The sequence below is a fragment of the Salmo salar genome, chromosome ssa10, assembly GCF_905237065.1.
Source record: "Salmo salar chromosome ssa10, Ssal_v3.1, whole genome shotgun sequence".
In the NCBI taxonomy this organism is placed as follows: Eukaryota; Metazoa; Chordata; class Actinopteri; order Salmoniformes; family Salmonidae; genus Salmo; species Salmo salar.
Window position 1 is genome coordinate 94636592 of NC_059451.1, and position 72089 is coordinate 94708680.

At 42.7% G+C, this 72089-nt stretch overlaps 1 protein-coding gene and 2 pseudogenes across 1 annotated transcript; 1 reads left to right on the forward strand and 2 right to left on the reverse strand.

The window, feature by feature from the left end:
• Positions 1–15235, forward strand: part of LOC106561264 (protein tyrosine phosphatase domain-containing protein 1-like) — a 19599-nt pseudogene extending 4364 nt beyond the window's left edge.
• A 6130-nt stretch (positions 15236–21365) lies between these two features.
• LOC123724565 (uncharacterized) lies at positions 21366–36796 on the reverse strand. Its single transcript, XM_045688737.1, has 3 exons — positions 35716–36796; positions 26487–26663; positions 21366–21419 (listed from the first exon to the last, which is right to left on the reverse strand). The coding sequence occupies exons 1-3, from the start codon at positions 36223–36225 to the stop codon at positions 21366–21368; spliced, it is 741 nt and encodes a 246-aa protein (XP_045544693.1). The 5' UTR covers positions 36226–36796.
• Positions 36797–67763: 30967 nt separating this feature from the next.
• Positions 67764–72089, reverse strand: part of LOC123724478 (pre-mRNA-splicing factor 18-like) — a 12704-nt pseudogene continuing 8378 nt past the window's right edge.

Sequence of the window (72089 nt, forward strand, 5' to 3'; positions counted from 1 at the left end):
ACACACCAGTCAGCTGGTCTGTGCATGCTCTGAGGACGCAACTAGGGATACCGTCTGGGCCGGCAGCATTGCAAGGGTTAACACATTTAAATGGCTTACTCATGTCGGCCACGGAGAAGGAGAGCCCACTGTCCTTCGTAGCTGGCCATGTCAGTGGCACTGTGTTATCCTCAAAGCAGGCAAAGAACGTGTTTAGCTTGTCTGGTGTCTGCGACGTGGTTGGTTTTCCTTTTGTATTCTGTGATTGTCTGTAGACCCTGCCACATACGTTTCGTGTTTGAGCCTTTGAATTGCGACTCCACTTTGTCTTGATACTGACGTTTTGCCTGTTTGATTGCCTTGCGGAGGGACTGACTACTCTGTTGTATTCTGCCACCTTGCCATGGTTAAATGCGGTGGTTCGTGCCTTCAGTTTTGCGCGAATGCTACCATCTATCCACGGCTTCTGGTTAGGTTTTAATAATCACAGTGGGTACAAAATCTCCTATACACTTCTTGATAAACTCAGTACCGAGCGCCAAGTCTAGGACCAAAAGGCACCTTATCAGCTTCTACCCCAAGCCATAAGACTGCTGAACAATTAATCAAATGGCCACCGGACTATTTACATTGACCTCCCCCTTCCATTTGTTTTGTACACTGCTGCTACTCGCTGTTTATTATCTATGCATAGTCACTACCAACATATGCAAATTACCTCAACTAACCTGTACCCTGACTCGGTACCGGTACCCCCTGTATATAACCTCGTTATTGTTATTGTATTGTGTTACTTTTTATAATTTTTTATTTTATTTTATTTTGTAAATATTTTCTTACCTCTTCTTGAACTGCATTGTTGGTTAATGGCTTGTAAGTAAGCATTTCACGGTAAGGTCTACACTTGTTGTATTCAGCACAAGTGACAAATAAAGTTTGATTTGATTTGTACACATCCATATTATTCTCAGAAGCTACCCAATCAAAACAATCTTGAAGCGAAGGATTCTGATTGGTCAGACCAACGTTGAATGGTCCTTAGCATGGGTATTTCCTGTTTGAATTTCTGCCTATAGGAAGAGAGGAGCAAAATGGAGTCGTGGTCAGATTTGCCAAAAGGAGGGCAAGCCTTACATTTACATTTTAGTAGAGGCTCTTGTACAGAGCGACATACAGTAGTGAGTGCATACATTACATACATTTCATACATTTTTTTCTCCGTACTGGTCCCCCGTGGGAATCGAATCCACAACCCTGGCATTGCAAACACCATGCTCTACCAACTGAGCCACACGGGGCCACACGTATGCATCCCGGAAGTTAAAGTAACAATGGTCCAGTGTTTATCCAGCGCGAGTGCTGCAGTCGATATGCTGATAGATTTTAGGTAGCCTTTTCCTCAAATTTGCTCTGTTAAAATCAATAATAACAATAAATGCAGCCTCGAGTTTCATGCCATTAGTATAGATTGAAAAAAGTAAGGGGCCTAGACAGCTGCCCTGAGGAACTCCTGATTCTACCTGGATTATGTTGGCGAGGCTTCCATTACAGAACACCCTCTGTGTTCTGTTAGACAGGTAACTTTTTATCCACAATATAGCAGGGGGAGTAACGCCATAGCACATACATTTTTCCATCAGCAGACTATGATCGATAATGTCAAAAGCCACACTGAAGTCTAACAAAACAGCTCCCACAATCTTTTTATCATCAAAGCCAATCATCAGTCACTTGTGGAAAAGCCATGCTTGTTGAATGCTCTTCCCTATAAGCATGCTGAAAGTCTGTTGTCAATTTGGTTACAGTAAAATAGCATTGTATCTGGTCGAACACACTTTTTTCTAAAAGTTTACAAAGGATTGGTAACAGGTTGATTGGTCAGCTATTTGAGCTAGTAAAGGGGGCTTTACTATTCTTGGGTAGCATAATTACTTTTGCTTCTCTCCAAGCTTGAGGGCACACACTTTCTGGTAGGCTTAGATAAAAGATATGGCAAATAGGAGTGGTAATATCGTTAGCTAATTTCCTCAGTCATTTTCTATTGAAGTTGTCAGACCCCGGTGATAGACAACAATAATTCTTTCACTTCTTCCACACTCACTTTACGGAATTCAAAATTACAATTTTCATTTAGGGTGCTCCAAAGCTTTTTACTGTAATTCTTAAATTAAATTATCTTTGTTTCATAGTATAGTTTCTTCTTCTTTTATTCAGTTTAGTCTCATGATTTCTCAATTTGCAGTACGTTTGCCAACTAGTTGTGAAGCCAGACTTATTTGCCATTCCTTTTCCTCATCCCTCTCTTGGTGGTCTATAGCAGCTTCCCATCAGAATGGGCTTTAGGTGAGGCAGACTAACTTGTGGCCATACTAATACAACAGTATTTAACATGAGATCCTCTCTAAGCTTTACAGGAAAGTGATTCTGAATATAAACGACCACATCTCCACCTTTGGCATTTCTGTATTTTCTGTAGATGTTATACCATGTATTGCTACCACTGTATCATCAAAGCTATTATCTAAGTGAGTTTCAGAGATTTTCAGAATATGAATGTCATCTGTTTCCAGCAAATTATTGATTTTATGAACCTTGTTTTTGATGTGGGCTATATTTAACACTTTTATGGGATTCTTGATTGTTTTAATTGCTTTACTGGGGAAACTTAGCAGAAGTAGACATGCTCATGTTATTTATGTTAGTGCAAGGTGAGCTGTACACAGTGGACTTCCTACTAGGGCACATCACCTCAGTGCAAACAGTATAACTTTGGTTCATAGGCATATGATTACTGCATACAATAGCTGTAGGATCAGCAAAGGCCTTCAAGGCAGTTAGAGGGACGTAAATTAGGTTACTTACATTGTATCTTACAATGCCCCTGGGATAATGTACATTTTCTGAAGCATTATGGCAACTCAGCGACACAATGGTAGGGATTAACTGAGTTGGGCTTGGGGCATTGATAAGTCATTGTCTCAATGCAGCCTTATAATGCTGTGAAAGGATCCAGGAAACTAAATGATTTTGGTGGATCCCATCCTCCTTATAAAACAAGCTTAGTTTCCAGAAGGTATCAACATTTCAAAATAATGTTACACCCACAGAGCTGCAATAGTCTCGTAGCCAGTTATGGAGGGCTAAAAGTCTGCTGAAATGTTCAACGTCACGATTTAGGGTGGGCACAGGGCCAGATATTATGAGGTCTTTGTTGGTGTCAAGCAGAGACCCAATCAGTTCTTTAAAATCCATCTTCAGCTGTTCTGAGCTGCCCTTCATAATGTAATTGAATCCCACATTAACTTTGATAGACTCAGTTTCCTGATGCAGGTTAGAAATGTTTGGGGAGCAGCTTATTGATGTTTCTGTACTCTTGCTCCTGGATAGCACAACGTTTTTGCTCCAGGGACTGAGATATTTCTCACCATCGAACTGCCCAATACAACTTTCGGAGAGGAGGATGAAAAAAGGTGCCCTTTCCAATCCCCTCACACAATTCGTTGAACCTTTCACGGGCCCACAAGAAGCAGGATACCATACACCCGCTGCTCCTGTCAATAGGTTCAGACCTCTCACATCAGGCAGTGCCCCGTCAGATCCGGAGAGAGGGAAAGGAGTTGAACTTGATGACGAAGCCGCTGCTGGATTCAGCATAGTTGGAGTCAGCACAGCCATCGCAGACACAGGCAATCCCAGCAAAGAAGGCACAGGTAAACCGGGCACCAGTGCGGCGGGTTATTCCTCATGTCAATCTGCTCCAAACCTCTCGCAGACACTTCAGTCTGTTTAGCAGCATGCCACTGCCTTCGGTTTCCATGAGTTGTGACATGGGACCAGCGTTGATTGGAACAAGAAACACAGCTTCTACAGCGCTATAAACGTTTGTTAGCTATTCCAGGCAAAGCGGGCTCTATTGCAACCTAGCTAGCTGGCTAGTGGGTAGCAGGTGTTGACACAAACACCTATGAACAAAATAAAAAACAACAGGCTGAACCAACAGGCGCAGGAGGTATCCAAATTTGTGACAAGAGTTAAAAACGATTTAATGAAAATTATTCCAACATCAGACCGAGTGAAACAGTACACTGATCTGTTGCACGCTCTGATGACATCTGTGTTGGGCGCAATTATTGACTGTAATCAGAAACGTATTGTCCATAAACGTTCCTGCAGAAATGACACACACACCTCCTGTCATTGCTGACAGGTGTCCTGATAGCCTGCCACCAGATCTACACCCTGCGTGTGAGCTCCAGTGAGATGGTCCACTACGTGCGTATCAAACGTCCCCGCTTCATCCAGACCCTGGACCAGATCAGCCAGGTGTTTGACTTTGTCCGTCTGCTGGGCACTCAGCTGGCCCAGTACCCTGACCTCAGCCTGTGCCATGGGCCCATTTCACCCTGCTGCAGTACCTGCACCATCAAGTCCCTCCTCTTCCACGGCCAGGAGGCCCGCACACTTAGACATACACCCAAGGTCTCTGTTTTGTGCAATTATTTTGACAACACTTTATTTATTTTATTAGTCATATACTTTCCCTGTGGTTGTCTGAGTTTCTGGCTTTGGGTCCAACAGGAAGAACCCTTATGGGTTCTTAATTTTGTCTAGGCTACCTGCCGCCCCAGGTAGCCTAGACAAAATGGTTAGAGCATTGGGCCAGTAACTGAATGTTTGCTAGATTGAATCCCTTTTTATTTATTTTATTTTATTTCACCTTTATTTAACCAGGTAGGCCAGTTGAGATGAAGTTCTCATTTACAACTGCAACCTGGCCAAGATAAAGCAAAGCAGTGCGACACAAACAACACAGAGTTACACATGGGATAAACAAACGTACAGTCACTAACACAATAGAGAAGTCTATATACAGTGTGTGCAAATGTAATAAGATTAGGGAGGTAAGGCAATAAATAGGCCAAAGTGGCGAAATAATTACAATTTAGCAATTAAACACTGGAGTGATAGATGTGCAGAAGATGAATGTGCAAGTAGAGATACTGGGGTGCAAAGGAGCAAAAAATAAATAACAATATGGGGATGAGGTAGTTGGGTGGGCTATTTACAGATGGGCTGTGTACAGGTGCAATGATCGGAAAACTGCTCTGACAGCTGATGCTTAAAGTTAGTGAGGGAGATATCAGACTCCAGCATCAGTGATTTTTGCAATTTGTTCCAGTCATTGGCAACAGAGAACTGGAAGGAAAGGCGGCCAAAGGAAGAGTTGGCTTTGGGGATGACCAGTGAAATATACCTGTTGGAGTGCGTGCTACGGGTGGGTGCTGCTATGGTGACCAGTGAGCTGAGATAAGGCGGGGCTTTACTTAGCAAAGACTTATAGATGACCTGGAGCCAGTGGGTTTAGCGACGAGTATGAAGCGAGGGCCAGACAACGAGAGCAAACAGGTCACAGTGGTGGGTAGTATATGGGGCTTTGGTGACAAAACGGATGGCATTGTGATAGACTACATCCAATTTGCTGAGTAGAGTGTTGGAGGCTATTTTGTAAATGACATCACCGAAGTCAAGGTTCAGTAGGATAGTCAGTTTTATGAGGGTATGTTTGGCAGCATGAGTGAAGGATGCTTTGTTGCAAAATAGGAAGCTGGTTCTAGATTTAATTTTGGATTGGAGATGGTTAATGTGAGTCTGGAAGGAGAGTTTACAGTCTAACCAGACACCTCGGTATTTGTAGTTGTCCACATATTCTAAGTCAGAACCATCCAGAGTAGTGATGCTAGACGGGCGGGTTGAAGAGCATGCATTTAGTTTTACTTGCATTTAAGAGCAGTGAAGGTTTGTTAACACAGTGTTCAAAGATGGGCCGAAGGTATACAGAATGGTGTCGCCTGCGTAGGGGTGGATCAGAGAATCCCCAGCAGCAAGAGTGACATCATTGATGTCAGAGAAAAGAGTCGGCCTGAGAATTGAACCCTGTGGCACCCCCATAGAGACTGCCAGAGGTCTGGACAACAGGCCCTCTGATTTGACACACTGAACTCTATCTGAGAAGTAGTTGGTGAAACAGGCGAGGCAGTCATTTGAGAAACCAAGGCTGTTGAGTTGGCCGATAAGAATATGGTGATTGACAGAGTCGTAAGCCTTGGCCAGGTCGATGAAGACAGCCGCACAGTATTATCTTTTATCGTTGGCGGTTATGATATCATTTAGGACCTTGAGCGTGGCTGAGGTGCACCCATGACCAGCTCGGAAACCAGAACGCATAGCAGAGAAAGTACGGTGGGATTCGAAATGGTCGGTGATCTGTTTGTTAACTTGGATTTCGAAGACTGTAGAAAGGCAGGGTAGGATAGATATAGGTCTGTAACAGTTTGGGTCTAGAGTGTCTCCCCTTTGAAGAGGGGGGATGACCGAAGCAGCTTTACAATCTTTAGGGATCTCAGACGATATGAGAGGTTGAACAGGCCAGTAATAGGAGTTGCAACAATTGAGGCGGATAATTTTAGAAAGAGAGGGTCCAGATTGTCTATCCCATTTTATTTGTAGGGGTCTAGATTTTGCAGCTCTTTCAGAACATCAGCTATTTGGATTTGGGTGAAGGAGAAATGGGGAGGCTTTGGAAAGTTGCTGTGGGGGGTGCAGAGGTGTTGACCGGGGTAGGGGTAGCCAGGTGGAAAACATGGCCAGCCGTAGAAAAATGCTTCTTGAAATTCTCGATAATCGTAGATTTATCGGTGGTGACAGTGTTTCCTAGTCTCAGTGCAGTGGGCAGCTGGGAGGAGGTGCTCTTATTCTCCATGGACTTTACAGTGTCCCAGAACTTTTTGGAGTTTGTTCTACAGGATGCAAATTTCTGTTTGAAAAAGCTAACCTTTGCTTTCTTAACTGCCTGTGTATATTGGTTCCTAACTTCCCTGAAAAGTTGCATATCGCAGGGGCTATTCGATGCTAAAGCAGTACGCCAAAGGATGATTTTGTGCTAGTCAAGGGCAGTCAAATCTGGAGTGAACCAAGGGCTACAGTTGAAGTCAGAAGTTTACATACACTAGGTTGGAGTCATTAAAACTCGTTTTCAACCACTCCACAAATTTCTGGATAACAAACTATAGTTTTGGCAAGTCGGTTAGGACATCTACTTTGTGCATGACACAAGTAATTTTTCCAACAATTGTTTACAGACAGATTATTTCACTTATAATTCACTGTATCACAATTTCAGTTGGTCAGAAGTTTACATACACTAAGTTGACTGTGCCTTTAAACAGCTTGGAAAATTCCACAAAATGATGTCATGGCTTTAGAAGCTTCTGGTAGGCTAATTGACATCATTTGAGTCAATTGAAGGTGTGCTTGTGGATGTATTTCAAGGCCTACCTTCAAACTCAGTGCCTCTTTGCTTGACATCATGGGAAAATCAAAAGAAATCAGCCAAGACCTCAGAAAAATATTGTGGACCTCCACAAGTCTGGTTCATCCTTGGGAGGAATTTCAAAACACCTGAAGGTACCACGTTCATCTGTACAAACAATAGTAATAAAGTATAAACACCATGGGACCACACAGCCATCATACCGCTCAGGAAGGAGATGCGTTCTGTCTCCTAGAGATGAACGTACTTTGGTGCTAAAAGGGCAAATCAATCCCAGGACAACAGCAAAGGACCTTGTGAAGATGCTGGAGGAAACAGGTACAACAGTATCTATATCCACAGTAAAACGAGTCCTATATCAACATAACCTGAAAGGTCGCTCAGCAAGAAAGAAGCCACTGCTCCAAAAACGCCATAAAAAAGCCAGTCTACGGTTTGCAACTGCACATGGGGACAAATATTGTACTTTTTGGAGAAATGTCCTCTGGTCTGGTGAAACAAAAATAGAACTGTTTGGCCATAATGACCATCGTTATATTTGGAGGAAAAAGGGGGATGCTTGCAAGCCGAAGAACACCATCCCATCCGTGAAGCACAGGGGTGGCAGCATCATGTTGTGGGGGTGCTTTGCTGCAGGAGGGCCTAGTGCACTTCACAAAATAGATGGCATCATGAGAAGAAAAAGTATGTGGATATATTGAAGCAACATCTCAAGACATCAATCGGGAAGTTAAAGCTTGGTCGCAAATGGGTCTTCCAAATGAACAATGACCCAAGAATACTTCCAAAGTTCTGGAAAATGGCTTAAGGACAACAAAGTCAAGGTATTGGAGTGGCCATCACAAAGCCTTGACCTTCCTATAGAGAATTTGTGGGCAGAACTGAAAGAGCGTGTGCGAGCAAGGAGGCCTACAAACCTGACTCAGTTACACCAGCTCTGACAGGAGGAATGGAGGAATGGGCCAAAATTCACCCAATTTATTGTGGGAAGCTTGTGGAAGGCTACCCGAAACGTTTGACCCTATTTAAACATTTTAAAGGCAATGCTACCAAATACTAATTGAGTGTATGTAAACTTCTGACCCACTGGGAATGTCATGAAAGAAATAAAAGCTGAAATAAATCATTCTCTCTACTATTTTTCTGACATTTCACATTCTTAAAATAAAGTGGTGATCCTAACTGACCTAAGACAGAGAATTTTTACTAGGATTAAATGTCAGGAATTGTAAAAAACTGAGTTTAAATGTATTTGGCTAAACTTCCGACTTCAACTGCATATCTGTTCTTAGTTCTTAGTTCTAATCCCTGAGCTGACAAGGTAAAAATCTGCCGTTCTGCCCCTGACCAAGGCAGTTAACCCACTGTTCCCAGGCCTTCATTGTAAATAAGAATTTGTTCTTAACTGCCTAAAAAATGTAATTGTCCCTGTAGGGGAACCCTTTTGGGTTGTACATAGAACCCTGTCGTAGTAACCTTTGATTTGTCCCTGTAGGGCAGAGATGGGCAACTGTCGGCCTGTGCAGATCAATTTCCAAAAAAGAAAAAAGAAACAAAATTACATTTAGAAACTCAGTCGGGGTCTCAACTTACTGTTGAGAGTTAGAATAGTAGAATACACAAGGTGCAATTTCGAAATTTGGTTGTGCATCAGCAGTTTCTCTTTTTATGTTCGTCACTAACAATCACTGTCATCCGACATCGGCCAAAACAAACTACCGACCGGGGGGCCCCCATTGAGTTTGTTTTCACTCTACTCAGATATCATATTAACATGGCAGAATTCAGGGCAAAATGTGTAGAACTAAAGGAAATTTGCTTAAAAACTGTAAATATTTCTCTCCACCCTATGGCAAATGTGTAGACTTGCATGAAATATGTTATAAAATTGCTGAATCTTCTCTCTGCCCAATGGAAAAATGTGTAGAATTGCAGAAAACTTGCTTTGAAACCGTAACATTTTATCTATGGCCCATGTCAAAATGTGTAGAATTGCAGGAAATTAATTCTAAAACGAAACATTTTTTCTCTCTGCTTAGGTCCCCCCAAAAGGCTAGGGCTGGCTCTGACTGCATGTGTGGGTATGGATGTGGGTATGCAGACCCGTGAGCCACTGTGGTCCCTCATGATGAGTTCAGACTTTTGGTGGCCCCCACCCCCATCAAAGCTGCCCATCCCTGCTGTAGGGGAACCTTTTGACTTCCATTTAGAGCCCTTTCATGAAGAACTCTCTGGTTCCATGCAGAACCAATGACAGGTTCTAAAGTATTACTTATATGATACTTCAGATCTGCTTATAGTACACACTGTCCAAAATTACCTGTATTTTGACAGTAAGTAACCAGCTACTGAATTGCAGTGAAAATACAAAATTTTGACTGATGAATTAAGGTTATTGTTGTTAAATGACTTGTTGTTACATTCACTGCACTTAGTAGGTGGGAGCAATGTGGTGGGAGCAATGTGCTGGCGGAGGCTCATTCGCATATTTGGGGGCATGGCCTGAAATATGTTGTATTTGTGCCAACCATTAGTGGATGTGTTGAACCATGTTGATGAATGTTGAGCACTTCATTTGTCCACTCACAGTTCTATAATCTTTGTAAGAGCTTGTGAGAAGCAAGCGCAGCACTGTTAAGAAGTTACTGTGCATTTTCCAGTAACTTAACTGTGGTAATTCACTGGGAAGTTCATGTTACATTTTTCTAACTTACTGTCAGTAGTGATGGGAAACCAAGTCTTTCTGAAGGATTTGGCGCTGTCACCAAATTGTGCCGAAAAACAGTTAATTATGCAGAGCTTTATTATCTGTTCACAATGCGCATTAGTGACATCTGCTGGTCAGCAATAAATATCTCCACTGTTTCCATCACAACTCTGTGGCGCAGCAGTAAGTCATTAGCTTTGTTAACCTAGGGTGGCAGGTAGCCTGGAAGTTGTGAGCATTGGGCCAGTAATTGAAAGGTTACTGGTTCAAATCCCCAAGCTGAATAGTTGAAAAACCTGTTGATGTACCTTTTAGCAAGGCACTTAACACTAATTGCTATGGATAAGAGCATCTGCTAAATGAGATGTAAATAATCAGTTGGAATACCAGGTTTACATCATGCTCCCCATTTTTTAGGATGCTTAAGACAGAATGCTTAAGACAGAATCGTATACTATACTAAATAAAACAAATTATTTGAACAACAGTGCGGTTTCACAAAATAATATCTTCAATGGGATTGAACCTCATACCCTCACCTCCCTATGTTCCCTGCTCTACCTGCTAAGCTACCGGCCTAACTATATTTGTAAGTACGGTGTCCAGTAAAGGTCAGTGTTTGAAAGCTGCTTAGAATCGAAGAAAGCACTGGAACCACTGCATAATCAGTGGGATCTCGCATTTTGCAACACACGGTTTGAAACAGCACATGATCAAATGAAGCTTCAGACATCATTGATGACATACTTCTGATAAAGTGATACACGCAGGGGGCACATTGCTTTGAAGTTAGCTGCTTAGAGATTGACACATGCCTTGGAGCTCCAGTATCAAACGTAATATCCATAACTGTCAGCTTGCTGCAAGCAGTTATTGTAAAATGCACAGTAACTTACTGTGGCTGATCTCTGTCATGCTCACTGACCTGATGGTGTGGCAGGAAGGTCAGTTTGCTGCCAACCAAGCGGTTGAGGCCACGTGAGTCTGGGTCCCACATGTGCTCACCACAAAGAATGCTTAAAATAGCAGTGATGGGGAAATGAAGCATCCTGAAGCATTAAAGCTTTCCAGGCAATTGTGTCAAAAATAGGTTCATTACTCTAGGCTTTAATCAACACAGTCTACACTAGTGGCACCTGCTGGTAAAAATAATTTAGGGCAGCTAAAATGATTATAGATGAAGTCCCAAAAGCTGTAGCGTGTGCGCGAGAGTAGCCTTTTGTATTCTACCGAAACCAATACCAAACCAATTTACCACTATACTTGATTATCTGCACATATACCCTGAAAGAAACCGATAAGTACCATGTGAGTTCTAAGTGTGCCTCTGAAAGTACCTTATGTGTACCTTTGACCATTTTGTACCCCAGGGAACAACACTGTACCCTAACCATACAGTAATTTCTAGAGTGTGTGGATATATAGTTTTTTGTAATAAAGATGTAGCTGGTGGAACTGCTGAAACATTAATGCACTTCCGCCCAAACGCTTGCAAATTCAAATCATCAAGGCATTTATACACACTTTACATCAGTGGTCACCAACCGGCCGATCGTGTTCACCTGGTCAATCTCCAAGGTGTTCCTTGTTGATCACCAAACATTTCTGTAAAAACACAATGATAAAGCCTAGCGTTCATGTTTTTTTAATCTGTTTTCCACTGTTGGTGGTAGGTGCACTTGATTCAGCCGCCCTAGCTCCGGGAATGCAAAGTCTTCTAATTTTCAACAATTTCATGTGTCTGAAGGTAGAACTCCATCTACCCGGCAAGCCCAGAGAGCAAATCAAGTGCAACTATAGGCCTATCGCTGGCCAATCAGATAGCTCAGATCACTGTGTTTCCTCACGCAATAGACTGTAAAAAAATAAGCCTCAAATGCACAGAAAAGTTAATAATGTGAGATTTCAAAACGTTTAAAACCATAGAGAGAGACACAACGAATACTGCAAAGAACTGCTGTTTTTGAGTAAGTTCATGTTTAAATTGTTATTCAGCACTGTCAACACCTTAACACTTTTATAAGCCATAAAATGCACGTTCTCCCTACTTCCACTCACGCTACAACCAGCACTGCAGCTGCAATGAATGAGTAGAGCAAAGCATTTCGATAAGCTTGTGTCTTTTTTTATATCAAAGAATATTTGACTTTCTCTGTTCATAGGAGTAACAACATGAATTGGTGCATGAGGCAGAAGTAATGCAGTTCGACTTAAGTTTCACCATCAGCTGGAAGACTGTGTCCCCTTTTTTCAGCGGAGGAAGGGAGAGAGGAGGGACGGTGAGTCGGGTGAGAGGCAGCCTTACTGCTGTTCTCTCCCCTCAGACTGACCATCAAACGCAGGCCATCAGCCCAGTAAAAAAAAAAAAAACATTATGCTCACTCAGCTGTGCCTCACAAGTAATACTACAAATGATCTATTAACAGTGTGATCATATACTAAACATTTTGAAATATAATTTCTAAATGGTCAGAGAAGAACAATATTGGCACGGCAATTCAAGCATAGCCACATGCTCTATTGCAGTTAGATGTTTTAATTGTTTGTTTCAATATCTGTATTTTTGCATGTACATTGATTGATTAATCAATTAATTTATCTTATGCTACATAAAGATAAATAACATACATGTTTTGTTAGTTGGATTTATTGCACCCTTTACTGAATGGTTGTTCCAGTTTCAAATATATATTTTTAATTTTATATTTGTTGTTGTTTTTTGTGTTTTTTTTATTCTTAGTATTCTTATGATAATGTTTTTATTAATTTTTGTTTTCTTTATATATTTTTTTTTAAATAGTTGATCTTTCAGATCCTGGCAGTCATTTCAGAATGCAAACTAGCATGACGTTGATGGTGACCAGCGTTTGCTGTAGTGATTGGAAGTTTGGATCTTTTTACTGACTTGGATCTTTTCGGCTTGTTCAATCAAAAGAACAACTTTTTTGGGGTTGATACGGCTTCTGCAGAAGTAAAGGCATTCATACTTCGTGCGCTTTGCGGAGCAGTGCAGAGTTGTTGAGCAGAGCTGTTGTGAAGGAAGTTGTCAAGGAAGTGAGTTTGTGTGTATACAGGACCTCCGCAATTGCATCACACCCTTCATACAGAATCTCCGACCACATTTTTGGATCAACCTTAAATTGGCTCCTATTGTGATAGACTTGTAAAAGTGTGCTTTAAACAATGCACATTTGTTGATTGCTAGGCATACAAATACAAGTATTTATTGATACATTTGAAATGATCTGTTTCTTAAAGCTATCTGTGTTCATTATGATCATCAACTAGGTGGTGTACCTGCTGTGTGCCCGGCCATCTTACAGCCTTGGCCTTGAGCCTGCCTACCTTTCTGGAGGTGCATGCTGGAGAGGAGGGCAGAATGTCGGGCCCTGGGCAGGGCTTGTGGACAAGTAGTACCTACCCCTACAGACCGCCACCCCTTGTCTTACCAGAGGCAGCTGTTATGTCTTGCCAATGCACGGAAAATCCAGCCAACTGTTTATTTTACATGTTGTCGTTCAGCCACGACTAGGTGAAACATAAGATATTACTGTTTTTAATGTCCCGTTGGTACGATATTCATCAACAGAGCTCACCCAGTTTATCTGCGTTTTCTTCATGTGAATGACGGGGATTTGGGCCTTTCCTGATATCCAGAAGCTCTTTTCGGTCATAAGAGATGGTGGCAGAAACATTATGTACAAAATAAGTTACAAACAATGCAAAAAACACACAAAATAGCACAATTGGTTAGGCAGCCATCTCCTCCGGTGCCATTATCTTGCCGTCATTGTCACCAAACCACACCCGTCCTTAAATCCCACATGCGTTAACAGTTCAGAGCGAGAAGGTGTCTAGGTTATATAGAAATAAAGACACTCAAATTGAAAATCATTTAACCGAATAGGTGTAGATTACAACCTGCATGAAGGCTGCATAGGATTTATAGTACTAATGCTACTCGGTGCATCCAATGGCAATATCCGTGATAGGTATAATGCCAGGAGCCGCTGGCTGAATTGACAGCTCCAGCACAGTTACACCTCCAACATCACCTAAATAAAAACAGTAAGACTGCTATGCAGTTGTCGGTTATCGCAGGATAAGGCAGATCGGATTGAATCTAGATCTGCCAGGGAAGTTACTAAGCTCCTAAAGCTTGTTCCCCGGATCTCAACATTTAGGCCCTCCTGAATTGACTAAAATGTAATAGAGTTTACCATACTATGATATGAACATATGGGAATGGGATACCTTAATCTGTCATGGGCTGCCTACCTGTAACTGGAATCCTGACTGCACTCTGCTCTGTCTCCCCTCTGTCTCTCTTTGTTGACTGACAGGTGCGGCAGGTAGCCTAGCGGTTAAGAGCGCTGGGCCAGTAACCAAAAGCTTGCTATTTCGAATCCCGAGCTGACTAGCTGGAAAAATTTGTCAATCTGCTCTTGAGCAAGGCACTTAAAGCTAATTGCTACAGGGTCGCTGTCAATAATGACTGATCCCTCTGGTTGTGACCCTACTCTCCGCGGTGTCTGAGTGGGATATGAAACAAACACATTTCCATTTCACACCACACACACTTGTACAGGTTAGACACTTGTACATGTGTGAAACAGGACAGATATAAGAACCCCTGATTTGACAGGAGGAGCTGAATAGCAGTGAGTGGCCTGGGCCCTACTGGTCACAGTCAGATCCACACATACTTAGCTCTCTACTGAGGACCTGGATGGAGAAACTCAAGGTCAGAGAGATCAGATAAAGAACCACAATCTGACTACAGAGATAAAATGTCACTAAATTGCAACAGATAGCTCTCTCCTACTCTCTCTTTCCCTGTTTCTCTCTTTCCCTCTCTCTGCAGGAGCCTGTTCTGAGTGCCAAGGACATAGAGGTTGACCTCAGTATCTCAAAACATGAACCATCTCTATGTGCTGACGCAGGTGAGACCCAGTCAGACCATATACCCACGTTTAATCATATCATGGCTTACTTTAGGGTCTTCAACCTCCTCTTACGTTCATCAAAGATGTTGAAAGCATCAGCAACTAGCGTGTGTGTGTGTGGTCCCAGCAGCCTCACATCATGTCCTGTTTACTGGGCTATGTGGGTCAGGTGACCAGCCTGTGTCCTCAGAGAAAGGAGGCCGTGCTACGACGCCTGATATGAGCATTCACCAAGGTGAGAAAGAGATAGTGTGTGGCGGTCGTAGTGCTTGATGACATCTAACTATTGTTCTATGTCCAATATCGCCCTCTAGAGGACATGGAGAGCAATGCAGCCCTGATGAGAATGCTCATGTCTAGCGTCAAACGGACAATAAACTACACAGCAAACTGCTCAAGAGGAGGAAATAAACTATTGAGTGGTTGATGGGTTAATCGGTTGTACAAACTTAACACACCTTTTGTATGAAGGGTCAAAGGTTTAAGTTTCCAGTGTTTTCTTGTCTATGATTAGGGGCAGTAGGCTCTTAACTGTGGTTGTGGTGCTTGGATAGAGTGTAGATGCTAGGAACAGGTAAGCATGGCTATGATCCTGACACTGGTGGTTAATTGTACAGTATACTCTGTCTTTACAGTGCATAATGCAAATATGTGTACATTTAACCTAATCCTTGTGTGTTTTATTTTAGTTTGTTTTACAATATTTAGTTGGTGGGGGGGAGCAGCACTACACTTTTTAAAAGTGCAAAGCTTCTCTTGTGATACAGAATTATGTCCTAACGTCTAAAATACCACCAGATGGCATTATCACCTAACCATGAACTACATACTGTACATAGAAACCTGTGATTTGAAAGACCATATATTTTATTAAACAAACAAACAATATCCATAGAAAGAGTACATTCTTCACTTGTATCAGTCCGGTGTGGTAACGACTGATTAAGCCAGTACTTATGGCACTTCAACATGATACCTTCTCCCACATGTGTTACTACTTAGTCAATCCTCTTCATCCCCATTGGAACATAATGCCATAATAAGCTCCTTCCACATCTTCCTGTGGAACTATCGGTGCATAATCCCAAAAGTACAAACTGGCTTCCTCTCCTTGTCTCCTTCCCTTCATCTGCACATATTGCGTTCATCTATCCTGCCTTTTATATTAGTGGAGATGAGGAGAGGGACATACTTCAGATGTTTTCTGCCTGCCACTCATCTTCCTTCAACAATACTAAAAGTCCTAATCAGAGGCAGTTCTAGAATCTTCAAAGCTACTCAAACATTCTTCAGCAGTAAAGGGGTTGTAACAACAGAAGCCATTTGTTTCTGGCTAATGGCCAAGGTTTGTGAGTTGTACGATGCACCAGGCACATACCAAAGGTGTCAAAAACACAGAAGTAGAACATACTGTACTGAACATCTCACAAGACAGGTCACTCCACCGGAAAAAAGAAACTCCATCACACGATTCAAGCTTCAGTTAAACCCACAGAACATCAAGTGCAAGACAGCAACTCAATGCTCTTTAACAGCTTCCTGTCCATCATCCATCTATCTGAAACTACAGGATTGGTTGGATGAGGGAAGGTAAGGGAAGGAAGCCACTGTAGAACACCGAGACACTCCCATCCCTGAAATTAAACACTGACATATGCACTTTGGTCCTCAGGGCAGACCATACATAAAGGCTATAGATCTTAGAAATCATGTGTTTGATTTATTTGATACCATTCCCCTTATTCCACTCCAGCCATTACCACGAGCCTGTCTTCCCCAATTAAGGTGCCACCAACCTCCTGTACATTCATCCATAGAGTCTGTTTCCTGTTCAGAACCCTCTCTGTGCTCCTGATCCATGGGCCAACGATGGTAAAGCAGATTTTTTTACATTTCATGTAAAAGCCACTTTTCTCTTTCCGCTGAAACAGGGACTCTAGAAACAGTGTCCCACTCCGCCCCCTGTGTCCCTGTGTGTTCTCCCTGCTGTCACTCGAACATGGTGTGTGCCAGACCAGTCTGCCTGAAGGTCTCGGCCACCTGTCTGGAGTGCTGGATCTTGGCGGACAAGGCCTCCAACATGTCATTCTGGTCCACAGCCGTGGCCGTGTGGTAGATAAATGTCCCCAAGGACTCAAGACCCCTCATCCCCAGGTTCACCCCACAACCTGGTTGGAGGGGGGGACAAAGATACATTTTATCAGTGCTGTGAGTTGAATATCTATCAAACAGTGAGAAGAAGAATCTGAAATCATGAGGTCTTGGGAGAGATGTTATATCGTGCTCTTATCATAGATACTGAAAATATGAGAGATAAAACAAATCAAAAGGCGTTATTAATTTCATAAACCCCTCATTAATAAAAATGGTTAAACGTAGCCTAAAAAGACGCTGAAAGGGACTCTAAAAGATGCTGAAATGTTGTAAAGTACAAAGCAGCCTCAGAGAGATGGAGAAATTGATTTTCAGAGGCTAAAATGGCATTCAGTACAGTAGTGAGTCACACCACTTCATCTCATCCATCCATTTCTCTCTCCTTCTCAAGTGTCTTCATGCTCTAAAAATAGGGGCCCCTTGACAACAAAGGTGATTTATTTTACCTATGGGAAAACCAAGCACTCTGTTGATGATGATGATGAAGTCAAGGAGTTACACATACCTGCATTGGTGACACCACAGAAGTTGAGCATTGCGACAAGTGAGGCCAGAACATTTTTGTGTACCAATGTAAGCTGATGTCAGGGCGTTTGCGTGTACCTGTGTCGAAGTTGAGCACCCGTACCGCCTCCCCCTCTACGGTCACAGACACATTGTCTCCCTCTATGTAGGCGGCACTGACTCTCCGGTGAGACAGCTGGATGTCAAATAGACGTCTACTGCACTGCATGCGGTGCAGTGTCAGGTCGTTGAGACGGGGCTCGATATCAGTCTTATACGCATTAAACGACTGGTGGAAGATATTCTTCATGATCTGGAGGGAGAGGAAACCAGAGATGAGTCATGGAACAGAATGTGTTTTGTAGGCTCACCCCTAATTTATGTGTGTACTGTTACCTGGAGTTGCATGGCAAAAAGTCCAGGAACAAAGGACAATGCTCAAGGACTAGTCAGCCCTTCCCACTCTAAGGGGCCAAAGTGTATCTCTCTGTTACAGTATCCAGAGACTGACTATTGAATATGATAGAGTAATACCATAGTATCCATGTCTGGTATCTATCTGAAAGTTGTTCACTGAGGATAACTCTGATGCTCTCTACAGTATATTGATGTATGATCTCTGTGGTTACTTGTATCTGTACAGGGTGAACTCTGAATTACTATATGCAAAAACATTTTGTGGTCCTCTCAGGAATTCTGTCTTATTTACATTGCTCTCATCCCCCACACAAGCCTGTAAATGCTGTGACACCCCATGGAGATTGGGCCTTGGTGGTCAGGTTGCACTGTAAACTTGGTATTGTTTGATTGGTCGATGGTGGTTGGTTTAGGGTTGAAAGGTTACACACTACATTTTTATAGTCAAACAGAAACACCACCCAGCCAGCCAAGGGCTGGATAAAGAAATCTGGTGTGGCCAAGACAAAGCAACTGAAGATCCTCTTTGAGAAAAAGAGGGACCTGAGTGATTGTAACAAACAGCCCAGGTTGTCAGTGCAAGACCATGTTAGCCCAAGGGCTCAGATTTGTTGCTCAAACCAAGAGCATAGCCCAGTGAGCTACCTCTGCCATACAAACAAACTGCGGTACCTACCAGAGTCAATTGTACTGGAATATAATCAGGACATTTTATTCTTATCCATTGATGTTCTGGAAGACAGTGAAACTTGAAAAAGAACAGTGGAAAACACATCTCTGACCCTCCTCTGACGTCTGCACTGTTATCACGTCGATTGTAAAACGATTACAGCCATGTAATGAATGATTCCCCACTTCTTCCTTTCTCTCTCTTCCTCTCTCTCTCTGTGACACTGCTGTGCTCTCCACTCATCTGTCCTTCGGCCCACACCAGGACAGTCATCCGTAACCAAGTAACAGCATACGTGTGTGTGTGTGTGTGTGTTCTACATGGAAGAAAATAAGGGTTCTCCTATGGGGACAGCCGAAGAACACTTTTTTTTCTAAGAGTGTACAGATGGCCCCTCCAGCCAGCCACACACACACACACACACACACACACACACACACACACACACACACACACACACACACACACAGGGCTTTGCTCTGTGTAATCAACAGACTAACACAGTGTGGTCAGGGGTCATATGCTGGAAGAAAGGTGTGAGGTAAGTAGGTGTAAAAAGCGACTCTTTGGCCAGGGTTATTATTAGAAATACAGTACATTAGTTTGGCCAAGCAGGGAGCCAAGGCTCATACACACATGCATGGAAGGGCACAGAAAACATACTGTGATCACAGCATTCATTATTGGATGATTGATTCATACATTTTCTGTCCATTTGTTTTCGAAACCTCAGTTTATTTCTGTTGGTAAGCAGACAGTGGCAAGCCTGAAGAATAGGTCTTGGCTCTACAGTGAGGGAAAAAAGTATTTGATCCCACGCTGATTTTATACGTTTGCCCACTGACAAAGAAATGATCAGTCTATAATTTTAATAGTAGGTTTATTTGAACAGTGAGAGACAGAATAACAACAACAACAAAAAAGAAAAACGCATGTCAAAAATGTTATAAATTGATTTGCATTTTAATGAGGGAAATAAGTATTTGACCCCTCTGCAAAACATGACTTAGTACTTGGTGGCAAAACCCTTGTTGGCAATCACAGAGGTTAGACGATTCTTGTAGTTGGCCACCAGGTTTGTACACATCTCAGGAGGGATTTTGTCTCACTCCTCTTTGCAGATCTTCTCCAAGTCATTAAGGTTTCGAGGCTGACGTTTGGCAACTCGAACCTTCAGCTCCCTCCACAGATTTTCTATGGGATTAAGGTCTGGAGACTGGCTAGGCCACTTCAGGACCTTAATGTGCTTCTTCTTGAGCCACTCCTTTGTTGCCTTGGCCGTGTGTTTTGGGTCATTGTCATGCTGGAATACCCATCCACAACCCCTTTTCAATGCCCTGGCTGAGAGAAGGAGGTTCTCACCTAAGATTTGACGGTACATGGCCCCGTCCATCGTCCCTTTGATGCGGTGAAGTTGTCCTGTCCCCTTAGCAGAAAAACACCCCCATAGCATAATGTTTCCACCTCCATGTTTGACGGTGGGGATGGTATTCTTGGGGTCATAGGCAGCATTCCTCCTCCAAACACGGCGAGTTGAGTTGATGCCAAAGAGCTCCATTTTGGTCTCATCTGACCACAACACTTTCACCCAGTTGTCCTCTGAATTAGATGTTCATTGGCAAACTTCAGACGGGCATGTATATATGCTTTCTTGAGCAGGGGGACCTTGCGGGCGCTGCAGGATTTCAGTCCTTCACGGCGTAGTGTGTTACCAATTGTTTTCTTGGTGACTATGGTCCCAGCTGCCTTGAGATCATTGACAAGATCCTCCTGTGTAGTTCTGGGCTGATTCCTCACCGTTCTCATGATCATTGCAACTCCACGAGGTGAGATCTTGCATGGAGGACCAGGCTGAGGGAGATTGACAGTTCTTTTGTGTTTCTTCCATTTGCGAATAATCGCACCAACTGTTGTCACCTTCTCACCAAGCTGCTTGGCGATGGTCTTGTAGCCCATTCCAGCCTTGTGTAGGTCTACAATCTTGTCCCCGACATCCTTGGAGAGCTCTTTGGTCTTGGCCATGGTGGAGAGTTTGGAATCTGATTGATTGATTGCTTCTGTGGACAGGTGTCTATTATTCAGGTAACAAGCTGAGATTAGGAGCACTCCCTTTAAGAGTGTGCTCCTAATCTCAACTCGTTACCTGTATAAAAGACACCTGGGAGCCAGAAATCTTTCTGATTGAGAGGGGGTCAAATACTTATTTCCCTCATTAAAATGCAAATCAATCTATAAGAATTTTGACATGCGTTTTCTGGATTTTTGTTGTTGTTATTCTGTCTCTCACTGTTCAAATAAACCTACCATTAAAATGATAGACTGATCATTTCTTTGTCAGTGGGCAAACGTACAAAATCAGTAGGGGATCAAATACTTTTCCCCTCACTGTAGGTGTTGGCTAGTGGCCCCAACCCAGGTCCTAGGGAAATGTGCAGGGAATTGGTATGGAACAGATGCTCTGTGCTGTCATCAGAAATAGACAGTGCCTGCTAGGGTCTTTACCGAGGAGTTAGCTGTGTGTCGGAGGAAGCGGACCATCTTGGTGTCTGAGGCGGGGCAGACCAGAGCCATGTAGCGGTTCCGGAAGGTTCCGTAGATCTTGAGGTGGAACCCTGGCTTGACGGCAGAGCTTTCGGCTCCCTGAGAGCCTCCACTCCGTCACGCAGACAAGTCGAAGAACAGGCTGTGGGCTCGGATCTCTGGGGTGGGCACCTGGAGATGAAAAGGAGAGGGATGTCAGTGTGTGTGTAACGGTTGTCAAAAGGAGTAGACCAAGGTGCAGCGTGGTGAGTGTTCATCTTTATATTTATTTTAAATCAGAACACTTAAACAAAATAATAAATTAATGACAAACGACCGTCACGTCTTGCAGGCTATAACGAGCAGTACAAAATAAGATCCCACAACTCAAAGAGGGAAAAGGGCTGCCTAAGTATGGTTCCCAATCAGAGACAACTATAGGCTGCCTCTGATTGGAAACCATACCTGGCCAAAACATAGAAAATAACACATAGAATTCCCACCCCACACCCTGACCTAACAACATAGAGAAATAAACCGTCTCTCTCAGGTCAGGGCATGACAGTGTGTGTAAGAGAGAGAGGGAGCAACAGAGGCATTTAATTTAGATTAATTTAGAGTACAGAGTGCAGAGAGAAGAGATTACTGTCATACCATCATCAGTATAGCAATAACATAAAACTACTTAGAGAGAACTGTTAAAAAAAAACTTCATAGATTCAATGATATGTTCTTATCCTTTAAAACTGTTTAAACCATGTCATTGTTGAATACTCGTTTCTGATTGGTGTGAAGGGCATTATAGAGCAAGCATTATTTCCCTATGATGCACAGTATAACAGCACGATATAATCCAATGGCTATACACTGAGTATACCAAACATTAGGAACACTTTCCTAATATTGAGTTGCATTCGATGGCCACTGGCACACTGGAGAAGTGTGCGCTTCATAGATGAATCCCGGTTTCAACTGTACCAGGCAGATGGCAGACAGCATGTGTAACCGACGTGAAATGGCTAGCTAGTTAGCGGTGGTGCACGCTAATAGCGTTTCAATCGGTGACGTCACTCGCTCTGAGACCTTGAAGTAGTTGTTCCCCTTGCTCTGCAAGGGTCGTGGCTTTTGTAGTGCGATGGGTAACGATGCTTCGTGGGTGTCAGTTGTTGATGTGTGCAGAGGGTCCCTAGTTCAAACCCAGGTAGGGGCGAGGAGAGGGACGGAAGCTAAACTGTTACATTGATGCTGTTGGCCCAGATCACTGGTTGCTGCGGAAAAGGAGGAGGTCAAAAGGGGGGTGAGTGTAACCGATGTGAAATGGCTAGCTAGTTAGCGGTGGTGCGTGCTAATAGCATTTCAATCGGTAACGTCACTGGCTCTGAGACCTTGAAGTAGTTGTTCCCCTTGCTCTGCAAGGGCCGCGGTTTTTGTGTAGCGATAGGAAACGATGCTTCGAGGGTGACTGTTGTCAATGTGTGCAGAGGGTCCCTGGTTCGAGCCCAGGTAGGGCCGAGGAGAGGGACGGAAGCTATACTGTTACACATGTAAGGTGTCGTGTGGGAGACCGGTTTTCTGATGTCAATGATGTGAACAGAGTGCCCCGTGGTGGAGGTGGGGTTATGGTATGGATAGGCATAAGCTACGGACAACGAGCACAGTTGCATTTTATCAATGGCAATTTGAATGCACGAGATCCTGAGGCCCATTGTCGTGTCATTAATCCTCCGCGATCACCTCATGTTTCAGCATAAAGCACAGCCTCATGTCGCATCGATCTGTTCACAATTCCTGGAAGCTGAAAATGTCCCAGTACTTCCATGGCCTGCATACTCACCCGAGCATGTTTGGGATGCTCTGGACCAACGTGTATGACAGCGTGTTCCAGTTCCCCGTCAACATCCAGCAACTTCGCAGAGCCATTGAAGAGGAGTGGGACAACATTCCACAGGCCATAATCAACAGCCTGATCAACTCTATGCGACAGAGATGTGTCGCGCTGCATGAGTCAAATGGTGGCTACACCAGATACTGACACGCCCCTACCTTAAGGTATCTGTGATCAACAGATGCATATCTGTATCCCCAGTCATGTGAAATCCATAGAAATGTATTTATTTCAACTGACTGATTTTCTTATAACTGTAACTCTGTCAAATCTTTTAAATTGTTGCATGTTGCGTTTATATTTTTGTTCAGTGTATGTCTGAGCTGCTTTTGAATGCATACGTTGAATTGAAAATATTATTGACGTTGTTAAATTCGATTTTCATAACAGCAAGCTAGGGGTACGTTCGTAAATTCTTCTGTTATTCTGCGCTCTTGCACACTCAGATGAGAGTGCTCTGAAATTGGAGTAGATAGCCAGAGCGAATTTACGAACGTGCCCTAGGACTGATGGTTTGGTTAGCTAAACAAGCAAGTCTGTTTGTTTGGTTACCAAGGCAACTAATGTAGCTGTGCTAGCTACCTCAGTGGATGTTGAACATATTTTTACCTGCAAATGAACAAATTTCTTGCAGCAAATGTGTTAAATTGTAGTATGGTATAAAAGGGATGATCAACTCAGTAGTCTATGCGTTCTCAACTCCAGGGTCTATGCGTTCTCCGTGGAAGGTTAGTTCACACCTTCCATATCATTCATTTTTTTCCATAGAACGCATAGCCCGTAGTTGATTATCCTTTATATATCAACAATGAACTAATTATGACATGGTATTAGTACAGTAAATGTGCTTGAGATATTGAATATATATATATCTCACTTGATGTTGCCCTCCATACCACCCTTTTTCCCTCTCTGCTCTCAACTCTCTCTCTCTCTCTCTTTCTATGTGCATGTGTATTATCTCTCTAGCTCTCACTCTCCATCTCTTTCTTCATCTCTCTCTTTCTCTTTCTTATTTCACACATCTGACCCCTTTTCCACCCCAAAAGGGTTTTTATTCCTTTAAACCCCCCCCCACAGACTTGATCTAGATTCACATCAATGACATGAACCAGACCAGTGTGATCCAACAGTGTTTACCATTGCAGAAGAGAGAGCAGGGTGGGTAAACAGGTCGTATCCTCTGAGCTAAATTCATTAACTAACGGAAACGGCCAGCGAGAGATAGATAAGTTAAGTAGTGATTGGAAGTCACAGCTGTGTGAATCTGTCCCTGTGGAGAGGATGTAGCTGGAGCACAATAAGAGAACAGAATAAACCCATGATGAACACAAACAGGTCTCTGAGAAACAGATGTGACACATCACTGCTACTGCTGAACCTTATGAAACACTGACCTGACATAGCCTTGGATAGAACAAGTGGTTTCACTCTCTGTCTCTCTCATATTTGTGTTTTACATTGTTTGCATTGCTATTACATCTGTGACCACAGCCCTGTCTGCTTTATTATGAGAATAAACTGTGTCTTATCAGTGTTTTTCCCGGTGGCTGGTTAGCTATGCAGGACGTGTGATGACTGCTTATGTAAATATGATCCAGGTGCCTATCTCTCCCTGCAGGGCAGCCAAGAGTCTGTGTCTGTTTTTTTAGTTAGGAGACCATCTCAATTGTCTAGAAGGGCTTCCTCGCCTCATCTGCTCACCATCTTCACTGATCAAAACTAGCCAATGTGTAAGCAATATAGTGGATGCCTATTATATCTATAATTTGCATTCACCAGACCAGTTCTTTCATGTCAATGCAGTTGAAGGAAAGAACGTAGGCTATTTTAGAGTCCTGAGAATTATGTTCTAGAACCAGTAAGAGAGAATCATCATGAATGAAGACATTTCTGGTGCCAGAATTGTACCTATAATGAACCCAAGTTGAGTTGACTTTTAGTTTTATAAAACATTAATTTCACATTAAAGGAAAATGTCATGTTGCAGTATAGAAGTGCCTCTAACTTGTCTTTGAGAATCTTTCCCAACCATCAATATAGTTCCTCATGCTCATTCAGCAGCTATAGGGGCAGAGATAAAACATGAACAAAGGCTCCAAAAACACCCAGTACTGTACGTCCTTTTACAAACTGCAACGCTCTCAGTATAGTAACGCAGGTAGTTAGATGTACTTGATGTACACTTGTACACATGAAATTGTGTCATCCCAAAATTTATTGACAACACTATGTTCCATTTTGTGTGACCTGAGTGGTTCCCCCTATCCAGCTGTGCTGCTTCTCCATGTAGCATGTGCATGACCACAGAAAGAAGTATCGCTCAAGTCCTACTACACTGAGAATGTTGTTGTTTCCTTTGTTCATGTTTTATCTCTAACTGTAACTGCTGAACGAGCATGAGGAAGTATATCTTTGGTGGAGTGAATTTATCAAAAACAAGGGAGATTGCAAAAAAAGTGTCGGCATTTCTATAACATGCAATTTACATCAAAAACATTGATTTGTTCAAATGAAGTGAACATCTCCTTTAAAGACACATAGTAAACACATGAACACATCAGAGTTCATACAGACAGAGGAGACAGCTGTTGCTTAGCAGATCTTGTTGTGCTGATAGCTACCTATGTCATCATCCCATCTGTATTTCCTCTGTTTCCGCTATTCCTTCATTATCCCGTCATTCCTTCCTTCCTTCCTTCCTTCCTTCCTTCCTTCCTTCCTTCCTTCCTTCCTTCCTTCCTTCCTTCCTTCCTTCCTTCCTTCCTTCCTTCCTTCCTTCCTTCCTTCCTTCCTTCCTTCCTTCCTTCCTTCCTTCCTTCCTTCCGCTGCTCCCAGTAACACCACTAACTCATCACCCCATCCACTCTCTGGTTGCCATGACAGATGACCTTTGGCCCAGGAACATCAGAGCTGATGACATCACATTCATATATCCATCAGTCAGGTAACAGATGAGGACCAAGACAATACACGGCCTGAGGGCCTGACAAGCCGGACATACAGTACAGTAACACCTGCTGTACACCTGATAACATCAATATAATTCAAAAGGGGCTTCAGCCTGTCACTGACTACTTTTATCTATGGATGGATCTCAGTGTTCCCATGGAGTGCAATAAGCTCTATACTGTGTACTTAAGGAGATGTTCAGATTACCATAAACACACCAAGGGCAGGTTTGACAGACCAACATGGAACAGGGCCATATTGCTAGTATAGACAGTCCTTATGGCCATTCTACAGAGCTATGGTTTATATAGGAGTTAGATACTGTATTGTATTCAGCTGTGGATCACCAGGGCTCTGTTTGATCAGTGTGTGTGTGTGTGTGTGTGTGTGTGTGTGTGTGTGTGTGTGTGTGTTTGTCTGACCTGTCTCTGGTCCAGTCTCTCTATAGTGGCATTAGCCCCGTAAGCGTGGCAGGACTCTACAGTGTAGTCAGAGCTGATACCCAGCACAGAGCATGAGTCTCCACACGACCCATCAGCCACCACGATCACACGCGGCCAATCAGATCCCGGTATCTTCCGCAGGTACTCCTCTGTGAACTGATAAACAGGAAGAACAGATCAAGAAAGAGACAGAGAGAGCGCGAGAGAGAGGGTGGAGGTAGATCATTTTTTAGGCCGTTATTGTAAATAAGAATTTCTTCTTAACTGACTTGCCTAGTTAAATAATGGTTAAATAAAATAAAATAAAAATGTTTATACCCTCCCTTTCTATCCCTCTTTCTGTCTAAACAAACATGCTTATCCTAAAAGTGGTATGACATCATCAGAGACATACCAGTCATACAGCTTAAAGGATCACACTTACACCCCTGTCCATGTGCCCTCGAGCAAGGTACTTAACCCTAATTGCTCCAGGGTCGCCGTTGATAATGTCAGACCCTGGCCGTAACCCCACTCTCCGAGGGTGTCTGAGGTGGAGTTGGGATATGCAAAAAAACACATTTCCAAAAACACATGAAATAGGACAAATATAAGCACCCACCTAATTATTATTATGATGAGGACTATTATTGTTATTATTACCTAAAATACCAAACAATAACAGCCCTATGTTTGAGACAACTTTGTGTGTCTGTGTGTGTGCTTGCGTAGGTTGCAGCCGTGCGTGTGTCTGTGTCCGGCTGCCTCTGATATCCTGGTTTGTTTAGGTACTGGTTCATGTCTGTGATAAGGCTAAGTGTCCAGAGCAGGGCAGTGATCTGGTGTAAACACTGTCACACACACACACACACACACACACACACACACACACACACACAGATAACTGTTGATTAAAACAAATACAAAAGATTGTTAGTTTATACAGAATAAATACCTGATAACAGGAATAAAGGAATGAATAATACAGATAGAAAATAATAGTCAGAGATAGAGAGACAGAGAGAGAGAGAGAGACAGAGAGACAGAGAGAGAGAGACAGAGAGAGAGAGAGAAAGCGAGAGAGAGACAGAAAGCGAGAGAGAGAAAGCGAGAGAGAGAAAGCGAGAGAGAGAGAAAGCGAGAGAGAAAGCGAGAGAGAGAGACAAAGAGAGACAGAGAGAGACAGAGAGAGAGAGACAAAGAGAGAGACAGAGAGAGAAAGAGAGCGAGAAAAAGAGAGAGCGAGAGAGTGCGTGGGAGTGTGTGCCATAGATTGTATATATAAAATGGATAAAGGCATCGATTACTTGACACCATTCATTCTTATGTCAAGACTCAATGGCACATTTAAAGGCAAGGAAGTAGGTTTTTAGCTTGCTAAAATGGCGTCACCTGGAGACATAATATGTGCAGATTGAGCTAGTCCAGAAAGTGATGTTGCAGGCTAGCTCAAGTTGAAGAACAACCAGGGTACTGCAGGCTGCTGGTAGAATCTAAATTATCCTTATAACTTATTCTGTTTGTGATTTTAAAATAATCGGTTCAAGGACATACACTATATATACTAAAGTATGTGGACACCCCTTCAAATTAGTGGATTTGACTATTTCAGCCACAACAGTTACTGACAGGTGTATAAAATCGAGCACAGAGCCATGCAATTTCCATAGACAAACATTGGCAGTAGAATGGCCTTACTGAAGAGCTGAGTGTGAGCCAGGCCTAACCGCCCAACATCTGTGCCCGACCTCACTAATGCTCTTGTGGTTGAATGGAAGCAAGTCCCCGCAGCAATGTTCCAGTATCTAGTGTAAAGCCTTTCCAGAAGAGTGGAGGCTGTTGTAGCATTAAGTGTGACTAACTCCATATTAATGCTGATGACTTTGAAATGAGATATACGACGAGCAGGTGTCCACATACGTTCGGCCATGTAGTGTACATCTGGTGTAATAGAAGCAACTATTGGCACCATGATTGTCTTAGAATTTTTTGTTTACTTACATGAATATTTCTCAAGAAGATTGCCATTTTTGCCCATTCACTATAATGGGGGATCCTGCTTTTCTGAAAACAACAGCCTGCAGAACTGCGGTTGGCTTTGAACATCTTTGGCTTCAATGAGAAGGAGAAGTCGTTCTCCCCTGGTGTGTGTCCAACATTAAACTCAATAAGGTTTGAGCCAGTGATGGCTGAGAGTCGAGGCTAAGACGTGTTAAATCCATTCAGACTTCAGAGAACTGGTGATTTAAAAGTCATGTCATTCATTCACAGATCACACAGCCTGGGACTAAACCAATAATCAAGCACTCCTGTCTATGGACAGGACGCTTCAGAATTGTCAATGTTTTTTAATGATGCAGAACTTTGTTCCAATCAAAGATATGCTTGACCTTGACGTTCACCTGCTTTAATGCATAAACATGGAGTGAGTCACTGGATCGCCAGGAAGGCAGCAGGGGGGAAGCAGGGAGAGGAGGGTGAACCAGGGGTGGACAGCTCTCATCCTCAAGGGCTGCACTGTCCACTGGCCTTCATTCCCACCTTTAATCAGATACTGATTAACTAATGGGGATTATTATTGCCATGGCAATAGGTACTGATTTATTCATTACGAATGTCATGAAGTGATCAAAAGCACTGGTGTGAACTGAGAAACTCTGGCCAGCCAGCAAACAGTTAAGGCCTTTAGGGCAGTGATCCTCAACACTGCTCCTTGAGAGCTGCAGACTGCATGTTTTTGTTCCAGCTCAGCAATAAAACACATGATTCAGCTAATCAAGGGGACAATGATCAGTTGATTAACTGAATCAGGTGTGATGGCACTATGCTGGGACAAAAACCTGCAATACTACTGTGGCTCTAGAGGAGGAGGACTGAGGGTCTCTACCTTTCAGAATAGAAAGAGCCTGAGGACACATATTTTCCAGGTTATGTTGTGTCAGCAGATAAGCCCAGCTTTAGTGAATGTGATCATAATTTTGCCATTATATAATGATGTGCTATAAGCCCTAGTACTGTAGGCTGCCATCATTCTACCATTGTTTAATGCCGTAATTCAGAGAAAGGCTTAGGGAGATTTATGCAATGAGTGGTACGGTAATCAGCATCAGATCACATTTACCAGTGACTCTTTACAAACAACTATTCATCAGATGTGTATCTATCAGGTGGTGATGTATAGTCACTGAATCTCAGGCTATTCTATAGAACAGCATGGTGGCTGGTTACATTTTTAAAAAGTGAACAATCATATGATCCTAAATACATATTCAATATCTATATACAGTTGAAGTCGGAAGTTTACATACACTTAGGTTGGAGTCATTAAAACTCGTTTTTCAACCATTCCACAAATTTCTTGTTAACAAACTATAATTTTTGCAAGTCAGTTAGGACATCTACCTTGTGCACGACACAATATATTTTTCCAACAATTGTTTACAGACAGATTATTTCACCGTACCACTCATTGCACTGTATCATAATTCCAGTGGGTCAGAAGTTTACATACACTAAGTTGACTGTGACTTTAAACAGCTTGGAAAATTCCAGAAAATTATGTCATGGCTTTAGAAGCTTCTGACAGGCTAATTGACATCATTTGAGTCAATTGGAGGTGTACCTGTGGATGTATTTAAAGGCCTACCTTCAAACTCAGTGCCTCTTTGCTTGACATCATGGGAAAATCAAAAGAAATCAGCCAAGACCTCAGAATAAAATTGTGGACCTCCACAAGTCTGGTTCTTCCTTGGGAGCAATTTCGAAACGCCTGAAAGTACAACGTTCATCTGTACAAACAATAGTATGCAAGTATAAACACCATGGGACCACGCAGCCGTCATACCGCTCAGGAAGGAGACACGTTCTGTCTCCTAGAGATGAACGTACATTGGTGCGAAAAGTGCAAATCAATCCCAGAACAACAGCAAAGGACCTTATGAAGATACTGGAGGAAACAGGTAGAAAAGTGTCTATATCTACAGTAAAACGAGTCCTATATCGACATAACTAGAAAGGCCGCTCAGCAAGGAAGAAGCCACTGCTCCAAAACCGACATAAAAAAGCCAGACTGTTTGGCCATAATGACCATTGTTATGTTTGGAGGAGAAAGGGGGATGCTTGCAAGCCGAAAGACACCATCCCAACCGTGAAGAACGGGGGTGGCAGCATCATGTTGTGGGGGTGCTTTGCTGCAGGTGGGACTGGTGCACTTCACAAAATAGAAAAATTATGTGGATATATTGAAGCAACATCTCAAGACATCAGTCAGGAAGTTAAAGCTTGGTCGCAAATGGGTCTTCCAAATGGACAATGACCCCAAGCATACTTCCAATGGTGTGGCAAAATGGAGGCCTACAAACCTGACTCAGTTACACCAGCTCTGTCAGGAGGAATGGGCCAAAATTCACCCAACTTATTGTGGGAAGTTTGTGGAAGATTACTTGAAAGGTTTGACCCAAGTTAAAGAATTTAAAGGCATTGCTACCAAATACTAATTGAGAGTATGTAAACTTCTGACCCACTGGGAATGTGATGAAAGAAAAGAAACCTGAAATAAATAATTCTCTCTACTATTATACTGACATTTCACATTCTTAAAATAAAGTGGTGATCCTAACTGACCTAAGACAGGGAATTTTTACTGGGATTAAATGTCAGGAATTGTGAAAAACGGAGTTTAAATATATTTGGCTAAGGTGTATGTAAACTTCCGACTTCAACTGTATCTCTACCTTTTTGGTTACTACATGATTCCATTTGTGTTATTTCATAGTTGTGATGTCTTCACTATTATTCTATAATGTAGAAAATAGTAAATATATAGAAAAACCCTGGAATAAGTAGGTGTGTCCAAACTTTTGACACATACTGTATATATACACACACACTGAACAAAAATATAAACAACAATTTCAAAGATTTTGCTTAGTTATAGTTAATACAAGGAAATCAGTCAATTTAAATAGATAAATTAGGCCCTAATCTATGGATTTCACATGACTGGAAATACAGACATGCATCTGTTGTAAGATGGCGCCGGAGAAGAAGGCCAACGTTTTACGTGCCCCCAGCCGATTGTGTTATTTTGTTTGTTTATTTGCGTTTTTTGTAACTTATTTTTTTACTTATTTTGTACATAATGTTGCTGCTACCGTCTCTTATGACCGAAAATAACTTCTAGACATCAGGATTGCGATTATTCACCACGGACTAGCAGAATCCTTTTTTTCCTTTCACGACTCTGACGAGCCCAACGCGAAGGATATACTGCTTCCACGGGAACAGGCCCCGATCCCCATGATCTGCGTGAAGAGAAGGCGGGGAAAGAGGGGCCGAAGGGCGGGCTGCCTTCTGAGTATTCAAAGGCGATTGAATAAACCCCCACTTCCCTCCATTCTGCGAGCAAATGTGCAATCCTTGGAGAATAACATAGACTAGTTAAACGGAAGATTAAACTACCAACGGGACATTAAAAACGAACACCTTATGCTACACGGAGTCGTGGCTGAACGACGACAACATCAACATACAGTTGGCTGGTTATATGATGTACCGGCAGGATAGAACAACAACGTCTGGTAAGACAAGGGGCGGCGGACTATGTATTTTTGTAAATAACAGCTGGTGCACGATATCTAAGGAAGTCTCAGGCTATTGCTCGCCTGAGGTAGAAATTCTCATGATAAGCTGTAGACCATACTACCTACCTAGAGAGCTTTCATCTGTATTTTTCGTAGCTGTTTACATACCACCTCAGTCAGAGGCTGGCACCAAGACAGCATTAATTGAGCTGTATTCCACCATAAGCAAACAAAAAACGCTCACCCAGAGGTGGCGCTCCTAGTAGCAAATATGACCATAATTCTATCCTCCTGATTCCTGCTTACAAGCAAAAATTAAAGCAGGAAGCACCAGTGACTAGATCAATAAAAAAGTGGTCAGATGAAGCAGATGCTAAGCTACAGGACTGTTTTGCTAGCACAGACTGGAATATGCTCCGGGATTACTCCAATGGCATTGAGGAGTACACCACATCAGTCATTGGCTTCATCAATAAGTGCATCGATGACATCATCCCCATAGTGACCGTACGTACATACCCCAACCAGAAGCCATGGATTACAGGCAGCATCCACACTGAGCTAAAGGCTAGAGCTGCCGCTTTCAGGGAGCGGGACTCTAACCCAGAAGCTTATAAGAAATCTTGCTCTGCCCTCCGACGAACCATCAAACAGGCGTCAATACAGGATTAAGATTGAATCGTACTACACCGGCTCTGACGCTTGTCGGATGTGGCAGGCCATGCAAACCATTACAGACTACAAAGGGAAGCACAGCCGAGAGCTGCCTAGTGACACGAGCCTACCAGATGAGCTAAACTACTTCTATGCTCGCTCGAGGCAAATAACACTGAAACATGCATGAGAGCACCAACTGTTCCGGAAGACTGTGTGATCACGCTCTATGCAGCTAATGTAAGACCTTTAAACAGGTCAGCATTCACAAGGCCACTGGGCCAGATGGATTACCAGGACGTGTACTGCGAGCATGTGCTGACCAACTGGCAAGTGCCTTCACTGACATTTTTAACCCCTCCCCGTCCCTGTCCGAGTCTGTAATACCAACATGTTTTAAGCAGACCACCGTAGTGCCTGTGCCCAAGAACACTAAGGTACCCTGCCTAAATGACTACCGACCCGTAGCACTCACCTCTATAGCCATGAAGTGTGTTGAAAGGTTGGTCATGGCTCACATCAGCACCATCATCCCAGAAACCCTAGACACACACCAATTTGCATACCGCCCCAACAGATCCACAGATGATGCAATCTGTATTGCACTCCACACTACCCTTTCCCACCTGGACAGAAGGAACACCAATGTTCAACACCAAAGTGCCCTCAAAGCTCATCACTAAGCTAATGACCCTCGGACTAAACACCTCCCTCTGCAACTGGATCCTGGACTTCCTGACGGGCCGCCCCCAGGTGGTAAGGGTAGGTAACAACCACATCCACCGCGCTGATCCTCAACACAGGGGCACCGCAGTGGTGCGTGCTCAGTCCCCTCCTGTACTCCCTGTTCTCTCATGACGGCATGGACAGGCACGACTCCAACACCATCATTCAATTTGCCGATGATACAACAGTGGTAGGCCTGATCACCGATAACAACGAGACAGCCTATTGGGAGGAGGGCAGAGACCTGGCCATGTGTTGCCAGGACAACAACCTCTCCCTCAACATGATCAAGACAAAGGAGATGATTGTGGACAACAGAAAAGGAGGACCGAGCACGCCCCCATTCTCATCGACGGGCTGCAGTGGAGCAGGTTGAGAGCTGTGTCCAGATCACCAACAAACTAACATGACCCAAGCACATCAAGACAGCCGTGAAGAGGGCACGACAAAACCTCTTCCCACTCAGGAGACTGAAAAGATTTGGCATGGGTCCTCAGATCCTCAAAAGGTTCTTCAGCTGCACCATCGAGAACATCCTGACTGGTTGCATCACTGCCTGGTATGGCAACTGCTCGGCCTCCGACCGCAAAGCACTACAGAGGGTAGTGCGAACGGCCCAGTACATCACTGGGGCCAAGCTTCCTGCCATCCAGGATCTCTATACCAGGCGGTGTCAGAGGAAGGCCCTAAAAATTGTCAAATACTCCAGCCACCCTAGTTATAGATTGTTCTCTCTGCTCCCGCATGAAAAGCAGTACCGGAGCGCCAAGTCTAGGTCCAAGAGGTTTCTAAACAGCTTCTACCCCAAGCCATAAGACTCCAGAACATCTAGTTCAGGGTTGCTTCTATATCTGCATTGCTTGCTGTTTGGGGTTTTAGGCTGGGTTTCTGTTCAGCACTTTGTGACATCAGCTGATGTAAAAAGGGCTTTATAAATAAATGTGATTGATTGATTGATCTAGTCAAATGGCTACCCAGACTATTTGCATTGCCCCCTCCCCCTCTTTACACCACTGCTACTCTCTGTTGTCATCTATGCATAGTCACTTTAATAACTCTACCTACATGTACATACTACCTCAACTAACCGGTGCCCCCGCACATTGACTCTGTATCGGTACCCCCTGTATATAGTCTTGCTATTGTTATTTTACTGCTGCTCTTTAATTACTTGTTACTTTTATCTCTTATTCTTATCTGTATTTTTTGAAACTGCATTGTTGGTTAGTGGCTCATAAGTAAGCATTTCACTGTAAGGTCTACACCTGTTGTATTTGGCACATGTGACTAATACAATTTTATTTGATGTATTTGATGGTTAAAGATACCTTAAAAAAGGTAGGGGTGTGGATCAGAAAACCAGTCAGTATCTGGTGTGACCACCATTTGCCTATTGCAGCGTCACAAATCTCCTTTGCTAGTGGCCATCGAAGGTGAGCATTTGCACACTTTTATTGATTACGACGCTAAACTGTAGTCAGGTCAAGACCCTGGTGAGGACAACAAGCACACAGATGAGCTTCCCTAAGACGGTTTCTGACAGTTTGTGCTGAAAGACTTCGGTTGTGCAAACCCACAGTTTTATCAGCTGTCCGGCTAGCTCATTTCAGACCATCCCGCAAGTGAAGAAGCCAGATGTGGAGGTCCTGAGCTGGCGTGGTTACACGTGGTCTGCAGTTGTGAGGCCGGTTGGACGTAGTGCCATATTCTCTAAAACGACATTGGAGGCGGCTTATGGTAGATAAATGAACATTCAATTGTCTGACAACAGCTCTGGTGGACATTCCTGCAGTCAGTATGCCAATTGCACACTCTCAAAACTTGAGACATTTGTGGCATTGTGTTGTGTGACAAAACTGCTCATTTTAGAGTGGCCTTTTATTGTCCCCAGCACAATTGTGATGCTGTTTAATCAGTTTCTTGATATGCCACACCTGCCAGGAAATGGAGAAATGCTCACTCACTACCAGGGCTGTAAACAAATTTGTGCACACAATTTGAAATAAATAAGCTTTTCGTGGGCATGGAACATTTCTGGGATCTTTTATTTTAGCTCATGAAACATGGGGCCAACACTTTACATGTTGTGTTAATATTTTTGTTCAGTATTTATATTCAATACAGTGGGTTGATGCTTGTCAGAGTGCAACCCCCCCCCCACCCCCCCTATTGTTCTCTCTTTCTATATAGAACTTACAAATAATGTGACAAGTAATACATTTTTTTCAATAAAGGTTTAGAAATAAAGGGAAATATATGTAGTATACCTTCGTTCCCAGCTGAACCTTGATTTCCACCTTCTGTCTCTTCTGCTCCAGAATGCTGAGCAGGTACTCTTGAAACACTCCTATCTTCGTGAAGAAGTGCTCGTTGTGCCAGCAGCCCTCCATGTTATCAAAGTCCACCCCCAGTTCGAGCAGGAACTCCACACTGCGCGGGTCCAGGGCAATCTGCTGGGGGCGGCAGAGCAGCGCCGTGCGGTACCTCTCATCTAGCAGCGTGAGCTTCAGCACCTTCCCCGAGCGAACAGCGACTAGCGCGGCCGTTAGCCCCACGGGACCCGAGCCCACTATTAGAACCGAGATCCGGGCCCGCCATTGCCTGATCCCGTCCAGGCTCACTTTGACCACCACGTAAAACACCACGGCCACCAGAGTGCTGAGCGCGGTGTCGTAGGCTAGAGCCCGGTACTGTTCCTCTGTGTTCTCGTTGTTGATGCTGTTGAGTCCAGTGTTCTCCGTCTGCAGCCCGTCCATGCTGTGGCTAGATATGAGCATTTATCACTTAGACTTGTTGGAGGTAGAGAGAGCTTTCTTACATGCGCACTGTCACGTTACTGTCGCCTTGGTCAGTGCTCTCCAGCAGAGAGAGCAACGCAGCGTCTCTCCACACAGACCCATCCACTCAACGAGACCAGCTGCGACCAAACACACATTATCTTCTCTTCTCTCGCAAGTAAAGTCACAGTTGGCTAGACGTCCCAGGCATGACACTGTTGTGAATAAATTATTCAATCAGTTGCGATGTATTTCAAAACCATAAAACTAAATAACTGACCGAAAAAGCGATACTTGTATCGCTTTACCGTCTATCTCCAGCCGCGGTAAGTGTAGCAATTACACGTTGACGAGCGCCGGGCGTCCTGTCCTGTGGTCACAATCAGGTCCTGCAACAAGTTCAAAGGGCATAAACTCAAAAGAGTCCAGTTTCACCCGAGTGTAAAAAAATTAATCCGTTTGAATAGGGTCTAATTGACTTTGACTGTGAGTGTAGGCTATTTTATTATTGTCCATCTGGCCAGTGGCCACATTGCTTCCAGCCCTCTATGTGACCTGCTGCAACACTAACTGCAGTCTGTCTGCAGGTCTGGAGAATCAGCTCTGGGTTTATTTCAGGGACTATTGATTCTCTGTCTAAAATCAGGCATGTCGATTAGCTCCGACCTCTATCTCTCTCTGTAATGACATGGCTGTAACCTAAAACAGCATCAGTGTATACTGCGGTTGGCCTCCCCAGTAGATAGTGTGGTGGAATTATTGTAATCAAAAAGAGAGACTTTTAAGATTTCTTCAAAACAATCAAACTTTATTATTTATTTAGTGCAGTAGTGGAGCTGGTCGGTAATCACCCCTGGAGGTGATCACTGAGAACTCAACCAGCTGGTTTACTGCAGTAATGGAGCTGGTCGGTAATCACCCCTGGAGGTGATCACTGAGAACTCAACCAGCTGGTTTACTGCAGTAATGGAGCTGGTCGGTAATCACCCCTGGAGGTGATCACTGAGAACTCAACCAGCTGGTTTACTGCAGTAATGGAGCTGGTCGGTAATCACCCCTGGAGGTGATCACTGAGAACTCAACCAGCTGGTTTACTGCAGTAATGGAGCTGGTCGGTAATCACCCCTGGAGGTGATCACTGAGAACTCAACCAGCTGGTTTACTGCAGTAATGGAGCTGGTCGGTAATCACCCCTGGAGGTGATCACTGAGAACTCAACCAGCTGGTTTACTGCAGTAATGGAACTGGTCGGTAATCACCCCCGGAGGTGATCACTGAGAACTCAACCAGCTGGTTTACTGCAGTAATGGAACTGGTCGGTAATCACCCCCGGAGGTGATCACTGAGAACTCAACCAGCTGGTTTACTGCAGTAATGGAACTGGTCGGTAATCACCCCCGGAGGTGATCACTGAGAACTCAACCAGCTGGTTTACTGCAGTAATGGAGCTGGTCGGTAATCACCCCTGGAGGTGATCACTGAGAACTCAACCAGCTGGTTTACTGCAGTAATGGAGCTGGTCAGTAATCACCCCTGGAGGTGATCACTGAGAACTCAACCAGCTGGTTTGAGCCACAGCATTTTATAGCAAAGTCCATCCTCCTTCAGTCTACATAACACACAACAGATGTATGGAATGGGTCACAAGGTTAAGATTTGTATGAAAGATACTTAAAATTCACAGCAGACAGTATTTGCTGTGTGAACAGTTTTCATTGTGTAGAGACCAGTGTCTGGCCCCCCAACTTCATACAGGAGCCATGTCTCAAATGTAATGTCTCCCTGGTACCGTATAGAACAGAAACATTAACTCATGCTCTGGAATGCGGAATCCCCAAAGACATCGTAAATCTCCTGTCAGTGTTATCTCCCAGATGCCCACTTTCAGTTCACACAGACACAATAGAGAGTTATAAGAAACCTCTACTCTGTTGCATAAAACAACTCTTTGATGCAATAAAAGTATTATAACATAGGCTTGTAATTTCCACCATAAGAGATGGCAATGTCACTGTGATAGCTTAACCCCAGGGGACTGCGCAGCTGCAGAGACAGGCTGGATGACAGTAAGTCAGCAGCACACTTCTCTTGCAGAGGAAAGGCTGTGTGGCTGTTCCTTATCATGGAACTTAGTATATTTAGGGCATAATTGATATACATGTTTTATCCAGAATTCATACAAATGAAATGTAAATGTAAACCTTTTTGCATATCGCACAAACACATGCACACTCTTGTACAGCTAACCCTGTAGGGATAAACAATTCAGTCCCATCCAAAATCGTATTTTCCCTAACCCCTAACCCCAACCTGTACTCTTACCCTAACCCTAACCTTAACCCAAAAACCTAACCTTAACCCTAAAACTAACCCTAAACCTAATTCTAACCTTAACCTTAAACCCCCTAGAAATAGCATTTGACCTAGTGGGGACCAACAAAATGTCCCCAGTTGGTCAAATTTGTTTGTTTACTATTCTCGTGGGGAATAGAAGTCCCCACAAGAATAGTTAAACACGTCCACACACACACACACACACACACACACACACACACACACACACACACACACACACACACACACACACACACACACACAAACTGTACTAGACTCTACATACAGTACCAGTCAAAAGCTTGGACACACCTACTCATTCAAGGGTTTTCTTTATTTTTACTATTTTCTACATTGTATAATAATAGTGAAGACATTACAACTATCAAATAACACATATGGAATCATGTATTAACCAAAAAAACGTTCAACAAATATATTTTAGATTCTTCAAAGAAGCCACTCTGCCTTGATGACAGCTTTGCACACTCTTGGCATTCTCTCAACCAGCTTCACCTGGAATGCTTTTCCAACAGTCATGAAGGAGTTCCCACATATGCTGAGAACTTGTTGGCTGCTTTTCCTTCACTCTGCGGTCCAATTCATCCCAAACTATTTCAATTGGGTTGAGGTCGGGTGATTGTGGAGGCCAGGTCATCTGATGCAGCACACCCTCACACTCCTTTTTCAAAAAGCCCTTACATAGCATTGTCCTGTTGAAAAACACATGATAGTCCCACTAAGCGCACACCAGATGTGATGGCGTATCGCTGCAAAATGCTGTGGTAGCCATGCTGGTAAGTGTGCCTTGAATTCTAAATAAATCACTGACAGTGTCACCAGCAAAGCACCCCCATGCCATCACACCTCCTCCTCCATGCTTCATGGTGGGAACCACACATGCGGAGATCATCCGTTCACCTACTCTGCGTCTCACAATTACACAGTGGTTGGAACCAAAAATCAAATATTTTGACTCATCAGACCAAAGGACAGATTTCCACCAGTCTAATGTCCATTGATTGTGCTTCTTGGCCCAAGCAAGTCTCTTCTTGTTATTGGTGTCCTTTAGTATTGGTTTCTTTGCAGCAATTAGAACATGAAGGTCTGATTCACACAGTCTCATCTGAACAGTTGATGTTGAGATGTGTCTGTTACTTGAACTCTGTGAAGCGTTTATTTGGGCTGCAATTTCTGAGGCTGGTAACTCTAATGAACTTATCCTCTGAAGCAGAGGTAACTCTGGGCCTTCCTTTCCTGTTGTGGTCCTCATGAAAGCCAGTTTCATCATAGCACTTGATGGTTTTTGCGACTGCACTTGAAAAAACTTTCAAAGTTCTTGAAATTGTCCTGATTGACCAACCTTCATCTCTTAACCTGTTAGGGCTAGGGGGCAGCATTTGCACGTCTGGATAAAAAAAATGTGCCCGATTTAATCTGGTTACTAATCCTACCCAGTAACTAGAATATGCATATACTTATTATATATGGATAGAAAACACTCTAAAGTTTCTAAAACTGTTTGAATGGTGTCTGTGAGTATAACAGAACTCATTTGGCAGGCAAAACCCTGAGACATTTTCTGACAGGAAGTGGATACCTGATGTGTTGTATTACCTTTAAACCTATCCCATTGAAAAACGCAGGGGCTGAGGAATATTTTGGCACTTCCTATTGCTTCCACTAGATGTCACCAGCCTTTACAAAGTGTTTTGAGTCTTCTGGAGGGAGATCTGACCGAACAAGAGCCATGGAACGATGATGTCCCATTAGACACCTGGCGCGCGAGTTCATGTTGGGTACCCTCGTTCCAATACGTTATAAAAGAGTATGCATTCGTCCACCTTGAATATTATTCATGTTCTGGTTAAAAAGGCCCTAATGATTTATGCTATACAACGTTTGACATGTTTGAACGAAAGTAAATATATTTTTTCCCCTCGTTCATGACGAGAAGTCCGGCTGGCTTAGATCATGTGCTAACAAGACGGAGATTTTTGGACATAAATGATGAGCTTTTTTGAACAAAACTACATTCGTTATGGACCTGTGATACCTGGAAGTGACATCTGATGAAGAGAATCAAAGGTAATGGATTATTTACATAGTATTTTCGATTTTAGATCTCCCCAACATGACGGCTAGTCTGTATCGCAACGCGTATTTTTCTGGGCGCAGTGCTCAGATTATTGCAAAGTGTGATTTCCCAGTAAGGTTATTTTTAAATCTGGCAAGTTGATTGCGTTCAAGAGATGTAAATCTATAATTCTTTAAATGACAATATAATATTTTACCAATGTTTTCTAATTTTAATTATTTAATTTGTGACGCTGACTTGACTGCCGGTTATTGGAGGGAAACGATTTCCTCAACATCAATGCCATAGTAAAACGCTGTTTTTGGATATAAATATGAACTTGATAGAACTAAAAATGCATGCATTGTCTAACATAATGTCCTAGGAGTGTCATCTGATGGAGATTGTAAAAGGTTAGTGCATCATTTTAGCTGGTTTTATGGTTTTGGTGACCCTGTCTTTGACTTGACAAAACATTACACACAACTCTTGTAAATGTACTGTCCTAACATACTCTAAATTTATGCTTTCGCCGTAAAACCTTTTTGAAATCGTAAAACGTGGTTAGATTAAGGAGATGTTTATCTTTCAAAGGGTGTAAAATAGTTGTATGTTTGAAAAATTTGAATTTTGACATTTATTTGGATTCAAATTTGCCGCTCTTGAAATGCACCTGCTGTTGATGGAGTGCACCACGGGTGGCACGCTAGCGTCCCACCTAGCCCATAGAGGTTAAGGCTAAGGGGGCAGTATTCGGAAGTTTGGATGACTGAGTTGCCCAAAGTAAACTGCCTGTTACTCAGAAGCTAGGATATGCATATAATTGGTAGATTTGGATAGAAAACACTCTAAAGTTTCTAAAACTGTTAAAATAATGTCTGTGAGTATATCAGAACTGATATGGCAGGCAAAAACCCGAGGACAAACCATCCAGAAAAAAAAGAATTTCAGCCCACCACTGATTCCAATGGATGTCGTTTTTAATATGAAGGGAAAACCTCCCAGATTGCAGTTCCTAGGGCTTCCACTAGATGTCAACAGTCTTTAGAAAGAGTTTCAGGCTTGGTTTTGGAAAAATGAGCTAGAATTTTTTGTTTTTCTAAGTGGCTTCCATTTTGTCTGTGGTGTTTTCACGCGCGTGGATGAGAGCGTGTACTTTGTTGTTTATCTCCGGTAAAGACAATAACGATTCTCCGTCTTAAATTGTATCATTTATTTACATATTAGGGTACCTGAGGTTTGATTATAAACGTTGTTTGACTTGTTTGGAGAAGTTTATAGGTAACTTTTGGGATTCATTTTGTATGCATTTTGAAGGAGGGAAACTGGTGGATTATTGAATGAGGCGCACCAGTTAAACTGAGTTTTTGGGGATATAAAGAAGGACTTTATCGAACAAAAGGACCATTTGTGATGTAGCTGGGACCTTTTGGAGTGCCAACAGAAGAAGATCTTCAAAGGTAAGGCATTTATTTTATCGCTATTTCTGACTTTCGTGGCGCACCTGCCTGGTTGGAAAATATTTTTAATGCTTTTGTGTGCTGGGCGATGTTCTCAGATAATCGCATGGTGTGCTTTCGCCGTAAAGCCTTTTTGAAATCTGACAAGAAGTTAAGCTTTATTCTGATGTATGACACTTGTATTTTCATGAATGTTAAATATGACTATTTCTGTAATTTGAATTTCTCGCTCTGCAATTTCACCGGATGTTGTCGAGGTGGGTCGCCATCGGTACGTCTAGCCCAAAGAGGTTTTAAAGTAATGATGCACTGTAATTTCTCTTTGCTTATTCGAGTTGTTCTTGCCATAATATGGACCTGTTTTTTTACCCAACAGGGCTATCTTCTGTATACCACCCTACCTTGTCACAACACAACTGATTGTTTCAAATGCATTAAGATGGAAAGAAATTCCACAAATTAACTTTTAACAATGCACACCTGAAATGCATTCCAGGTGACTACCTCATGAAGCTGGTTGAGAGAATGTCAAGAGGGTGCAAAGCTGTCATCAAGGCAAAGGGGGGCTACTTAGAATAATCTCAATATAAAATATATTTTCATTTGTTTAACACTTTTTTGGTTACATGATTCCATATGTATTATTTCATCGTTTTGATGTCTTCACTATTATTCTACAATGTAGAAAATATCCAAAATAAAGAAAAACCCTTGAATGAGTAGGTGTGTCCAAACTTTTGAGTGGTACTGTATATGGAAAGGAATCAGGCATATTAAAGGCATACCTCACTAAACAGCTTAATAAAATATGGTTGCTTTTCTCAGGCTCAGTATACAGTACATCAGTGTAGTGGTGAATTAGAGTACTGTATACAGAGAGCTAATAGGCCACAGCAGTTACTGTGTTTCAGAGGCTTGGCTTGAGAAATGGAAGGGCGCTATAAGCCTGCATCTCCTCTCCTCCCACGTCCTCTCCTCCCTGCTATGCTCCTAGAATGCATGCTGCAGAGTATTTACCATGGAGATGGTTTCTGTCAAGGCCTGGGAAGAGCTGTTGCTATGTGGAATAAATAGAAATGATACAGCCGAAACTGAAAGAGCTCAAGATAAATTATCACACAAAACACAATAAATAATAATAAATAATAATAAATAAAACAAATCATGTGTTTATTAAATTACTGCTAAATGAAGTGTCAGTGAAGTGAATATGCTCTCCTCTCCTTCATGTTTCATTCTACATCAATAAAACACCACATTTCTATTCAGCCCACTCTGCAGAGGCTCCCACAGCATTGACTTATTCCTGAACGGCCTAATCCATCAAACCCAACGTCCTGATCAGCCTGTGTAGCTAGCCTATTGTTCTGACGTTTAAACCCATCCGGGCCTGGCCAATAAACTGAGCATTTTGAGCACTGAGAGCTGAGGAACAGACATTCATTTGTCACATGAGTTGTTAGTAGAATAGAGGTAAAGAGGTAATACATGGTTTATCAGAGGACAGAGGTATAGGGTTGTGCTATAGGAGCGGAAGATTGGTAAACATACTGTAATAGAGGAGAGAACTGACATTCATTCACAGTGGCTGTTAATAATAAGAGCATAAAGAGGCCAGGAGGTAATACATTGTGTTTATGTGGAGGAGAGGTAGAGTGGTAAGTGTATTATTACAAGACAGATGTATAGGGATTGGTTATGAGCGTTAGATGTAATATAGCAGAATGTATGTGTTCATGTAGACAGTGCAGTAATGGGCCTGTAAGAGCATGAGAGCTCACAGTGCATAAAATACACTGAATTTACTAATATACTGTATGTACCATTTAGCAGATGCTTTTACCCAAAGCAAATTACAGTCATGCATGCATACATTTTACATACAGTATGGGTGGTCTCAGGAATTGAACCCACTATCCTGGCTGTTGCAAACATCATGCTATACCAACTGAGCTACAGAGGACCATGAATATCAGCATGCAGACTCACGAACATGTGAGTACAAACACACAAACTGCTTGCATGTGTGTGTGTGCATGTGCATTCGTTTGTGTGCATATATGAGTGTGTGCGTGCGTATCTCTCTCATAACAGGTAATTGGTTTCCACCTCTGGTGAGGCGCCTGCTTGGCAACGTGCATCCTGCCGGGGCCTGATCAAAAGAGAAATAAGGCGCTAATTAAAGACAGGCAGGCGGGCCGACGGCCCGTAGAGCAGATAGTTCCAGGAAAGCGTGACGTGATTAGCAGTCACCTAGGAACACAGAATGATGGGATGAAATATCCTGATTCTGTAATGACCAATTTATAGAGTCTTTGTCTGTGCTCTCTTTGTCTCTCTCTCTTTTCAAAAAGGAACAGAAACAGCTTATTGACAAAGAAGTGAATTAAACACAAGTTTGCTCTATTACAAACAGCATGCGCCATTCACCTTGGTCTCATTTCTTCCCTTTGGTCAGGTCAACGTTGCAAAATTGGTTCTGAACTAACCAGCCTTATTAGATTAAGATACATTTAAATTAATACACACACAAATTCATATTACATTTCTGGAATCACACAAAATAACAGAACAGAGATGCTCCCTTCCAACCTCAGTATTTTCTGCAGTACTAAACATCTTTAAGAATAACAAAAACAAATCCAAATCTAAAACTTCATAATGGCATGCTAATGTATGCAATTACCCAGGGATATGAAGCTAAGCCAGCCATAAAGGCTGAGGATTATGAATGTGTTATTAACACTGAGTGAATCTCCCTTACACTGCCAGCTCACTCACTCTCTCTCTCTCTCACGCTCTCTCTCTCTCACACACACACACACACACACACACACACACACACACACACACACACACACACACACACACACACACACACACACACACACACACACACACACACACACACACACACACACACAGTTGTCCTGTTCATAATTTGAGAAGCATTAGACAACACATTGGAAAGTAGAGAGTACAACAGAGAGGACATCTCACACATGGAACCTCCACACATTTACATAATGAATAGAACATAACGAATGTGGTTAAACACAGACGAGGACGGGAGAGAGAGAGAGAGAGAGAGAGAGAAAAGAAAGAGAGCGATAGAGACATGTTTGAGTGTCTGAGTCTGCCTGTGTGCCATGGCTGAACAGAGTGTGTGGGCGGAGAGAACCAGACACAGTCAAGACTCTCAGCATGAATCAGATGACCCCTGAACCCTGAGTGTCACCTCTCAATATCCAATTAAAACCCACAGAAGCACCTGACCTCTATGGAACTGGTAGCCACTGGTGGCTCAGTAGAGCATGTGCTCTCACATGGAACAGGGAACACATGGCTACTGCGAGCAGTGTGGAGCTACTGGATCTGTTCATGGCTTTACCTGACAGAGGATAATCATTTCAACACATCTATCACCCCAGTGTTTAATTTGCCATACTGTAATAATGTTGCCGCTATGGCCTATTTATTGCCTCACCCCCCTATCCTACCTCGCTTGCACACACTGTATATAGACTTTCTCTATTGTATTATTGACTGTATGTTTGTTTATTCCATGTGTAACTCTGTGTTGTTGTTTGTGTCACACTGCTTTGCTTTATCTTGGCCAGGTCACAGTTGTAAATGAGAACTTGTTCTCAACTAGCCTACTTGGGTAAATAAAGGTTAAATAAAAAAAATAAAAAAAATTACACTGAGGTAAATTACACAATTACACTAAGGTGAGACACAAAGGCGTATTGACGTCATGTGAACATAATCTCTGCACAGCTGATGATGCTTTGTGTTCTCCATTGATTTCTGAGCCTTGGAAATAGCACCTTCAGCACAAAGGTGTTTCAGACGTGAGTCAGCTTGAGAGGAGAAGAGAGATCTTGTCAACAGAGAGGTGGTTGTGTGTTGTGGATCTTTCTGGCTATAGTACATGTCACTTTATCAAGGTCATAACTTGCACTTTGATTAGTAAATCACTGCCGTCTCGCTCTCTCTTCCTCTCTCACTACGGTGTCTGACTGCAGTGTGTTCTCCCTCCTGCAGTATCTATCTGTTCGCACACACACCTAAGATGGCGCCGACGGAGATGGCAGCATCGCGACTAGCTCTTAGTCGCGATGCGAGAGGCACTCGAGGCGGCCTGCTGGTTCGACTTAGGAGGCGTGCACACCACCTACCGCTTCCGAGTATATTACTTGCGCTACTAAGACTCTAGACCATTGCTATTGAAACTTCAGGGAATGCTTACAAGGCCCTCCCCTGCCCTCCTTTCGGCAAATCTGACCATGACTCCATCTTGCTCCTCCCGTCCTATAGGCAGAAATTCAAACAGGAAGTGCCTGTGCTTCGTACTATTCAACGCTGGTTTGATCAATCGGAATCCATGCTTCAGGATCATTTTGATCATGTGGACTGGGATATGTTTCGGGTAGCTTGCAAAAATAATTTAGACGCATACACGGATACGGTGAGTGAGTTCATAAGGAAGTGTATAGGAGATGTTGTACCCACTGTGACTATTACAGTTTTTCTCAATTGTTTACACACAAATACTGGTACTTGAGACACAATGACCACAACATGTAACTCATGCACCAACCCCCTGAACCAATTCTGCTAAACTACAAGCACAATTCCTGCTTTACACTCAAATTGCAGTTCTAAAACACACTTTTTTCAAAACACTACACACAATTCTTTGCATTTGGCACAATTTTCATGCAGAAAATCTCGTTTTCACAATGAACACACTGCCATTCAAATATGCACACTGACTGATCACATGGGCAAACACCCGTCACACAGTTTTACAATTAGCAATCAGAGCTTTAGCATAAAAGGGCAACAGGTGAGCTCTTCCGTTTTGGAGCAATGGATGCCAACATTGGAAACAGAGGCAGAGCCAGAGGAGTGAGAGTAAGAGGAGGAGGACGGGGAGGACAAGGACGAGGACGAGGAAGGCCAAGGATCGTAATCCCTGATGAGATCCAAGCCACTTTGGTTGATCATGTGGTCAACCATGGTCTAACAATGAGGGAGGCTGGGCAAAGAGTACAGCCAAATTTGAGCAGGTACACTGTAGCATCCATCATCCGGACATTCCGCAATGAGAATATGTAAGAAATCTACTCTCACTAGAAAATTGCAGTACTGCATATCAATACAGTACTCAATGAGTACAGTAGTACAGTATTGCCTGTGGACTGTTCTGTAGGACTGTAAAAATAAAGTATGTTTCAAGTATTTGGGAAATGTATTCCTACTTTGTATTTACAGTATTTTACTATTTGTTTGGCAGAGCTGAAAGATTACCAACACAAGGTGGTCGGGAACGTGTTCTGTCTCCTGAACAGGAAACTGAAATCATGAACATGGTCCTAGAAAATAACGCCATAACATTACGGCAAATACAAAGAAAAATAATAGAAAACAATGAGATATTTCAAAATATTGATAGGGTAAGCTTATCAACACTGGACCATGTCTTGCGCAGAAATAATCTCAGAATGAAGCAGGTCTACAGGGTGCCATTTGAACGCAATTCAGAAAGAGTCAAAGAATTGCGATATAACTATGCGCAAGTGAGTCCTATACAATCCCACAATTGATGCATTCTCTCAACACTGTATAAATTATACATATTTCAGTATTGTAATCATAATGATTGTGCTTCACAATAGTGACCACTCCATGTCTATTTCTGATATTGTCATGTGTGTTTCAGAGACTCCTTGAGTTAGAGGTGGCTGCAGTGGAGCACCAGTTCATCTTCATTGATGAGGTTGGATTCAACCTCACAAAAAGACGAAAGAGGGAAGGAATATCATCGGCCAGCGTGCCATTGTTCAAGTCCCTGGCCAGCGCGGAGGGAACATCACAATGTGTGCAGCGATTACCCACCACGGCGTCATCCATCACCATGCTACCCTTGGCCCCTACAACACCGCCCATCTGATCACATTCCTGGACACCCTACACAACACACTCATTCCACCAGATCAGGTAGATGGCCCAGAGCAGCTCAGGTACGTTGTCATTTGGGACAAGGTAAGTTTCCACAGGGCTGCTCTGGTTCGTAACTGGTTCACTGCCCACCCACGCTTTGTAGTTGTTTATCTCCCTCCATATTCTCCAGTCCTACATCCTATTGAGGAATTTTTTTCTGCCTGGAGATGGAAAGTGTATGACCGAAATCCACAAACGCATATACCTCTTCTCCAAGCTATGGAAGACACATGTGGAGATATAGCAGCTGATGCTTTTCATGGCTGGAATCGCCATGCTAGGCGATATTTCCCCCGCTGCTTGGCCAGGGAAAACATTGCTTGTGATGTGGATGAGGTGCTGTGGCCAGACCGCAACAGAAGACAGGATGCAGCATAGTTTTTTTTTAAATTTTATTTTTTTGACTGTAACTGTTTACATTAAATTCTTCTGTTTTGTATGTAGACCACTGTATGTGCAACTTTGTGTTGGTTGGGAATGGGATGTACACTGTGTACATTGTTTTTGTGGGAAAAATAAAATCTATTTGTTACCGTGTATTTGTGTGTTCTGAGTATAAAAACAATATTCTCAAATATTTTGCAACACACTTATGTATGTACTGTCTGTAGTAATGGCAACACTGACCCAAAAAAAGGCCTAAGTCATTATGATGAATGGAAAAGTGTAACGGCCGTCATCAAAATGAGACCAAGGTGCAGCGGAGGATGTGTTCATCATGAATAATTTTAATGGACCGAATGAACACTTTACAAAAAATAAACCAAAAACGACCAGCAACAGTTCTGTCAGGTTTAACAAAACTAAACAGGAAAAATATTCACCGACAAACCCCAAAGGAAAAACAGGCTGCCTAAGTATGACTCCCAATCAGCAACAACGATGTACAGCTGTTCTTGATTGGGAGCCATACCCGGCCGAAACAAAGCAATCCCAAACATAGAAAAACAGACATAGAATGCCCACCCAAATCACACCCTGACCAAACCTAAATATAGACATAAAAAGGATCTCTCAGGTCAGGACGTGACAAGAAGTGTTTTCCATTCATCATAGTGTTTTACATTGAGCACATCAGTGTTCAACTGGTTCTTATAAATGTCTATTCATATCATGGTTTGTGTGTCATTTGAAAACAAAATACCATTTTGATAAGAAATAACATTGTTTTGAATGTAAAGTTTCATTTTGCTGGAGAATTGAGGGGTTTTGCCCATTGTGTGTGTGTTTTTTGATTTGTGTGTAGAGTTCTGAGAATATGAGGCATGCTTTCAGAAAATGTGTGTAAACAATCGAGAAAAACTGTAAAACCTACCCTAACCAGAAACCGTGGATAGATGGTAGCATTCATGTGAAACTGAAAGTGCTGACCCCCACATTTAACCAAGGCAAGGCGACTGGTAATATGGCAGAATATAAACAATGTAGTTATCCACTCTGCAAGGCAATCAAACAAGCTAAACGTCAGTATAGAGATAAAGTGGAGTCACAATTCAACGGCTCAGACACGAGACATATGTGGCAGGGATTACAGACAATCACGGACTACAAAAGGAAAACCAGCCACGTCGCCAAGATCGACGTCTTGCTTCGGGACAGGCTAAACACATTCTTTACACACTTTGAGAATAACACAGTGCCACCACCACGGCCCGCTACCAAGGACTGTGGGCTCTCCTTCTCCGTGGCCGACGTAAGACATTTAAACGTGTTAACCCTCGCAAGGCTGCCGGCCCAGACGGCATCCCTAGTCGCGTCCTCAGAGCATGCGCAGACCAGCTGGCTGGTGTGTTTACGGACATATTCATTCTCTCCCTATCCCAGTCTGCTGTCCCCACATGCTTCAAGATGGCCACCATTGTTCCTGTACCCAAAAAGGCAAAGGTAACTGAACTTAATGACTATCGCCCAGTAGCGCTCATCTCTGTCATCATGAAGTGCTTTGAGAGACTAGTCAAGGATCATATCACTTCTACCTTACCTACCACCCTAGACCCACTTCAATTTTCTTACCACCCTAATAGATCCACAGGCGATGCAATCGCCATCACTCTGCACACTGCCCTATCCCATCTGGACAAGACGAACACCTATGTGAGAATGCTGTTATTGACTATAGCTCAGCATTCAACACCATAGTACCCTCTAGGCTCATCATTAAGCTCGAGGCCCTGGGTCTGAACCCCGCCCTGTGGAACTGGGTCCTGGACATCCTGATGGGCCGCCCCAGGTGGTGAAGGTAGGAACTATCACCTTCCCCCCGCTGATCCTCAACACTGGGACCCCACAAGGATGTGTGCTCAGCCCTCCCCCTGTACTCCCTGTTCACCCATGAATGCGTGGCCATGCACACCTCCACATCAATAATCAAGTTTGCAGACAACACAAAAGTAGTATGACAGCGGCAGGGTAGCCTAGCGGTTAGAGCGTTGGACTTGTAACCGAAAGGTTGCAAGATCGAATCCCCGAGCTGGGGAATCATTCTTCTCTGAACAAGGCAGTTAACCCAATGTTCCTAGGCCGTCATTGAAAATAAGAATTTATTCCTAGTAAAATAAATTAGTAGGCTTGATTACCAATGATGACAAGACAGCCTATGAGGAGGTGAGGGCTCTGGGAGAGTGGTGCCTGGAAAACAACCTTTCACTCAATGTCAACAAAACAAAGGAGCTGATTGTGGACTTCAGGAAACAGCAGAGGGTACACCCAGGGGCGGAAATCCCGGGGGGGGGATGGGGGGACACGACCCCCCATCCTGGGAAAAAGATGATTTGTCCCCCCAATATATCACTGAAACATAACTATGTAATTTAAATAATATTAATAATACGCAATGAAAGCAATTGTGCTGATTATAGACACTTAATAGTGCGTTTTTAAGTTTCAAAAGATTGCGACCCCCCCCGCCCTTTGCCTCACAATGGTTTGATCCACTGCCAGTTCCTTAGCTTGCTACGTAACTGCCGTGAGGTTCATCCAGTCAATCGCGCACACACACACTAGCTGAATATACAGAGCTAGTGCGCAAATATTAACTATTAAGCTAGCTAGTACCTGTTCCATTTATGTGGCGTCGTCAAAGATGGAATCAGCATGCAGATGATGTAAGTTAGTGCTTCAAAGTCCCTGTGATAAGGTTAGCAATAAACTGAAGTCCAAACTGAACAGAACTACACTCTCTTCTACCATTGTCTTAAATATATTTAATGGTCTCGTTGCAAAAGCTAAATTGTCGCAAGGGAACTTTTATTTATTTATTTTATTTCACCTTTATTTAACCTGGGTAGCAAAGATTATAGCAAACACCACTGAAACTAAATTTGTGCTCGCTAGCTTTGCAAATTCAGCTATTGTTGGAAGCCAGCCAATGTGAAACAAACTATTAAAATTACAAAAGGTTGCAGCATATGTTGTGTAAATGGTGAACTCATACAGCTGTCAACTCTTGTCATTTTAATCCGTTTCACATTTGCTAGCTACCTTTTAGATCGAAGCCCATATAGAATGATTGAAGATGATAGAAGCCCATCTCCTACTGTAAATAACCTACACACTGTGTGTGTAGCCAGCCAGCCAGCCAGGTAGAAAAATGGCAGAAAAATAAAAGACGGACATCAGAGTATTTTTCAATACACCAAAACGCATAGTAAGAACCCTAGTAGCCTAATATCTCAAAGACTAGTTGATAAAATGTTCATAAGAAAGAAATGAAATTCTAATGGAAATGTTTCACAATGATGTCATTAGGCAGAGCAGGCAACAGATGGCACACAGACAGCAGAGTTGGGGACAGATATGCAGGGACAGACTGGCAGAGACAGGGAGTCTCAGGTAAGTTTGTTGAGTCTTTGTTTGGCAACATTATGAAAGGTTCTCAATTTTTTGACTTGTAAAATAGGAACATAATTGGAAAATGCCATGGATACCCCCACTCTCAACTTAAACTGGTGACTGAACTAAGATTTGTTAAAGGCAATGGTATTGCTGTTGTGATTAGTTGTGTAGTTTTGGGTACCGGTAGTTAGGAGTACGGCAAACACCTTATTTCTTTGGTTCCTCAATATACATTTACCATATTACAATGTAGGCTATGTGTTACAGCACTACTTTTGGTGTCCCCCTCAGGAATTGCTCTTGAGAAAATTTCATGTAATTGTCCCCTCCAAAGTGGATATCAGATTTTCGCCCCTGGGTACACCCCCTTATCTACATTGATGGGACTGCAGTGGAGAAGTTGGAAAGCTTCAAGTTCCTTGGTGTACACATCACTGACAAACTGAAATAGACCACAGAGACAGGGTGGTGAAGAAAGTGCAACAGAGTCTCTTCAACCTCAGGAGGCTAAAGAAATTTGGCTTGTCAGCTAAAACCGTCAAATTTTTACAGATGCACAATTGAAAGCATCCTGTCGGCTGTATCACCGCCTGGTACGGCAACTGCACCACCCGCAACCGCAAGGCTCTCCAGAGGGTGGTACGGTCTGCCCAACGCATTACCGGGGAAAAACTACCCGCCTTCCAAGACACCTACAGCACCCGATGTCACAGAAAGACCAAAAACATCATCAAGGACATCAACCACCCGGGCCACTGCCTATTCACCCCACTATCATCCAGAAGGCGAGGTCAGTACAGGTGCATCAAAGCTGGGACCGAAAGACTGAAAAACAGCTTCAATCTCTAGGCCATCAGACTGTTAAAACAGCCATCACTAGCACATTAGAGTCTGCTGCCTACAGGCAAAGACTAGAAATCATTGTCCACTTTAAGGAATGGAACACCAGTCGGAAGTTTACATACACTTATGTTGTAATTAAAACTTGTTTTTCAACCACTTCACAGATTTCTTGTTAACAAACTATAGTTTTGACAAGTTGGTTAGGACAATGACACAAGTAATTCTTCCAACAACTGTTTACAGACAGATTATTTCACTTATAATTCACTGTATCACAATTCCAGTGGGTCAGAAGTTTACATACACTAAGTTGACTGTGCCTTTAAACAGCTTGGAAAATTCCAGCAAAGGATGTCATGGCTTTAGAAGCTTCTGATAGGCTAATTGACATAATTTGAGTCAATTGGAGGTGTACCTGTGGATGTATTTCAAGGCCTACCTTCAAACTCAGTGCCTCTTTGCTTGACATCGTGGGAAAATCAAAAGAAATCAGCCAAGACCTCAGAAAAATAGTTCTCTCACGTCACCCCGCTCCTCCGCTCTCTCCACTGGCTTCCAGTTGAAGTTCGCATCCGCTACAAGACCATGGTGATTGCCTGCGGAGCTGTGAAGGGAACGGCACCTCCATACCTTCAGGCTCTGATCAGGCCCTACACCCAAACAAGGGCACTGCGTTCATCCACCTCTGGCCTGCTGGCCCCCCTACCTCTGAGGAAGCACAGTTCCCGCTCAGCCCAGTCAAAACTGTTCGCTGCTCTGGCACCCCAATGGTGGAACAAGCTCCCTCACGACGCCAGGACAGCGGAGTCAATCACCACCTTCCGGAGACACCTGAAACCCCACCTCTTTAAGGAATACCTAGGATAGGATAAAGTAATCCTTCTAACCCCCCCTTAAAAGATTTAGATGCACTATTGTAAAGTGGTTGTTCCACTGGATATCATAAGGTGAATGCACCAATTTGTAAGTCGCTCTGGATAAGAGCGTCTGCTAAATGACTTAAATGTAAATGTATGTAAATGTAAAAAAAATTGTAGACCTCCACAAGTTTGGTTCATCCTTGGGAGCAATTTCCAAATGCCTGAAGGTACCACGTTCATCTGTACAAACAATAGTATGCAAGTATAAACACCATGGGACCACGCAGCCGTCATACCGCTCAGGAAGGAGTCGCATTCTGTCCTATTAAGACGTTTTATGTTGGTGTTTCCTTTATTTTGGCAGTTACCAGTACATAGCCAGTGAAAATGTTTCACAAATCAATGCTAACCATTGTTGGCCTATTTGTCCTGCAATTGTATAGTAACAGAAAGCAATTCCACACATAATATAGTAGAATGTATGATACTTTCATCAATGTGTTTTAAAATTAATACTTTCTTTAGTTTTTAGATCAAAGAATCCACCAAAACTGGTAGGCTACCTGGAACCAAATCGTACTTGTTTCAAATAATGATTGGACCATGCTATATAGTCAACTGAACCATTTATTAGGAGATGGATCCCAGCAGAAAAGAACACACCATCAAACTGATCTTAAGCAGATCTGAGAACAGAAGCTAAAAATAGTATATTTCTGCTGTTCAGTGTCTACTCTGTTACACATCCTCCTGCTGTTCCTTTACACATCAAGACAGGCTTGTCATATCATGTGAAAGATTAATAACCAATGCTGATTATTTATAGAATAACATAAATCAGGCAGATAACAGATCTCACTGGTGTCTTTTAAGTACAGATGATAAGGTTAACTGGACTACCACACTCCTAGTTTGGATACTATTGAGTGACACCATTTATTTTTACATTTTTTCTATTTCACCTTTATTTAACCAGGTAGGCTAGTTGAAAACAAGTTCTCATTTGCAACTGCGACCTGGCCAAGATAAAGCAAAGCAGTTTGACACATACAACAACACAGAGTTACACATGGAATAAACAAACATACAATCAATAATACAGTAGAAAAGTCTATATACAGCATGTGCAAATGAGGTAGGATAAGGGAGGTAAGGCAATAAATAGGCCATGGTGGTGAAGTAATTACAATATAGCAATTAAACACTGGAATGGTAGAATGTGCAGAAGATGAATTTGCAAGTAAAGATACTGGGGTGCAAAAGAGCAGGATAAATAAATAAATACAGTATGGGGATGAGGTAGATTGGATAGGCTATTTACAGATGGGCTATGTACAAGTGCAGTGATCTGTGAGCTGCTCTGACAGCTGGTGCTTAAAGCTAGTGAGGGAGGTAAGAGTCTCCAGCTTCAGTGATTTTTTGCAGTTTGTTCCAATCATTGGCAGCAGAGAACTGGAAGGAAAGACGACCAAAGGAAGATTTGGCTTTGGGGGTGACCAGTGAGATATACCTGCTGAAGCGCGTGCTACGGGTGGGTGCTGCTATGGTGACCAGTGAGCTGAGATAAGGCGGGGCTTTACCTAGCAGAGACTTGTAGATGACCTGGAGCCAGTTGGGTTTGGCGATGAGTATGAAGCGGCGCCAGCCAACGAGAGCATACAGGTCGCAGTGGTGGGTAGTATATGGGGCTTTGGTGACAAAACGGATGGCACTGTGATAGACTGCATCCAATTTGTTGAGTAGAGTGTTGGAGGCTATTTTGTAAATGACATCGCCGAAGTCGAGTATCGTTAGGATGGTCAGTTTTACGAGGGTATGTTTGGCAGCATGAGTGAAAGACGCTTTGTTGCGAAATAGGAAGCTGATTCTAGATTTAATTTTGGATTGGAGATGTTTAATGTGAGTCTGGAAGGAGAGTTTACAGTCTAACCAGACACCTAGGTATTTGTAGTTGTCCACATATTCTAAGTCAGAACCGTCCAGAGTAGTGATGCTGGACGGGCGGGCAGGTGCGGGCAGCGATCGGTTGAACAGCATGCATTTAGTTTTACTTGCATTTAAGAGCAGTTGGAGGCCACGGAAGGAGAGTTGTATGGCATTGAAGCTCGTCTGGAGGTTAGTTAACACAGTGTCCAAAGAAGGGCCAGAAGTATACAGAATGGTGTCATCTGCGTAGAGGCGGATCAAAGAATCACCAGCAGCAAGAGCGACATCATTGATGTATACAGAGAAGAGAGTCGACCCGAGAATTGAACCCTGTGGCACCCCCATAGAGACTGCCAGAGGTCCGGACAACAGGCCCTCCCATTTGACACACTGAACTCTATCAGAGAAGTAGTTGGTGAACCAGGTGAGGCAATCATTTGAACCAGGTGAGGCAATCAGTATGATGGCTGCGTGGTCCCATGGTGTTTATACTTGCATACTATTGTTTGTACAGATGAACGTGGTACCTTCAGGCGTTTGGAAATTGCTCCCGATGGCGGTTATGATATCGTTTAGGACCTTGAACATGGCTGAGGTGCACCCATGACCAGCTCTGAAACCAGATTGCATGGCGGAGAAGGTACGGTAGGATTCGAAATGGTCGGTGATCTGTTTGTTAACTTGGCTTTCAAAGACCTTAGAAAGGCAGGGTATAATAGATATAGGTTTGTAGCAGTTTGGGTCTAGAGTGTCTCCCCCCTTTGAAGAGGGGGATGACCGCGGCAGCTTTCCAATCTATGGGAATCTCAGACGATACGAAAGAGAGGTTGAACAGGCTAGTAATAGGGGTTGCAATGATTTCGGCAGATAATTTTAGAAAGAGAGGGTCCAGATTGTCTAGCCCGGCTGATTTGTAGGGGTCCAGATTTTGCAGCTCTTTCAGATCATCAGCTATCTGGATTTGGGTGAAGGAGAAGTGGGGAGGCTTGGGCGAGTTGCTGTGGGGGGTGGAGTGCTGTTGATCGGGGTAGGGGTAGCCAGGTGGAAAGCATGGCCAGCCGTAGAAAAATGCTCATTGAAATTCTCAATTATAGTGGATTTATCGGTGGTGACAGTGTTTCCTAGCCTCAGTGCAGTGGGCAGCTGGGAGGAGGTGCTCTTATTCTCCATGGACTTTAGTGTCCCAGAACTATTTGGAGTTGGTGCTACAGCATGCAAATTTCTGCTTGAAAAAGATAGCCTTAGCTTTCCTAACTGCCTGAGTATATTTGGTCCTAACTTCCCTGAAAAGTTGCGTATCACGGGGGCTATTCGACGCTAATGCAGAACGCCACAGGACGTTTTTGTGCTGGCATACTGTATTGATGGGGCAAGCATTTCCACCCAGAATTCAACCATGAAACAATGTTGACAATCAAGTGAAACAGTTCACAGTACACTCAAATGCAAATCTTTGGAACAGTTTTTAAATGTTATAAACCCTGAATACCATAGACTGGAATGAAAGCACAAACAGGCTTGTGTTGTAACTGCTGCCCTCTTCTGGTCTATTCATACATCTCAACTGCCATCACATACCTAGTAGTGACCTGTCTTAGAAATGTATGTAATATCTGAATGTATGCTATTTTTGCCCATTTTAATGGAATCTAATACAGTAAGGTACTTCATGGTAACCCTGAAGGGATTTGATATTGATATAAAAATATGTTTGCATTGGGCCTTTAAAGTATTTAAGAGAATGTTAAGAATATATATATATTATTTATTTTTTTACAGAAAATCTGTATTTGGAATGTATTGTTACATGGGACTGCTGGAGTGAGCATAGCTCCTAATAGGTCAAAACCACACACCTGTTTGTAGATACATTTTTCATGTTTTTCCAGTGATTGAAATTAAGCCCAAACTGCATGAACATTGATGGACCAAAATTAAACTTGAGAATGTACAGTAGAAGGGTTTGTGAGGTGGAAATAATTTCATAAAAATCATGTTATCTAGTCAATAATGAAAACAAATACATACTCTATATGTACATTCAGAAATGGTATACACTATAGAAATCAGTGAATTACAATACATATTTGGATACTGTTTTAAATCAAAAGTCCTTGTGTATTTGTACAATCAAAATCCAAAACAATTCTCACTATATAAAGTCATTACCTGAACTAAAACCTGACAACTGTGGTTAAGAAATCAGAGAAAAGTTTCACTCCTGAACTTCCTGTGTGATTGTTTCTTAGGTCCAGCTCTCTCAGGTGTGAGGGATTTAACCTCAGAGCTGAAGCGAGAGCACCACAACCAATCTCTGTGACTCTACAGCATGATAGTCTGCAAAAAGAAAATAAAACACTATTGTTGCCATAGACACAAATCTAATGTAACAGCAAGCTAACAAACTTAATGTTTTGACAAAGAGGAGCTCTGTACAGGTGCATTTATGTTGTGATGACTTGAAAACCTACTATTCTACATAACTACATTTTCAGTTTTAACATCTCTGACACAGCTACTGTATGTACGCAACTCAAAATCAAATTACGTTTATTTGTCACATACACCTTGTCACGTTTGGGTGTAGAGAAGGACCAAGGCACAGCGTGAGTATCGTTCCACATCTTTATTAATATGTGAAACTTAGCCAAAATACAAAAACAATAAAGAATAAACAAAACTTGACTAAAGAGGTGCTACATGCACCAACTCAAAATAATATCCCACAAACACAGGTGGGAAAACAACTACTTAAATATGATCCCCAATTAGAGACAACGATGACCAGCTGCCTCTAATTGGGAATCACTAAAAACCACAACATAGAAAAAAGAAACTAGAACCCAACATAGAAATAAACTAGATAAACCCCCCAGTCACGCCCTGACCTACTCTACCATAGAAAATAACTCTATGGTCAGGACGTGACACACCGATTACAACTGTGTAGACTTAACCGTGAAATTTTTGCTTACGAGCCATTCCCAACAATGCAGAGTTTAAAATAAAATAGAATCACTAGAGGAATAAAATACACAAGAATGGAGCTACAGTGCCTTTGGAAAGTATTCAGACCCTTTCCCTTTTTCCAAATTTTGTTATGTTCCAGCCTTATTCTAAAATGGATTAAATACATTTTTATCCTCATCATATCTACACACAATACCTCATAATGACAAAGCAAAAACAGGCTTTTTGAATTTTTGCAAATATATTAATAATCGAAAACAGAAATACCATATTTACATATGTATTCAGACCCTTTGCTATGAGACTCGAAATTGAAATCCTGCAACTCATGAGGTCCAGCTATCTGACAACCTGCTCACTCAACCCCATCCCCACCTCCCTTCTCCAGACCATCTCTGGAGACCTTCTCCCATTCCTCACTTCCCTCATCAACTGATCCCTGACCACCACTCTGCATCCCCTCTGACTGCAAAATGTCCCCTCACCAAGAAACCAACACTCAACCCCTCTGATGTCAAAAACTACAGCCCGGTATCCCGTCTTTCTAAAACACTTGAGCATGCTGTCTCTGACCAACTCTCTCAGAACGATCTTCTTGATTTATTTTACCTTTATTTAACTAGGCAAGTCAGTTAAAAACAAATTCTTATTTTCAATGACGGCTTAGGAACAGTGGGTTAACTGCCTTGTTCAGGGGCAGAACGACAGATTTGTACCTTGTCAGCTCGGGGATTCAATCTTGCAACCTTTCAGTTACTAGTCCAACGCTCTAACGACTAGGCTACGCTGCCGCCCCAGTCAGGCTTCAAGATGGGTCAATCAACTGAGACTACTCTCCTCTGTGTCATGAAGGCTCTCCACATTGCCAAAGCTTTTTCTCTCCTCTGTTCTCATCCTCCTAGATCTATCCGCTGCCTTCGACACTGTGAACAATCGGATGCTCTTCTCCACCCTCTCAGGGCTGGGCGTCTCAGGCTCTGTACATTCTTGGACTGCATCCTACCCTGCAGGGACTTGAAAGAGAAATATACCACTAGAAATTGGATTTAAATATTCAATTTTAAAAAACATTTGACAAACTATGATAAATTACATAATTCCAGCAACACATCACAGGAACTGAATGGCAAATGAGAATGGATTATTGTTGTACACTCCTAGGTAAAAAGCTACCGTAATTTCCGGACTATTAAGCGCACCTGAATATAAGCCGCACCCACTGAATTAAAATTGTTTTTTTATTTTGAACATAAATAAGCCGCACATGTCTAAAAGCCGCAGGTGCCTACCGGTACATTGAAACAAATGAACTTTACACAGGCTTTAACGAAACACGGCTTGTAACAAAAATAAATAGGCTTTAACGAAACACGGCTTGTAACAAAAAATTTGCAGTAAGCTTTTGTTGTCTTTTTGCACTGAGTCAATTCCTCATGCTGCTGTTTCCAACGTCTTATCATCGACTCATTAAGACCAAGCTCCCGTGCAGCAGCTCTATTTCCTTTGCCATGATGAGGGTGACAAAATGACTGCCGTAATCAGAATGATGGGGAGTTTGAGAGCGCTCGATTTAATCTAAACAGTAAACAAAAAAAAGTTGTTTGACCTTAACCCGTTCGGCAATTTCATTGGTCTAATGAAAGCTTCATGCTGCCAAAAAACTGAGCACGTCACAGAATGTGTTTTTTGGAAAAAAAAATTGAAAGCGGGAAAAATCCATATATTAGCCGCGTCATTGTTTAAGCCGCGAGGTTCAAAGCTGGGAAAAAGTTGCGGCTTATAGTCCGAATTTACGGTACTCATAAGGGAACCACATTTGTAAGAAACCTTTGCAGAGGGTTCCACTTGGAATGAGAAATGTACAACAATAAGATAAAAATCAATCTGTGTGTGTGTGTGTGGTGAAACAGAGATAGAGGAGGACAGACTGACCCTAGCCCCTCGGCACATAGGCTGTTACAGCATAGATACTGGGGACTGAGATCGGGCAACACTATGGTCCCGTACAAAATTACTCCCGGACAGGGCCAATCAGGCAGGATAAATACCACTCTGACAAAGCACAGCCCCCACACCAATCAAGGGGAAAACAGACCACTAACTTACTACCATGAGACAAGGTCGAGTATAGCCCAGAAAGATCTCCCCACCATACTAGCACTAGGGGGTGCAAAACCGGACAGGAAGATTACGTCAGTGACTCGGCCCACCCAGGGAGTCGAGTATAGTTAACAAAGCCTGGCATGACGTGATGCACCCTAAGAGAACGCAAGCATGCCAGTGACTCGGCCTCCGTAATAGGGTCAGAGGATCCCAGGAGAGAGTGGGGGAGCCAGCCAGGCAGACACAACAAGGGTGGTTCCTCTCACCAGTGCCTTGCTGTTCACCGTCGCACCCCTGAGCCACACTACACTCAATCATAGGACCTACTGAAATGAGATGAGCGGTTTCCTTTGGAATTATAGGGACAATAAAGAGGCCTGCATCTTGTGACAGCAGCCTACCTGTTGGTAGGGCTGTTACGATGACCGTATTACCACCACACCGGCAGTCACGAGTCATGACTGCAGTCAAATTCCAAGTTGACGGTTTAGTCACGGTAACTAGGCTTCCCATAGGCCTATATGTTTTGATAAGGATTGTATCACAACTAATGGTCAAATAACTTCTTAAAATGCACATTAATCCACTTTACAAAGGGTGTAGAGTTTCAAGTTTGAGGAAGATAATTTTCACCATAAAAATGCACCTTTATAATAAAAGCATTACCTGCATAATCCCATTTGCAGTCACTTTTGAGAATTGTGTTTTCCCGCTAATTGATTGCATTTTGGAACACTCGCGCTTATAGCCTACTGCCGTGTCGCGCATTGCCATTCTGATAATGTGAAGAAATAGCCTAATAGTTTATCAACATTTTAAGCTAAACGTTCTGATCTGTTGCGTCAGCCTCACTGCTTTTAAACGTTTTTTTGATGCTAGTGGTCGTATTATTTGGGATCTATCACATCCCATAACTGTCCCAGACTATGTTTGGAATATTTATTTCTCGCACAGATTAGGTCAACTTTATAAATATGGGTGGTAGTAGATTGACATAGGCTAGTGCTTTTGCTGTTCGTTAGCCCTACTCATCTTGTTGGCTGATGGAAAGTAAATGTGGACAGCTCTTCCAACATCTTATATATGCGCCTCATTATTCAATAAGGATGCGTGTAGTTGCGTCGTCGATGTGTCTGTCTTCACCTGTAGCTTGTGAGAAGGACTCGATCACGTGACGGGCATCGGCTAATAAGAATTGAGATATCTGAGAGAGCCATGTGAGTGAGAGATACTTGGCGCACACAGCCGGGAGAAGGGGAAATATAATTATTATATTCAGCCAAAAGGGCACAACAGCCACTACCCGCAAAAGGCATGGATTTTTTTTAGGAGGCATTACGGCCACACAAAGGGAATGCCACTGGGAAATTGAAGGCATTATCAAGTGTTTGTCAAATTGTAAATGAGAGACTGATGAAGTGTGAGCATCCTGTACAAAAAACAAAGCACAGCTCATGCCTTTCAGGCTACTTTTTTCAAATCATCATTAGTCATATCATGCAGTCTTAGAATGTATTAATAATCCAGCCCAATGTTTGTGTCACAACTATAGTTGCATAAATAACTCGAAATTAAGAATGTACAGTTGAAGTCGGAAGTTTACATACACTTAGGTTGGAGTCATTAAAACTCGTTTTTCAACCACTCCACAAATTTATTGTTAACAAACTATAGTTTTGGCAAGTCGGTTAGGACATCTACTTTGTGCATGACACAAGTAATTTTTCCAACAACTGTTTACAGACAGATTATTTCACTTATAATTCACTGTACCACAATTCCAGTGGGTCAGAAGTTTACTGTGCCTTTAAAAAGCTTGGAAAATTCCATAAAATGATATCATGGCTTTGGAAGCTTCTGATAGGCTAATTGACATCATTTGAGTCAATTGGAGGTGTACCTGTGGATGTATTTCAAGGCCTACCTTCAAACTCAGGGCGTCTTTGCTTGACATCATGGGAAAATCAAAAGAAATCAGCCAAGACCTCAGAAAAAAATTGTAGACCTCCACAAGTCTGGTTCATCCTTGGGAGCAATTTCCAAACGCCTGAAGGTACAACGTTCATCTGTACAAACAATAGTATGCAAGTATAAACACCATGGGACCACGCAGTCATCATACTGCTCAGGAAGGAGACGCGTTCTGTCTCCTAGAGATGAACGTACTTTGGTGCGAAAAGGGCAAATCAATCCCAGAACAGCAAAGGACCTTGTGAAGATGCTGGAGGAAACAGGCACAAAAGTATCTATATCCACAGTAAAACGAGTCCTATATCGACATAACCTGAAAGGCCGCTCAGCAAGGAAGAAGCCACTGCTCCAAAACCGCCATAAAAAAAGACAGACTACGGTTTGCTACTGCACATGGGGACTCTTACGTTCTCCCCTCGGGTGTAGCTCGTCTGAGGAGGAGACGTAAATGCCTGGGCCTAAACACACCAGGTAACACAGATGAAAGGGGAAGAAATGTGGGGTGCAATGAGCGATAAACAAATCAGACCACAACCAGAACTAAATTTTAACCCTCAGGGGATGTTTAGTGAATTATTTAAATAAACAATATAGAACACCCATAAATAATCAGTAAGAAACAAAACAACCACAACAAGGGAAGGTAAGAGAAGGGAATGTTTGGGATCGGGGTCCAAGTAATGAAAACAAACAAAAGGTCCCTCCTCTTCTATACACCTAATCCTTCCTAACACACTCTAAACCCTAACCCATTGTCCTACCTGGTTCCAAGAAAAATACATGGGTGACACCCGCCCCGGCTAACCTAGTGTATAAAACAATGGGTTATCTACGTGAGAATGTACACCCATGGGCAGATCTACCTTTTCCCTTCTCCAGGACCTAGGTAGGGTGGAGTGCCTCAGGAGGACAGGCTGAAACACAAAGAAATTAACGCAAATAATCAAACAAAAAACAAGTGTCCTCTCTCTCTCCCCCTCTCTCTTCTTCTCTTCTCACACGGCAAACAGATATCCTCTCTGTAATCAGCTACAGCCACGCCCACCATCGTTAGCCGCAACTCGGTACACCTGTAATGCCCAGGACACAAACACACTAACAGGGGAAAATGGGGAACAAGAAAAACGTAACACGTAACAGGGACAAAGATTGTACTTTTTGGAGAAATGTCCTCTGGTCTGATGAAACAAAAATAGAACTGTTTGGCCATAATGACCATCGTTATATTTGGAGGAAAAAGGGGGACGCTTGCAAGCCGAAAAATACCATCCCAACCGTGAAGATCGGGGGTGGCAGCATCATGTTGTGGGGGTGCTTTGCTGCAGGAGGGACTGGTGCACTTCACAAAATAGATGGCATCATGAGGAAGAAAATGATGTGGATATATTGATGCAACATCTCAAGACATCAGTCAGGAAGTTAAAGCTTGGTCACAAATGGTTCTTCCTAATGGACAATGACCCCAACATACTCCCAAAGTTGAGGCAAAATGGCTTAAGGACAACAAAGTCAAGGTATTGGAGTAGCCCTCACAAAGCCCTGACCTCAAACCTATAGAAAATGTGTGGGCAGAACTGAAAAAAGTGTGTATGAGCGAGGAGGCCTATAAACCTGACTCAGTTACAATAGCTCTGTCAGGAGGAATGGGCCAAAATTCACCCAACTTACTGTGGGAAGCTTGTGGAAAGCTACCCGAAACATTTAACCCAAGTTAAACAATTTAAAGGCAATGCTACCAAATACTATTTCAGTGTACGTAAACTTCTTACCCACTGGGAATGTGATGAGATAAATAAAAGCTGAAATAAATCAATCATTCTCTCTACTGTTATTCTGACATTTCATATTCTTAAAATAACGTGGTGATCCTATCTGACCTAAGACACAGAATTTTTACTAGGATTAAATGTCAGGAATTGTGAAACACTGAGTTTAAATGTATTTGGCTAAGGTGCATGTAAACTTCTCACTTCAACTATAGGTGGGCCGTTGTTTCTTTGTTAACCGCTCAACACAGAATAGCTGCATGTGTGTACTCCCTCAAATCGTTTGGAGAAAATATCCTTTCTATTTTATTCAGCTATGTTCAATTGCATTCTTTATACTATAAAATAATGCCATGGAATTCGAAACAAATCTTGTCTACTAAATGAACTAGTGTAGCCCACAGCCATATGGCAGAGCCAGATCAGGGCCTAACACAAGGACAAATATTCTGTTCTTCTTAAATAAATTACATTTTCTTCATATGATGTTTCTTTAGACCCGTCTAAAATAATTGATTTATTGTGATAGTATAGGCTATATAGTTTTTTGTAAATGTAGATGTTCCAAAGGTCTGCATCAGTGGCTTGTAGACTACACGTGAAAACCAGGAGATAAATGTGTTTATGTTAATTAATGGGCAATTACCTTGAGACCGGCAGTTATTTGCTTGACAATCAATGGCTGACAAAAATGTATGACTGCCACAGCCCTACGTGTAGGTACGTTATGTATGGCAGGACCAAATCAGAGAGATAAGTAGGAGCGAGTCCATGCAATGATTTGTATGTTAACAGTAAAAACTTGAAATCAGCCCTAGCCTTAACAGGAAACCAGTGTAGAGAAGCTAGCACTGGAGTAATATGATCAAATTTTTAAAATATTGGAATAATTTTGTGAAAAAAAAAACAAAGGCTGTGCAACGTAACACTTTATGTAAAGAATAAATGAAGGTAAAATAAATGTAACCATTTTTCAGAACTCCAAAGGGTGTGCGATGTATGTCCCTACCCTGTGAACATTCCAAAGGTTTTATAAGGTGTTTATGTCACATGGTCAAGGAGCTATTGAATTTTAAGTGATTATTTATATATATATATATATATATATATATATATATATATATATATATATATATTTTTTTTTTACATGTTGGAATCATTTTATTAAAAGCCAAATGCTGTGCCACATAAACTCTCTATGTAAGGAAGAAATTAAAGTCGAAATGAGGTTGCTACGTCATGTGATTGAAGAGCTATAGAAATTCTAAAGTTTCAAATATTTATATAAACTCATGTAAGTGCTTTTTGGGAAAACCAAAGGCTGTGCAATGTGTGTCCCTATCCTGTGAACAATATGAAGTTGGTTTGAGGTGCCTAGGTCATGTCATCGAAGAGCAATTGAATTGTAAGTGATTTTACAATTGAACACACACACAAATATTTGTATGAACATAACAAGATTCAACAACTGAGACATAAACTGAACAAGTTCCACAGACATGTAACTAACAGAAATGGAATAATGTGTCCCTGAACAAAGGGGGGGGGGGGTCAAAATCAAAAGTAAGATCAAAAGTAACAGTCAGTATCTGGTGTGACCACCAGTGGCATTAAGTACTGCAGTTCATCTCCTCCTCATGGACTGCACCAGATTTGCCCGTTCTTGCTGTGAGATGTTAACTCACTCTTCCACCAAGACACCTGCAAGTTCCCGGACATTTCTGGGGGGAATGGCCCTAGCCCTCACCCTCTGATCCAACAGGTCCCAGACGTGCTCAATGGGATTGAGATCCGGGCTCTTCGCTGGCCATGGCAGAACACTGACATTACTGTCTTGCAGGAAATCACGCACAGAACGAGCAGTATGGCTGGTGGCATTGTCATGCTGGAGGGTCATGTCAGGATGAGCATGCAGAAAGGGTACCACATGAGGGAAGAGGATGTCTTCCCTGTAACGCACAGCGTTGAGATTGCCTGCAATGACAACAAGCTCAGTCCGATGATGCTGTGACACATCGCCCCAGACCATGACGGACCCTCCACCTCCAAATCGATCCCGCTCCAGAGTAGTGGCTACGGTGTAACGCTCATTCCTTCGACGATAAACACGAATCCGACCATCACCCCTGGTGAGACAAAACCGCAACTCATCAGTGAAAAGCACTTTTTGCCAGTCCTGTCTGGTCCAGCGACGGTGGGTTTGTGCCCATAGGCGATGTTGTTGCCAGTGATGTCTGCTGAGGACCTGCCTTACAACAAGCCTACATGCCCTCAGTCCAGCCTCTCTCAGCCTATTGGGGACAGTCTGAGCACTGATGGAGGGATTGTGTGTTCCTGGTGTAACTCGGGCAGTTGCTGTTGCCATCCTGTACCTGTCCCGCAGGTGTGATGTTCGGATGTACCGATCCTGTGCAGGTGTTGTTACACGTGGTCTGCCACTGAGAGGACGATCAGCTGTCCGTCCTGTCTCCCTGTAGCGCTGATTCCATATGTGTATTTCATATTTTTAATGTCTTCACTATTATTCTACAATGTAGAAAATAGTAAAAATAAAGAAAAACCCTTGAATGAGTAGGTGTGTCAAATCTTTTGACTGGTATACATACATATATGTATAAAATGAATAATTTTATGAGAAAACGCAAGGGTGTGCAACATTTCTCTCCATGTTAGGAATAATGGACAATTGAAATGAGGTTGCTAAATCAAGCGGTTGAAGAGGTATTGACATTTCAATATTGTGATCATGCACTTTTTTGAAGGCCCCTAACTAGTTGCGTTGACGGTGCGCTAGGCTGCCAACACCATTGCGATGTGCGTATGAAACTCGGGTCGGAATGTGTCAAATAAGACCTGTGCAATGTTGCACTACTTTTTTTCCTTCATAGTCTCTCTAACCTGAGGTATGTAGCTCAAATCGTTTGCGAGCTATTGAAGTTTGAAGGTCCGAACGTCTTTAAAAACGTTTTTACATTTGCTGCGGAGTGGCGCAAAGGTCTAACATGTTGATTTTGTCCCCCCACACCAGATGCGATCAGGTCATGCAGGTTGAAATATCAAAACTAACTCTGAACCTACTATATTAATTTGGGGACAGGTCGAAAAGCATTAAACATGTATGGCAATTTAGCTAGCCGTTGTTAGATCATTTGCCCTGGGATATACATTTGGGTTGTTATTTTACCTGAAATGCCCAAGGTCCTCTACTCCTACAATTCATCCACAGATTAACAGTCAACCAAATTTGTTTCTCGTAATCTCTCCTCCTTCGGGTTTTTTCTTTGGACATTATATAGCAGTTGGCAACCAACTTTAAAGGTGCATTATGTTGGTGATGGAATGAGTAGAAGGGAGAGTCGGTCAAGGACTGATTCGGACAAGGCGCTAAATTATATGACAAGCGATAGTTTATTCAGAGTGAAGATATTTGGTACAGCGTGCACGGACTCGTTCCAGTAGCTCTGAGGGAGCCAGCGGAAGAGAGCCCCTAAAACAGTTTGTTTACATGTTTTATACAACACAGAAAGTAGGTTGAGTCTTGAAGTCCTGGTCCTCTGGTTGGCTCAGGTCCAGGTGTTGTCACCGTCGATTGGCTCCATCTGTTCATGCGTCTTCCTGCGATCTTGCGCAATGTTCTGATGATGTTGAGTTTCTATCAAAGCTCTAAATCTGGGTGTGAGTGCCTTGGATAAGCTATGGCATATATGTGTGTGTTCCTGTTTTCACAGGGTCGAGCATGCCAGACACTGTTGCTGTTATCACGAGATGGGGCCCCCGTAGGCTTGTGGTTGGGCCAGTTCCTGTTATGTGCTGCAAGTGGAAACATCAGTTTGCTTGTGTAAGCTGCATTGAGACATAACTAGTTGGTTAGTGGAAAACATGTGTAATAGCTGCAATTCATGGTAATAACGTTTGTTAGCTTGGTGCATGTTAGAGGCACACTAAGTAGAAAATCTTACAAATTCTTACAATTACCACAACTGACTGGAGCGTGAACCTCAATTCATCTTTCAATCACATGGGTATATGCTCCTAAAAACCAATGAGATGGGAGAGGCACGATTTGCGCCTGGCCACACAGACGTCCACGAGCAACGTTTGTTAACATGTGTAAATTTATCTTGCAACATTCACGCAGTGTCTGGTCAGCATGTAAAGATCTGCAGCAATGCGTTGCTCTGTAGACAGACAAGTGTATAATAAACATTGGCTCTGCTGTTGGCTTCTGGAGATTATAGATTAATCATTTTACAGCTGTATAGCAAACTTTGCCCTTCGTTTAAAATGGCGCTTCTCATTTAATGATCTTGTGCATTGCGACATTATAAAGCTAGGGAACATTTGCAGTTATCTAAAAGTTCCATCAAAATGTATTCTCTAAATAATATTACTTCTTAATAAAGGAATGAAAAGTGACTGACACCAAACACCCTTGAATTTAGATATATTTATTGCATTAATAAGAAGACAGTTTACCTTTCACACAGGTAAGATGTATACTTTGACAGGTTTCAACTGCTGTTTTCTCATTCTTGAATTTAAAGCTTATTTTTTCAAAGCTTTGCATAATAAAACTTACACATCATGGCCATTCTTACAAAGATATAGAACTAGCACACTGGAGAAAGACTAATCTTAGAAGGGATATTTACACGGCATGTTCGTTCATTTGAGTAACAAGGAAAATACTAACCTGTACACCCTAAAAAAAAAAGCAACCCAAAACAGTAAACAGTGGCAAAAGTGAGCCTCCAAATATACATGAACAGCTGGATCTCCATTGACAGGTATGTAGACAGAAGTACAGAGACTTCCTCAGCTGTTGTGACTTCCACAGACGTGATACCAATCCTGATCCTGTAAGACTACAAAGTATACAGGCATGCTTTCCATCCAACCCAACACTGGCGCACCTGATTCAACGTATTTTATGATCATCAAGACCATAATCAATTGAATTAGGTGCTGTAGTGCTAGGTTGAAACAAATGCCTGCGCACCCCAGGACTCTAAGACAAGGCTTGTTGACCACAGGTGTAGACGGTCAGTGTACTACAGGGCATTGTACTCCACGCACTTTGAGGGGTCTGTGGAGAAGTGTTTCTGGCAGATAGTCATCAACCTTTTCAGTCCCTGTTGAAGAGAGCAGACGTTAAGATATTTTCACAAGAAGGCTGAGCAGTCAGCTATCTTACTTCTGCTACTCTATTTGGGTTAACCCAGAGGTTAGGGGTCATCTTTGATCCAAGTTATATTCAGAGGTTAACCCAGAGGTCCTAACCTGGATGTATTTTCTCTGGGTCTCGTCGTTGAGGACGTGGGCCACGTGTTTGGAGAATATCTTCTCTCGCCCCGTACGGGCGTGGATGCCCACCATGGTCACCCGATGGGCCAGGGGGCATTACCAATGGCCATCTGCAGGTATGCATCGTTCGCCTGGAACAGACAAGCACAGTTTAAGGACAACTGCCCAATCTTAGTTTAGTTACATGACACACACTATTACCAATCATACTAAACACAAAACACCCAATATAAGTGACAACAGGTAGAAAACAAGTTCAATACCTTTACATATTCTCTCTGCAGCATGAATTTAATGATGTCTGTGATTGATTCTTTGATGTCTGCTGGCAAACTCTAAAAAAATAGAGAATGACAATAAACAAGACCATATCCACCACACTCATTTCACAGAGGGCAGTTCCCTGAGGTGAACACACCTTCTTGCGTAGTTTCCGGAATAGCGGTTTGAGGTAGGACTCAGTCTGTTTCTGGGTGGCGCTGGCCAGCTTGCCCTGGACGCTGCGCTTCACGTGGTCCTCTCGACCGTTCAGGTCCTTCGCCCAGACTCCCAGCAGGAACTACAGACCACAACAAACTATATCCACAACTGCCAAGAAACTACTGACCATAACACAACCATGTCAGCACACAAACATTATAATTTTTTTATATCTCCATCACAGCATTACAATAAATAATTACAACACTGGATAGAGATCACATCAGCAACTGTTGAATTAGTAAACAACTCTCCCTGAAGTAAAAAGCAGAGCATAACCCTCTCAGTCTCACCCTAAGGACTTTGTCGATGACATCCTGGTCCCCATTGTCATCTCCCGTTCCCAGAGATTTACCCAGAGCCTATAGGACAACAAATACCAAACAAGAGGACAAAGGGAATACAGTGTTCTTATGACGCATTGACACATAGGACTTTGTTTGGACTGTGGTAGAAGAGGGACATTCAGCACTTTTTATTTACAATTGTGGATTAAAATGTAGCCCTTCAACCCTGAGTTAAGGACAAATATAGTGGCTTTAGTGACTCCCCAGTCGCTGTGTACCTCCAACTCCTCGATGGTTGTGTCTGCCTCGTGTACTCTTAGGTCGAATTGTGTGTCCACCTCGCCTGGCTCCCCAGTGCCCCCTACGATCTCATTCAGGTACTGTGCATCAATCTTATCCATGGCTGCCTTCAGGTCATTCCTCAAACCCTGCCCAGAGAATACACAGTAACACAGGTGATCATCTTTACATCACAGGTTGTCAGTGCCCGAAAAGTCACATAATGTTCTGGGCTAGCATGTACACAACAGTACCAAGGACAATGAGAGGTGAGTGCTTAAAAGTCTGTGTCCATCACTTCTTTAACCTTACAAAAACAATATAAAACCCACCACAAAAACAAAGAGCAAGTTCGCACCACCACCCTGCCTCATAACAGTGACAGGATGTTACCTTGTTGACTTCGGAGCGAGAATCTCAATCTTCCTGAGCCTCTGGAAGGCCTCATAGTCTGACTCTGCAAACAGACGCACCGGTTCCCCTCGCTCCCTCAGCCGCCGGATCACCTGGACAAACAAACAAACAAGCACGTCTCCTCCCTGTTCATACCAAATGAACAGAACCCAGGAGGCTTGACACAATAAAACCAGCTCTGATTGGCCGACTCACCTCCTGCCGGGAGAGCGACATTGGCAGCTTCTCCTCAGTCAGCTCCAACTCTAACGTGCTATTGGATGAGGTGGAGGGATCAGCCTTCTCTTCTTTCTTCTCCATCTTTGAGATAACACAGAGGTAAAAGGGAGAGAGAGGGACATGGGTCAGTTTCCTGTTTTCACTGCTATAGTGTACCACAGTATGAGTCATAATAACCAGCATTCAAACAGGTTCCAATAATTTTTCCCAAAGGGGATTTTAGGAACACTTAAAATAAGGGCCGTTCATATAGGCTTAACCTGGCATGGAGTTTTGATAACCGTGTAAATCTTTCTTTGACAATGTGATTTATCTATTCACCTGTATTTACCTCCAAAAATGCTAATTAGGCTAGCATAAAGAGCTACAAATGCCATGATCTGGCTGAGACTGCCCAATCAAGGCAAAGGTAAATTAATCCAGAGATTCTAATATTAGCTAAATGTAGTACTGAATAAATTGGCGAAATTTCTTACATTTACAATTTTATGAACTGTCTTGTGCAAGTTTTAAATTGACACAATACCTGTTAGCAAAAGGTGTCAGCTGGAGATGACATGCAGAAGCTTGCAAGGATGTTGTTTTGCATGTCTACTTTGATGCTATTTAAAAATGCTAATTGAGTAAAGACTAATATATTGATAAATGGTTACATGGCTATCAAAACGTCACGCCAGGGTAAGGATACACAAAACACAGGGAATTTTAGAATAAGTTAAAATAAGCGC

Excerpts from the sequence above, each read along its gene's own strand:
- LOC123724565 (XM_045688737.1), bottom strand. The coding sequence starts at position 36,225 with ATGCTCATATCTAGCCACAGCATGGACGGGCTGCAGACGGAGAACACT. Across the intron at positions 26,664-35,715 it reads AGGTTCAGCTGGGAACGAAG|TTCACAGAGGAGTACCTGCG; the intron begins GTATACTACATA and ends CCTGTTTATCAG. Across the intron at positions 21,420-26,486 it reads AGAGACTGGACCAGAGACAG|GTGCCCACCCCAGAGATCCG; the intron begins GTCAGACAAACA and ends TTTCATCTCCAG.